General features: G+C 40.3%; 8 protein-coding genes across 9 annotated transcripts in view; 5 read left to right on the top strand and 3 right to left on the bottom strand.

Moving 5' to 3' along the window:
• LOC115819708 (NLR family CARD domain-containing protein 3-like) overlaps positions 1 to 3900 on the top strand; it is a 4781-nt gene extending 881 nt beyond the window's left edge. Inside the window, exons 2-5 of the mRNA XM_030783210.1 lie at positions 714 to 2538; positions 2699 to 2785; positions 3058 to 3225; positions 3588 to 3900. Of these exons, the coding sequence (XP_030639070.1) occupies positions 714 to 2538; positions 2699 to 2785; positions 3058 to 3225; positions 3588 to 3900 (2393 nt within the window). The remainder of the gene's footprint in view (positions 1 to 713; positions 2539 to 2698; positions 2786 to 3057; positions 3226 to 3587) is intronic.
• A 9797-nt stretch (positions 3901 to 13697) lies between these two features.
• LOC115819707 (free fatty acid receptor 2-like) lies at positions 13698 to 14675 on the top strand. The gene has a single exon (XM_030783209.1). It carries the CDS (start codon positions 13698 to 13700, stop codon positions 14673 to 14675), a length of 978 nt encoding a protein of 325 aa, XP_030639069.1.
• An 11101-nt stretch (positions 14676 to 25776) lies between these two features.
• LOC115819706 (free fatty acid receptor 2-like) lies at positions 25777 to 26688 on the top strand. The gene has a single exon (XM_030783207.1). The coding sequence runs from the start codon at positions 25777 to 25779 to the stop codon at positions 26686 to 26688; it is 912 nt and encodes a 303-aa protein (XP_030639067.1).
• A 13613-nt stretch (positions 26689 to 40301) lies between these two features.
• LOC115819705 (free fatty acid receptor 2-like) lies at positions 40302 to 41213 on the top strand. Its single transcript, XM_030783206.1, has one exon. The coding sequence runs from the start codon at positions 40302 to 40304 to the stop codon at positions 41211 to 41213; it is 912 nt and encodes a 303-aa protein (XP_030639066.1).
• A 697-nt stretch (positions 41214 to 41910) lies between these two features.
• Positions 41911 to 42962, bottom strand: lim2.5 (lens intrinsic membrane protein 2.5). Its single transcript, XM_030782713.1, has 4 exons — positions 42788 to 42962; positions 42454 to 42603; positions 42126 to 42260; positions 41911 to 41972 (listed from the first exon to the last, which is right to left on the bottom strand). Exons 1-4 carry the CDS (start codon positions 42960 to 42962, stop codon positions 41911 to 41913), a joined length of 522 nt encoding a protein of 173 aa, XP_030638573.1.
• Positions 42963 to 51646: 8684 nt separating this feature from the next.
• vsig10l (V-set and immunoglobulin domain containing 10 like) lies at positions 51647 to 60101 on the bottom strand. Its single transcript, XM_030783205.1, has 14 exons — positions 60032 to 60101; positions 59148 to 59474; positions 58578 to 58850; positions 57754 to 58017; positions 57387 to 57632; positions 56518 to 56796; positions 55923 to 56015; positions 55267 to 55494; positions 54647 to 54766; positions 54505 to 54545; positions 54301 to 54387; positions 54127 to 54145; positions 53142 to 53280; positions 51647 to 51797 (listed from the first exon to the last, which is right to left on the bottom strand). The coding sequence occupies exons 1-14, from the start codon at positions 60099 to 60101 to the stop codon at positions 51647 to 51649; spliced, it is 2337 nt and encodes a 778-aa protein (XP_030639065.1).
• Positions 60102 to 62208: 2107 nt separating this feature from the next.
• Positions 62209 to 67525, bottom strand: etfb (electron transfer flavoprotein subunit beta). Its single transcript, XM_030781855.1, has 7 exons — positions 67420 to 67525; positions 65465 to 65623; positions 64709 to 64867; positions 64280 to 64342; positions 63502 to 63660; positions 63161 to 63374; positions 62209 to 62904 (listed from the first exon to the last, which is right to left on the bottom strand). The coding sequence occupies exons 1-6, from the start codon at positions 67471 to 67473 to the stop codon at positions 63204 to 63206; spliced, it is 765 nt and encodes a 254-aa protein (XP_030637715.1). The 5' UTR covers positions 67474 to 67525; the 3' UTR covers positions 62209 to 62904; positions 63161 to 63203.
• A 1626-nt stretch (positions 67526 to 69151) lies between these two features.
• usf2l (upstream transcription factor 2, c-fos interacting-like) overlaps positions 69152 to 70894 on the top strand; it is an 8620-nt gene continuing 6877 nt past the window's right edge. For both annotated transcript variants that reach the window (XM_030781853.1, XM_030781854.1), the window contains exons 1-3: positions 69152 to 69500; positions 70608 to 70648; positions 70869 to 70894. The exon at positions 70869 to 70894 is cut by the window's right edge and continues 90 nt beyond it. In XM_030781853.1, coding sequence (XP_030637713.1) covers positions 69463 to 69500; positions 70608 to 70648; positions 70869 to 70894 — 105 coding nt within the window. In that variant the 5' untranslated portion in view covers positions 69152 to 69462. The remainder of the gene's footprint in view (positions 69501 to 70607; positions 70649 to 70868) is intronic.

The raw sequence follows: 70894 nt of genomic DNA, 5'->3' as shown, positions 1-70894 counted from the left end.
AAGTTAGGAATTTGATCTTTTTCTTTGTATTGTGCTTCATTTTCACAGAGAAGAGGAAGACAAAAGAGAAGAGTAGTTTCAAACTGTTTTCAAAATTATCTAAAAACAAATCTAAAGACATAACTGTGAGTCCTCAAAAAGGTGAGGAATTTCGGATAAATGTTCAAATCACGCAGCTACACACAAATTCGTACACCACATATAGAAAGAACCAAAGTCAAATTGAAAGCACCAATTATCTTAAATTCAAAGATCCAGTTATCATGACAACAAAGCAAAGAAAAAATAAATCTGCAAAGAATGAACTATATCTTATAGTTAATGATGATATCACAGGAACCTCTTTCAGTTAGTTTCTTCATTAACCAATTTTTTATTTTTTTTTTTTCATGACTTGGCAGATGAGCAGTCTGAAGTTCGGCAATGTGTGAAATCTGCCAAACTAAGAGGTATGTCTGCAAAATAAACCACCTATAGCTTTTCTGGAAATACATAGTTTAAATTTCCCTTATGAAAACCCAGAGATATGTCTGACATGATGTTTTCTTCACTCCCTTACACTCTTTCCCATCTAGGACTGCACCTTAAAACAATACTATGTTTCTTGCAATGAGCGGTGTGTTTTTTCTCTCTCTTTATTTCTCTCTCTCTCTCTCTCTCTCTCTCTCTCTCTCTCTCTCACACACACTCTCTCCCTCTCTCCTAACATGCAGCTCCACTTGCGGCTCATAAAAACACTGTCCTGAATCAGACTCAACGACTGATGTGCTACTCTGAAGGGGGAGAGAAAGACTTCAATTCAAGCCTTCACATTGAAGTCCGCTATACCGACCTTTTCGTTACCGAGGACAATGACTCAGGCATCGATAGCACTCGACACGAATACTTCACCCTGGCTAGTCGTCGATCGAGGATCTATGCCCATCAGGCCTGCAGACGCATAAGTCCTTGTCAACTATTCTCTCCCCAGGAACCTGCTGGGCGGCCCCCAAAACGTGTGAAAGTGAAGGGCATTGCAGGCATTGGGAAAAGCATTGCCATGCAGAGGCTGATGTATGAGTGGGCATTGGGAAAAGACATGCGAAACTTTGCTTGTGTGTTCGATCTCCGCTTCCGTGAGCTGAATCTGATTGACGCTCCCCTAAGCTTTCAGGATCTTCTCGGATCCAGATTCTTGTACCTGCGAGATGTACTGCCAGACATTTTGAGCTTACCTGATAAAGTGCTCTTTATCCTTGATGGTCTGGATGAGTTCAAATATCTGCTGGATTGGAACAGTAAAGATAAAGAAATGAACCTCGAAACCAAGTTACCTGTCTCAGAGCTGATACTTGCGTTGATCAGAGGAAGCCTTCTTCCTGAGTCCTCTGTCATTCTCACTACCAGACCTTCTACAGATGCACCCAAGGAGTTGTTCCAGCGCTGCTGTGTGGTTCTGGGATTTGAGGAAATGCAGGTAAAACAGTACACGTCAAAATTCTACAAGGATCAGCAAGTGGCAGAAAAAGTATACAACTACATTATTGGGAATGACAACCTTTTCGTCTTGTCTTTCATTCCATTGTACTGTTACATTATCTGCACTGCCATGGCAGAGTTTTTCTCAGAGGGTAAAAAGGAGAAGAACGGTGAAAATTCCCTAGAACTCAACCCCCCAAAAACTGTCAGCGAGGTTTACTACTATTACCTCTTCACGGCAGTCAAACACCACGCGCTCAAAGGCAAAGCTGAAAGGTATACCCGGAGATCAGAGGTTCTTAGACTGGTCAGAGATCAGCTGATCAACCTGGGTAAACTGGCCTATGAAAACCTTCTGAGGAGCAAGATCTTATTTGAGAGAAAGGACCTGGAGAGATTTGGGATCGAACCACAAGAAATCCGTAGCACCTTTCTCAGTCAGATCCTGGTGTCTGTCAAGGAGGAGAAAGTCGAAATGTTTGCATTTTTTCACTTGACTGTTCAGGAGCACCTTGCAGCTCTTTACTGTGTGATCAGCCTTCCAAATCAAGAAGATGTTTTGAGGGCTCTTGATTTTTGGAGCTTTGGGGAGCTTCTTCCTTCAGCTACACATCCTCCACTCATTAGTAACAATGAACATCTTGAGCACATCCAGGTGGAAAACTTGCAGATGTTCACACGCTTTTTCATGGGACTCATACGATCTAAACTAAAAGGAATGCTGGATGGTCTGACTCCAGACACACTTGAAAAACAAGGAGACCTGGACTTCCTGATCCAGCTAGGTCTGTGGTTCCAGCAGCAGTTCAAGGAGAGGGAAATATCCAATCAGACAGCGCTGAACCTACTCCATTGTCTAATGGAGCTGCATATGCAGGAAACCACCAGCAGGGTGGCGCCAGAGATAAAGAAGGTGAATCTTTTTAAAATGAAGCTGAGTGTGGTGGACTGTGCTGCCCTACAGTATGTGCTGCAGTTTTCTTCCAGCAATTTGGAGGAACTTAATCTTGGTTACTCCAATATTGGGAACCGTGGACTACTTAAACTAGGCTCTATTCTGCATCGCTGTGAATCCCTCTAGTAAGTACATGGTTTCTTTTTGGCTTCACTGATCTCTAAGCACATTTTTTTATTACACTTCAGAGCTAAAATTTGCAATGTTGAGTAGAGCAAAAAAGTGATTCAAAATTTTATATTCACAGTACTAAAAGTGTACTCTGTTGCTTTTGGTCTCATAAAGTTTGCGCTACAATTGCTTGGATAAGAGTGCAGCCATACTGGAGTCTGCTGTTTTGAAGTCGAAGGACTGTCAGGTGAAAAAGTTGTTGTAAGTGATTTTCAGACTTCACTCCCAAAATGTTTTAAGCTGAATCTCTCCAAATCTGTTATGATCCAAGTAGTTTTAAAACATTATCAGTTTTGACACCAACAAAATAATTATAAGACGTTAAATGCTAAGTATGAAATGGGCTGTGTTGAATTAGATACTGAAAATGAAGATAACTAAATATTGTTACCCAACTGTGGGTGAGAAGGACGTCATGAGAAGGTTCCCTTTCCATTCGCCTATCCCCTCCGTCCCTGTTTTCTGTGTTGCAGCATGTGCGGCAACAACCTGGGTCCCGAGGGGGTTTTGGCACTGTGGACAGCCCTGGAGCAGAACTCCACTGTGGAAGAACTGTATTTGGATATCACTGGCATCACAGAAAAGGGCACAGAGAACATTGTTAACTGCCTGAGCAAGAACACAACCCTGAAGACTCTCACGTAAGGGAGAGAGAGACAGAGACAAAGAGAGAGGGAGAGAGAGACAGACAGGGAGAGAGAGAGGGGGGGGGATTCAATATTATTGAAAAAACTAAATCAGAGATATCTGAGAAAAAGGAAATAATGGGAAGAATTTGAACCTACACTTTGAAATGAGGTATTTCCCCTCTTTCTATATATTTCAGTGCAGGAAAGATCTTGAGCATCACTGTGCTGCCCTCTACAGTATGCTGATCTTTATTGCGATGATTTGAGAGAATTCCTAACCCACACTAGACTAAGAGTGGCACCACTGAAGTGTAACACGTTGACCCTGTGTCTTTTTTTCAATATTTTCATATGCTTTCATTGTTTGCTTACAGAATCGTAGGGAACGATATAGGAGAGGTCGGAAAGAAGAGACTGAGAGAGCTGGAGAGACACAGGCCTGAACTCAGGATTATTGGAAACTTTGTTGATGACCTGGGGTTACTGAAAGCCTATCTGGGCTGGGTAGACGAGATGAAAGCAGATCAGGAGCAGAGGGACTCAGTGAAGAACGCGGACGCTCTGGTTTCAGTGCTGAAGGGACTCAGGGTGACCGGGACAGAAGTGAAGGCGGAGAACGCAGCTACAGCCAAGGAACTGGAGACCAAAATCCTTGAGCTCCTTAAACTCTTTCCAGACTTGAACTGACATCAGAACCCTTTGTGGAAATGAAGAGGAGATGAAACTAGCTCAGGAAATGAAAAAGTAGTGTTTTATATGGGGATTATGACCATCACAGTTGTGCACTCGTAGAAAATAAATTCATCTAAAAAAAATTAAGCGACAGACCTCAAAAAGTGTTCTTTAAGGGGAGTTTTGCAAACTCCACTCTAACATAATTTTTTTTATGTATCTTTTAATTGTTTATTCTTTTTAGGATGTCTTTAACTCACATTGGCAGTGCTGGTGATGACCAGAATAAACACATAAACTTGTTAGAATAAACTGGTAGAACAAACACATAAACTGATGAGGTGCTGTAAAAGAACTTGTGTTTTCAGATTGAGCTTATAATACATTTCAAATAAGTTTCATGCTTTACAGCAACTACTTTTTTTTTTTGAGATGTGTAGATCCTTAATTTGTTGTGTTAGTTGATGTTCTGGTTTTCAGATGTTCGCTGGCAAGGAGAGTGGAGAGATTCAGCTGTTTATGTGGTGCAATGTGGGTTCAGTTTCCTTGTGTCAATTTAGTTGTGTCAGTCAATTGCATTTTGTCAACCGTATTGGGTTTGAAAACAAAATCACCAGTGGAGAAGAAATAAAATGAGAAAGAATTTTAGAATGTAAAAAAAGAAACAGAATTTCTTTAATTACCAGCTCAGCACTAAATATGTGGTATATGCCCCCCCCCCCACCTCCACCTCCTCTCCAAAAAAACAAACAACCAAAAAAAACCAAAAAAAAAAAAAAAAACAGGGCGTTGTTGTTATTCATCCTCTGGTTCACATACTCAGTGACTCATGGAACTGCATGTGTATTTGCACAGTTTAATTTGCCACTATGCAAATCTGACCATCTGTAGACACAATTACAGAGAGCATTAAATTGCATTTCTGAATATCAAAATGGTATGAGGAAATTGAAGCTTCCAGGTAAAACAAAATATCAAAATCAGGAAGTGGTCATGTGCTTTGCAAAGTTTATTTCTGTTGCGGTGAGGCTGTCTCCCACATGGTTGGAACATCTGAGTTTACTGAAATCCTTTTCTTTCTGCGAGTCAGTTCCTCTTTTGAATGTTTAGCCTTTAGTATTGTGTTTTTTTCATCATTGAGCTGACTATTTATTCCTCAAGTTCAACTACATTAAGTTTTTTTTTTTTCCAAGATTTTCAAAACAGATACTTCACTATCAGCGTGGGTTTCAGTTGTTCCCCAGTGTGTGTGTGTGTGTGTGTGTGTGTGTGTGTGTGTGTGTGTGTGTGTGTGTATGTGTGTATGTGCATGCGCTTGCTCGTGTGCATTCGTGTGTGTGTGTGTGAGTGTGTGTGTGTGAGTGTATGCTTAGGAGAGTTACTTAAATAATTTTTTTATTCTGTGATTTAATTAATTCATCATGGTGTAGCACGTGAAGTAACAATTTTCATAGATTTTAGCCAGAAGCCATGTGTGGGTCTTGAGAGAGCCTGTTTGATTATCCAAATGTACAGAGAATATTCTCACAAAGGCCTTTGTTAAGATCTTTATATAATACCACATTCGCTGTATTTAAAACGCCATTGATGAAAAGGGCGCTTTCATTGTTTTCTGTCCCTATTCGAAGTGTTGCCAGAATGGTTTTGAAAGAAGCTGTGACATCCGTAGAAACAGTTTAGCTTCAGTGCCTCAGTTAACCAACCTGCAGTGACTATTCTCTGCTAAAGTAAGCAGATTAATGATTCATTAATGCTTTATATTACAAATATATCACAAAACATTTTGAATGATCTGATTTTTAATGGATTCTCATGAAGCGTTCCAGTTTATCCTAAGAGGTAGAGTGTTTCAATATAAACATAAGCTCTACTGCTTTTACTAATAATACCAGTCAGTGTGTGATGTCTGTCATCCAAAGTGCATGTCAGGATTATGACCTGTATTTGCCATCGTTTCCTTTTATCTAGTCTTTTTTTATTTATTTATCTTATTGCCTGGTAACTCATTTAATCTCAGAATCACTTTACAGGATGTGGAAAAACATGTAGGCAATTTGCTAAAAGTATAAAAAGGGATTAATTCCATGACATCATAATTTAACGTAATAATTCAGTTAATGGAATTTTATCTTCAGTGAACATAGTGTGCATCACAGCTTCTCAGTATTTGACAAAATATGAATGGTAAAAATGAATATACGTGAAAGATCAGACTTGGTCTTCCCCGGCAGACTCAACCTGTAATACAAAACAAGCGGTGTGAGATGGAGTTCATACTATGAAACTGGATGGGCGACAATAGTTGCTCTCTCTTGTGTAGTATTCTAATATCGAGGAAATGAATATAGGTCATTGCAGAGGGACAAAGTTGTTCATGTAAAGAAATTTTACAGAATGTGCTTTGGAAACTAATGGAGTCAATAAATACATAGACTAAAGGTATTAATGTCCACAAAAGTGGGCATTAATACCTTTCATTTTAAATTGCTCCAGGACAGTTGCGTAATTGTATGTGGGTGCCCTCCACTATTCTATTGAGGGCACATAAAACTGGTTATACAGTGGTATTACAAATTGTCAGAAACTGCCACAGGTTCAAATTCAGTCCCCCAGGGAACCATATTTCAGTTTCCAGGCAACTGAAAACTTCTTCATTCCGTTACCAAAATGTTGACACTTTGATATTTCTAAGGACTTAAACATGAGTACATTCTAAAGGTCAGCTCCTCCCATGTCACCCCTTCCTCTCAGCATGGCTACTCAGGAGTCTCTCTAATGGCTGGCAAGTGAACGTACCAGAGTCGGTTTTGGCTGTGGAGGGCAGCCGTGTATTGTTGCCATGTCAAACAGCTGCTCACGAAAGGGTGGTGTGGTAAAAGTGGGCAAAAGCTTCGTATCCAATAGTCTACGATGGGAGAGACAGTAACAGCGTGACTACACAGTTTAGAGGCCGGACGTCCGTTCTTGGCAACGTGGACCTGGGGAGCTGCACTCTTCAGCTAGACAAAGTGAGCGTGGGCTATCTACCTTTTGCTGACAGCAACCCAAACCCAAGCTCCTACGTGTGGCAGGAAAGGAAATATAGAGAAACACCCCCCCCCCCCCAGCATTTCAGGTTACTCTGGGTTATTTTGGGTTATTTCCAACGTGCATTGCCCAGAATACTACTGGACAGGGATGCTCAGACGTGCTCTTGCTGAATGTCCATTGGGAGCGTCTTTTTTTTTTTTTTTCCCCTCCTCAGTACTCTGTTTCTGTTTAAAATTTGGCATAGATCCATCTTAAATGAATTGTGAATGGTGAACTTTGATGACTGTTAGAAATAGTCAAAAGCTCTCACCATTTTTGCATTCAGTGCTTACAGGACGATGATTTCTGTAGCGTTGTTATGTTAAGGCTGATGATATTTCCATGCTTCTCTTTACCAGTCTCTCCACTCATTCTACCTGACTCAGCCTTGCTCTGAACATGGAAAGAATCTGAGATGTCTGTGTCGTGTACAAGCCAAGCCAAATGCCACGATCCACTGGCAGATCAATGGTAATGATAGTCTTTCAAAGTCCTTCAGTACCAGCATCACACACAGGGACGACACTGTTTCAACAGAACTTATCAGACCCACTGGAACGGAACCTCAGCATGTCCTGTAAGGCGAACGACACTCTCCAAGCTGTCCACCAGTCAACAGAAGGGAGCTTTGTTTGTGCCTTGGCACATACAGAAAATCTACAGATGTCAACGTTTCACGTAGCAAAGAGTCTGTGAAAAATGTATCTGTAGTTTAAGCTTCTTTTACATTTTATGAACAAAGAAATCATTCAGCTTTAGACTATGTATTAAAGAGCAAAAAAGAGATATAGATTCAAAATTCAAGATTCAAGAGTTTTATTGTCATGTGCACAACAGGCAGTTGCACTGTACAATGAAATTCTTACTTTGCTCATCCTCCGTTACCAGACGAGTGTGAATAGACAATGTATAAATAAGTAGAAAAAAAATCTTATATGGAGACGATATAAATAGCAAAAAGACCTTTAGAAAAACAAGAGAAGTGAGGTAGATGAATGTGCAATGTCGCAGTACATGCGCAGTATGTGCAAGGGGGCAAAGAGCAGCAGTCATAAAGTGCATTGTGCAATATTACATGAATACAATATATTGTATATTGTGACGTTATATTGTCAGTGCTCACTTTCTTGTATTGAGTGGAAAAACATATTATATTATTACAGAGTGCAAAACTTATTATATTATTTTATTTACATTTTCAGACTGGAAAAGCCCAGTAAATACAAACAAACAGACACATGCATAATTCTATAAACTAGCCTTATGCTGCCATTGCACTAGTTTGAGACTTACTGTACAGTATCATTCCTCTATAGTCATGCCAGAGAGTAGAGAATGTGATTCACTCACATTATGTGCTATCTCATATCATGGGTGTGTTCTGTTTCTTTGATTCATTTTTTTGTGTACTTAATGTGTTCATTTTTTCCCCCCTTTTTGGTTCACACAGAGTGAACACTTTGAGGCTACAGATCTCTGTGAAAACTGCATCTAAGTAATGACTTATCTTATTATTTTTATTATCATTTTTTTTAAAACTTGTCAGCTCTTCTCCTCAATAGACTGATATATATACACACACACACACACACACACACACACACACACACACATATATTTTTATATATATATATATATATATATATATATATATATATATATATATATATATATATATATATATATATATATATATATATATATATATTTTATTATTATTGTGGTTGTGAGTTTGAACTTCTGCATAGAACCTGCCGAGATATGTGGCCATGCTGAGAATTCTGAGGCAGACCCTGCATTTAACTCTGCACTGAAAAATACAGTGTAATATACTTTGTACAGTGTGTGCATAATCATACGTTTAAATCTCTTTTTGTATCCACTGAACAACTGATAAAGCATGCCTGAGGCGCGTCTACGAACTGTTTCCAACTACCAGACGTGGAGGAGCAAGTCTGTGGTCTGTCCATCGCTACAAAGAGATATACAAATTCAGCAGTTTCCACAGAGAACAACTCAATGTTTTTGGTACGTCTTCTGCTCCTGCATTATTTGCAGATTCAAACAAAAAAAAAGTGTGTGTTTTTGATAATGAAGCGGCACTGATATATCTAATAGAAATGCTTTCGCTGGTCTGTCTGTACTGGTGTGAGATCTAAATGATTACGGAAATGACAAAAATGAAACACACACATACACACGCACACACACACACACAGGCACACATGCACACACACACACACACACACACACACACACACGCAACACACAGCTATGACGCCTAAACAGTTCATCAAAAGTTTATCGCCAAGAGCTTATGTCACAAAGCTGATAAATTTGCTGGAATTTCCTGCTTTATCTGTGACAAATCTTCACATGTATGCATGTAGTGCAAAAAAAAAAAAACTTTATAGTGGTCCAGTTACATCTGTTCAGCTGTCCTACTTTGATTGGTTGCAATTCTTTTTAGAGAGCAAATTGAAATTTATGTTTTCAAGTTTGTTTTCATGTTATTGTCTCTGTATTTCAAATTTGAACGACAGCCGGAACTTACCATTAAAGACATTATAATTTTGTAATGATCTCACATCCGTATGCTGTGGGCCACAGACAAACCTGTGCTGCTAAATGGAGAGACAGTCTCTGTCAGTATCTGGGGTGGGAAAATTCTGTCACTCATTTTAAATGAAATTTTGCAGTTTTCTGGAAATGTTTTTTGATGGTCGATTGACGTGAAGGAGATATCTCTGAGACAGTGGGTGTTTTCTAAATATGGAAAGAGTGTGATAGCTTATAACTGGTGGGAAGCAGATATAGATTTTTCGATTTGTCCTATCCTTAAAGCGGTGTTGACTACAGCTCATTACTGAATTCTTCTCCCTCTTCTTCTTCTTCTTCTTCTTCTTCTATTGTGGTATTGTGTCTGCTTAAATGTTACTTCGACAAGTATTGAGATGTAATGAGTGTTATCTCAAACCCTGCAGAGAAATAAATAAATAAATAAATTGTAGTGTCACCAAGTGTCACCATTCAGCACTTTCACACTTTTCATCGTTACCACTCAGAGGCAAATCCTTGATATAGTGTGAACAGATGAACATACACAGCATGATGGGGGTGGTCTTGCTTTCTCTTATTTTAAGATTACTTTGGTAAATGAATCAGGTAAAAGGGTAAAGACTCTGATGTGACATATATCTACGAAAACGGCTGAGAGCCTCCTGCCTCTGGGCTGTAACTGTTACATTTTTTTTTCTTTTCCTTATCAGCTCCAGAGGTAGGTCACGTTTTGTAAGAGAAGCTAGAAGCAAGTGCAAGGCAGTTGTCATTTTATTTTTCATTAAACCTAACAACAAGACTTCAAAGACCTTACAAATAGCACGTTCAGGAATTCAGACAGGCAGGAAAAACCAACGTGATGTAGGGTAAGCGCCAAACAATTCCAGACAAAGAAAGAAGGCAAAAGAAGGAGTATTTATACATGACTAAACAAGGCAGAACTAACTGAAAACAGGTGGGATCAATGTGTCTTGATGCATGCTCAGTAATCCAAGTAACGGAATCCCAGAAAATCGAATCAGTTCATCTTGACACAAAATTTTCGTGGGAAAAATGTTTCATCACTCATCCGCGTGACTTTGTGATGAAATCAAATCTCAGGACATGTTACATTTCACTGACCATATTAACTCTGTGGACAAACACATCAAGTTCACCAGGGATGACATGAAAAATGACAGGCTAGCTTTTTTAGACTGTGAAATAGTTATTGGTGATGGGGGACATTTGACAGTTGACGCATACCGCAAACCAACACGCACTGATCAATATTTAAGCTTTGACTCTCATCATCCACTGGAGCACAACCTAGGAGTCATCAGGACGCTGCACCACCAAGCCAACAGTGTCCCCAAGGACACAGGGGCCAGGTAAGCGGAGAAATGCCACATCAAACAGGCCCTGGGTAAATGTGTTTATCCTAACTGGGCAGTCATCAAAGCCGCAAAGACGCCCAAAGAGTGCTCCTGCCGATCGAAGAGAGGAGAAGGACAACTGCTGTCTAAGCGTTAACTGGCGGTGATTCCGTATATTTTCCAAACACCGTGTCTCGGTTGCTTTCAAACCTCAAAATACGCTGCGCCTGGAAATGGGTCCACCCCAAGGATTGGGTCCCCCAGCACAAACAGAGTAACACGGTGTACGTGGTTAAGGGCCGGGAGAATTGCTGTGAATTGTACGTTGGGGAAACCAAACAACCGCTGACGAAGCGAGTGGCACAACACAGAAGGGCTACCTCGTCAGGCCAGGACTCTGCGGTCTACACCCACCTACAGGCCGGTGTTCACGCTTTCAAAGGCAAGGATATGCACATCCTTGATAGGGAGGAACAGCGGTTTGAATGGGGAGTGAAAGAGACCATTTATGTGAAGAGGGAGCGACCATCTGTGAACCAAGGAGGGGGACTAAGAGCACAGCTTTCGCCATCTTACAATCCTGTGATTGCAGCGACTCTCCAGTCCTCTGTGAATGGCGCATGTGGCCATTGTCATTAATCGCCAGAACAATTTGCATGTGAAAGCTATCGCCAGTCTCACTGTTATGCAATGGTGCTGGTTTCGATCGTTATGCAACTGTACTGTTTATAGGGTTGGGGATACCTGCAGTCAGCTGAGACTGATGAAGTCACTTGAATGAGTGACGAAACGTTTCTCCCACTAAAACTTTGTGTCCAGATGAACTGATTCCACTCTCTGGGAGGTGGGATCAGTGACTGAATTAATGAGGCTGAACCAGGAAACAAGGAAGTGACAGACAACTTAATCAAACTGACAGGGGCGAAATGAGAGGAACAGGTAAACAAGAGGAACTGGGCGTTACAGTACCCCCTGACACGTGGCTCCTGTCGCAGAGGGTACCAGTTCGGGGAAACAGGGGAACCAGGAGGACAAGGAGACTCAGGAAGGACATCAACAGACACTGGGGGTGGACCAGGAGACTCAGGGACGACACCGACAGACAGCAGCGGTGGAGTGAGACACAGGGAAGAACCTCCGAGGCAACTGGAGCGGGAACAGAAGCCGAGGGCAGAGCCTCCGAGGCATCTGGAGCTGGAGCTGAAGGAGGGACCTACGAGGCGACAGGAGCCGGTGCTGAGGGAGGGGCCTCCGAGGCGACTGGAGCGGGAACTGGAGCTGAGGGATATTAGTATTGATAATAAAGTAAAATAAAATGGAATCGTAAAAATAAATTGTCCCTTGCATGTACTCATTTAGCCAAAGTTCTTATTTACAGTAATTTATCAGTGTTCTGTATTTCTGTGGTCAAACACCTCTGAAGAAAGTTTGCAAACGATGCTAGTTAAGCTTATACTTAGACCAAACAGCGGTCCACTTACGGAATTGTTTCTCTCATTCATTGCGCTACTCCTCCATAGCAATTGCCCTCCATTAATGAGGGTGGTGAAGTTACTGCGAACTGAGCAGCAAAAGCATTTAATACAATGGTGATAAGTAAAGGTTATAAATTGTGTGTGAAGCGAAAAAAAAAATCTGGGTTTTTTTTTTTCTTTTCTTTTTTTGCAGACAAATGCCTTTTCCCCCCTATGAATATAAAGTTGAACAAAAATTTATGAAATCAAAATGGATTAAATAGAATTAATTATAATTTAATACATTTTCATGGCTTCAGTTGAGTTGTTTTTAAAACTTCTTTCTTTCTTTCATTCATTCTTTCTTCATTATTTCTTTGTTTATTTACTAATATTATTTCCAAATTTTATATAAAACTCTAAGTTAATCTAAGTCTTTATGAGAAGCAGCACACTATAGAACAACGCTCTAAAAGGGTTCAAAAAGTATTCATTATTATAAAGGTGAGCTTTTACCTCAAGTGTACCTATGCAAAAACATATCCAACAGGTGCCTGAGATGTATCAGTGTATCAGTGTATCAGCTCACAGGAGTTTTATGACCTCTGTTTATTAACTTTAATTACAGAGAGAGACAGAATTATCAGCTTGGGAGGGAACAACCAGGAACAACTGGGATGGTTTCAATGACGTAAAACAGAGCAGCGAAGAAAACAGTTTCCCTGTATTACTTATCTTCCAAGATTTTTCTGTTTTTGCTTTTGTCCACAAAGCGGCAACAGGAACCAAAAGCTGCTGCGAAGAAAAGGACCGGGAAATCTAATTTCATCCTTTGACAAAGTGAGTAGAATTTTAGTTGTCATTTGCTTTCAGTGCACCATACACATATGCATTTACTATCATTCGCATCAAAAACAGTTAGATTGTGACAATGGTATTTTTCACATTGTTGAGATAGTAAGTAATCTCTCTACTAAGTAACACCAGAAATACATGAGTTTGCAAAGATGTATTAGAAAAGAAGCATCATTTTTTTGCCATCTCGTCTCACTCACACATCGGCATCTTATCAATACATGTGTGTCTACACAAGGCACAATGGCACAAATGTTTGTGGTTTAAACATATGTCAGTATAAAGTAAAGCATCACAAGCAAACACTGTATTCTAGCAACAACGTTATGTTTCCATCAACTCTCTTGTTTTCAGATGTAATAGCAAGTTCGTTGAGAATAGTATATTCCGTTTTATAGAAATACAATAGCTCAAGTCATTCTGTCACCTGCTGGGCAACTTGCTAATGGATGTGTTGAGATAATATTGTGATCGTGATGTTTTTTATTGCTCATACTCTCGTGGTGCTTTCAACAGAACTATGGCGACCTACCACGTGATTCTCTCTGTTTACGTACTAACCTTCCTAATTGGCATGCCTGCAAATCTTCTGGCTTTCTACGCCTTTGTCAGGAAAGTGCTCGACAAACCGACACCAACCGACGTCCTGCTGCTGAACCTTACCGTCTCTGATCTACTCTTCCTCTTCTTCCTGCCTCTAAAGATGTATGAGGCATCTAATAACATGGAATGGAATCTCCCCAGATTCCTCTGTTCCATCACTACTTTTGTGTTCTTCTCTACCATTTACACCAGCTCCCTCCTACTAATGGCCGTTAGCGTGGACCGTTACCTCTGTGTGGCGCACCCTCTCCAGTACAAAGTCCGTCGCAAGCCCCTACATGGTGTGATTGGCTGCGTGATCATCTGGGTCACCAGCACCCTCCACCTCTGCTTTATATACATAGTAGAGCAGCCAGAGAAAACATCCAGTGCCCCTCTGTCTTCGGAGGTCAAGCACTGTTATGACAACTTCACCCAAGAACAGCTAAATGTGGTACTCCCAATGCGCTTGGAGCTCTGCATAGTTCTGTACTTTATCCCACTAGTCGTCTGCACTTTCTGCTACTTCAGGTTCATTTTTATACTAAATAGAGCGTCTAGCCTCCACCCTGGAAAGAAGAAGAGAGCTGTAGGCATGGCAGTTGGAACGCTTCTGGTCTTTGTGGTCTGCTTCATGCCATACAACATCACTCATGTGCAAGGCTTCATAACGTGGAACAATGTGCCATGGCGCTCTGAGGCCCTGCTTCTTACAACAATCAACACCATTCTCGATCCAGTCACCTTCTACTTTTCATCCACTGCCTTCCAGAGCAACTTAAAGAACCTCCTCTCTTTCAAGTCAAAGAGTGGCTCCACTGGCAACCTCATGAACCCTAACCAAATCAACAGAGATATAGAGGGCCAAGCCAACCATCCAGCTGTAACGATAAGCAGCGATATCACTCCACTGTGACAACAGTGTACGACTCAGTGTTTTCAGTGAACCTTTTTTGTTTCTGCATTGTTTGTTACTGGAGCTGTTATCCCTATTGTGAATACTTTTATCACTTCTTCTGTGAGTAATAGGGGGAGATTAATAGATATTAATCATCAGTCATTCGTACTACTGCACCTTGCGATTGTTTTGGATGCCAGAGACATTGTCAGGGCTATGATGGACACTGGAACCGTGAAAGGAAACCACAACTGTGACAGGCAAATGCCCTACTAATAAATATGTCTCACAAAGCTGATTAACAACCTTGATATCTTTCTCCTATTAGTTATATGACATTCAATGTAAATAAAGCTGCATAACACTCCAGCCATCACATTCTAATTGATGTTAGCTTAGTGAAAGTGTAGTGTTGGCCGGAGAGACTCTATTGTTTCGGGTTTTGAGGAGGCATCAGAAAGCACCTTTAAAGTTGTTCGATTTTACGCTGCAATTTGCAATCAGGAAAGCCAAGTCAAACTACGCCGGAACACTGGAACAACAGATTTCATCAAATGACACAAGAACTACCCGGAAAAAACTAAAGGAGCTGACCAATACCAAAACAAAGTCCCTCCCCAAAGTCCCTCCACCACACAGTACAACATCTAGAATCACCCAGCACCTGCATCCGCATCCTATCCATCGACTTCAGCTCGGCCTTTAATATAATAAACCCGGTCAATCTGTACAATAAACTGCTGGACATGAACACTGACCCCTGCACATGTTACTGAATATGGAGCGTCCTGTGGAGAGGGTTAAGATGAATAGCCTTTTATCCTCAGCACAGACTGTGAGGATACACAGACTGAATACCTCTGTCTAACCCCTGACGGAGGTACCTGCATTTAAATCTCCTGAACCCACCTTGTAAATATTGTCCATGAATTTTTGTCTTGTGGTATCTGTAAATTCTCCTGTGTCAATCTGTAAATATTGCTTGTGAATACTGTCGGTGAATTTTGTGTTGTAGCAACTGTGAATATTGTCTACTGTGCTAGTCATTGCTTCTAATGTCTAATGTGAGGCTGTATGTCCATTGTGATGTGATATGTGCCTATGTTTAATGTTACGAACACTGTTGGATTGAGCTACCTATCATGCCGTACCGAAAGCAAATTCCACCGACCTCAGTCGTGCAGTCATTAAAAGTGATTCTGATTCTGATCAGATGTCTGTAGTATGGAGCTTGTATTCAAAACTTATGGCTCGGCATGATTAGCCTGTGGCCTAAGGGATAGAGAAGCGGGCTTGTGATTGAAAGGTCGCCAGTCAGATTCCCAGGACCGCCAGGAGAACATCCACAGCTGAGGTGCCCTCAAGCAAGGCGTTTAACCCCCAACTGCCCCCTGGTGTGCTGCTCCTGTGGTGTGTATGGATGGGTTAAATGCAGAGGTCAAGTTCACTGCTCACAGTGTGTGTGTGTGTGTGTGTGTATGTGTGTGTGTGTGTGTGTGTGTGTGTGCGATCATGGAAATCTAATCTTAATGTGTTTCATATTGATATGATGGCATATTTATTGGCATTTGGAAAATTGTTTTGATTGTACATGTAACCTAAAGTAGCTTGGTGTTGAAATGTGAAGAGTAGAGCAAGGACCTTTGGCATTGCCATGAGCGTAATTTCGTTATTGTAGATAGTTTCAGAGAATTGTCAGTATGTTATGAATTTATTTCATGTCTTAATTGCCTTGTAATTTGGTAGTGTTCTAAAATGAAGTTTTCAGACATTTATAGCTGCATCTTTTACTGCCTTCCTATTTATTCTTATCTGTCTGGATAATTTCAATACCAGCCATACATGCTAACAGCGGCACCTGCTGGGTAATCATTAAAGTTACTGAGCTAGGGCACTGTGCAATATTATATTCAGCATCCAGTTAATCAGGAACAGTCAGACAGGCACATTACCAAAGTGAAATTAGGTAAAGCCACACAGTTATAGCATGAGATCAAGTCACCATTTGCCTCCAGAAAAGGCTGAATTCTTAAGGGCATGAAGAATTCAGTTGACAGAACAATTTAAAGAGAGCAACTCAGCATGGACAGAATTGAGGCAGGGTCATATCTCGAAACAAAGGTCTTCAACAGCAAATTTTGAAAGTGCATTGCTACCACACTACATTGTGATTCTCTGTGGGAGCACACTTTCACGGCAGAGGATGTATTCTGCTAATGTTCTTGAAAACTGGCCCCTAACAACTAGCCAAGAGAAAAATGTGCAAAAGTTCTCACCCTGCTCTGGTGCTTTTTTAAGCAAGTTGATCTTTTACAGTGGTATTAACATGTTCAGCTGCTGAGTCGTTCTACAATTTGGGGTACATTTCACAGCAACAAAAAAGTACAAAAACAATTATCTTTCTTAATAGAACAGTCAGTGGTTCAAGTTAGGATATTCCTGCAGTGTAACATATCTGCTAGTTGCAAACCTTAAACATTAACATTTTTTTTTTAAGAGAAAGGATGTTTATTACTACTATTTAGTATTACTATTATATATTATTTATTACTACTATTGTTTATTTATTACTATTTGAGACAACTGGATTTTTTAAAAATGTGTTGATGAGGGAGAAAGGGAATGTGTGCGGTAAGGGAAATTTGAAGTCTTCTGTATGGAGAGTTGCTAAGTCTGCAAACTTCAGATGTGATGAATCATTTCTTCTTTATTTCACGTGTACGGGAGAAGCACACTTCAGAGCTGAAGCGCAGTTCTCTCTGAGGTTAAAAAATGCAAAGCTTTTTATATGTTAAGGCAGGCATCTAAGGACATGTGTGGGGGCCCCAAGATGACCTTTCAGAGAGCACAGGATAATTAATGTTTGCTCCCCAAGTTGTACAGACACCCACTTCACCACTCCCTGAGTGGTAAAGATTAAACACTTTTACTAACGCCTTGTCTTCTACATGATACATGCTCTCTGCTCTGACACACAGACACATTCTTGTAGAATACAGTAATTGCTCTAATATACAGATACATTCTTACAGCATATAGTAATTAAGCGAGCACAGATCCCTATCATATTACTGACGATTGTCACAAGGCACTTTTACCTTCTAAGAGTTGCAGCTATAAAGCAAAGCGATATTTTTCCCACAGTGCCCATATGAATATTGTGTTTTGTGACATATATAGATTGATAATGACAATGATGTGATAATGATGACTGATGACATAGACTACTGGGTAACTAAGTTGACAGATAACATAGTTGACAATTTCCCTATTTTGACCCATAATTTAAATGGTAGGCCTTGCCTGGCTGTCTACATGTTATTTTCTTGAACAGGTTGCCGTCAAATTTGAACATATAATGCAATTAAAATCATTAAGAAATTGTAACCCATAACAATGTACATAGAATAGTTGATGGTCAGTTAATATACTCATTGACAATGTGATATTATAGATAAGATACTGAAAAAAATGAGAGGAAATTCACCACAGTGTGTTCAACATGTCCGCCACAGAGGAAAATAACATCATATGATGCTGGTCACGTGGCATTGGGGCAAACCATTTTTGAATTGCTGGGGGGAGTTCTGTTAGTAACATAATACTTAATATTATGTTACTAACATACTTAATATATTTAAAAAATTAAATTACTTAAATGAGAAAATCAACTGAAAAAATATTATTTTTCTTTAGTATTAAGACTTTTGAAATAAATAAAAAATAGTTGTTGTTGGCTTTAATGGTTTTTATTCATTATTCTGAAACCAAGACACCCTCAACAGACATAGCAAAAACTGTCAATTTAGGAACATCATGACAAACTTCTAGTTAAATAAAGCATAGGATGCACATACTGTTTGTGTGATGTCATATCATGCTTTTCATTACGTAAAATATGATATTTTCAAAGAAAATAGTTAGAAAAAATATAATTATTATCAATGGAGATGGACTGTACCCCAAATTATAGAATGACTCTGCTCAATTATTGGATGGCATGGAAATATTCTTAATATCTAAATAAGACCAAGAACTCTTGATTAAGTTGGACTCAAATCATCAAATCATTCTGTTACCCTTTGCTGGTGAATGCACTGATTCCGCAGAGCTCATAAATTCACTTGATTATTAAAACGACTCAAGAGCCACCTATTGAATAAACTAAAGATGGATCACTGCACCCTCATCTAACAAACCTGTAATTTGACACACGACACATGAGTAAAGAAGCTTTGTTTAAGGATGTGGGCGTACAAATTGAAAGAAGCTTAAAGCTAATAAACCACAGTTTGTCACAAGTAGTTAATCATCTATTAGGCTACCCTCAATGCTTGCCTCTGTTTGATGTTTCTCCTTGTCATCAGCCAGGGCATTAGCATAAAGCAGTCCTGAGTAGTATTGAACGGTCATCTATATTTTTTTCCGTGGCCTATAGAGGTCATGCATGCCTTGGTGGCGTAAAGAACTATTAAAGCACAGTCTAAAGGCATAGAACGGTCACTAGAGTCGAGAAGACCTTACCTCACACAATGAATTTTGTGAAGTAACGAAATGCCGGTAACACAAATGTCAAAATTGCCAGGTTCTTGAAGAGGAAGCATCCTTAAATAACATTTGACAACAGCAATACTCTCTGCTAGCTAACCAGTTAGACTCAGCCTTATCTATCATCTGATCAGTGTGTGAACATGACTGGCAAAAAGAAGGAGAAAATCTATGTAATCTCCACACTTCTCCATCAATGCTTCTTGGACTGTACCGACACCTTCATACTACTGGAAGAATGGTGTTTGAAACTTAGCACTGACATTAATTACACTGCTATATTAATGCCTCAGTTGTTTTGTATATGTCCAATGGGCTTTGATTTTGCTTGGTGTCCCTTAGTTTGTGTTTGACTTTCTGATACATCTTCTGAGAACTTTACTAATTTATGAAGGGCAGGAGAGGAAACAAAGAAGAAAGGAAAGAGCAAAGGGCACTGGAGGCAGACATTAGTATAGCATTGGTAGACAGACATTGGCAGGCAGACACTCGTAGGCAGACAATGACATAACCAAAGTCCTTGCTGATAAGGTCAGTGCCATGCAAAGAAGAGGGACTATAATGTTTACACGTTCACACTTGCAAAATAGTTTCAATGCTAAGTCAGCGGTGAAGGCTCAATGCTGCCATATCTTTTACCTGCCTCTTTCAGTAAATCGTGGTTTACTTATTCATAGACAAGCCCTTTCTCACATATATAAGGTTATGCTAAGGTCAGGACAATAGTATGAGACCATAACATATCTCAGCTAATGTTCTTCGTCTTTATTACACAATGTAGTTACACCAGTACGTAAAGACAGGGCCCACTAGCGTTGCCGCTAAGAGCATGTCAGAATATCCAAGACAAACGTAATGAACACATTTTCAGAATGAAATGGTGACACTAAATCAAAGATTGAATCTTTGTTCAGTCTTTGTAATGTCTGGTGAAACACCTTTTGACTCAAAGCAAAGGAGCCAGGGGACAAACAGAAGGCAGGTGTACGTTTCAAGTGTTGTGCTCATGAAATGTTTCAACATATTTTAAAACCCAGCCATTCTCTTTTCCTTTGCTGTGTCCCTTGACTCTGCCAATAGTTCCTCTATATTTACAGACACAGCCTGCCTGCCAACACACACACACACACACACACACCATAAATGGGTGTGTCCTTTCCTTACCTGTCTCCTACATGTGTATTTGGTTATGGTGTTGCTGTGCAACTGAAGGAACTGAGGGGTTCCTCTGCAGCTGAATGCAATGGCTGTTTTTCCCAGGGTTATATCATCTCTCCTGTCCTCTATGATTGGTATCGCTTCACATTGATTTTTCAGATACTTTATGTCGAAAGGTACACTACAGCTTTTGATTATACGGCTATAGACCCGCTTTGTTGACCTGGTGGAGATATCGTTGTTGTGTTGATCATTGTTCAAAACATCTCAACTATTAGCACTACTTCTTCTCTCACACCTTTGTAGCCTCAGCCCACTAGCAGTGTTTCAATCTGTACCTTTCTGTCGCTAACTCTTTTACTTCCTTCAACTTTCCTTTAACTTGTGTTTGGTCTAATACTGAAATGAGCACTCATGCCACAGACAGCTCCTTAATGGCTACATGCTTAGGTTGTATTCTGCCTTCCTTGGAGGTCACCAGATAAACGTGTCCAACAAATACATTTGGATAAAAGCCAGCTATATAAATAAATGTAGTGCAATGTTCACTACCGCACTCACAAGTGTAATGCATTTGCAGTCCTTAGGTTTGTTTCTTTCATAACAGCTCATGTGAGCTTTGGGTTGGCACCATGAGCCCTGCTAACATCATGGGTTTTATATTCAATTATTTGTTGCAGTTCACATGATTTTGTTGACTATGTAATAGCTAATTTCATAGTTAATAGCTAATTTCATCTGGTGCATTTTTCTTGTTAACTATTTGTAAGTCACTTTGGTTTAAAAGTGTCTGCTAAATTCCAAACTGTAAATTGTAACTACTCAGTTACTGAAATTATTCGGCTAGGACCATTTGAGTATCTCTGTCCACTGTGTGCTTCACCTTTTAGTTCCCTCAAGTGTCCAGATGCTGAACTGTTACAAAGTATGTATCCACTTCCATGCAGTGTTGTTTTGACATGGGCTACTGCCTTTGTGTGTTCCATGGTTGGCATCCTGGGTGTTTGTTCAGTTTGACGGAATAGCTGCAAATGGCTCCAATCATTACGGGGATGACTTGGGCCTTCACAACGCAGATATTTGTGATGATTACATTGCCAATCATCATTGCTCTTCTGGTTTCCTTGTCGATCACCGTGATGTCTGTACGTCTTGTGTGAATCTTCCTGTCAGTTCTGATTCTCATGTCCCATGAGATCCCTACCTCGTCATTCTCCGTAAAAGGATCAGGCTTATGCAGCCATGGCTTGCACCCACGGATGCTCCTGTGTTGCAACGTTGTTGTGCCTGCGACTGGCATCCAGTCAGAAAGTAGGCGACTGTCTCATCTTGTTCCCAGTCTGCATTTTGGAACACTGGTGACTTTCAGTATTCTTGCTTTATGGTACTTCATGTTCAATGAAAAAATCTTGTGCCATAGTGATGAGCTAATGTTGATGCCTTAAGATCAGTTCCTCTCATCCATATGTAGGCCTTTTTCATTGTTTTTTTTTTTTGTGCCTTGGCCTAGTGACAGAACTGTCTGTACAGGGTCTTGTTTCTCCAAGTCCTGGTCGTATCTATCATTTGATCTTTCCTCCAAGTCTTGGCTCCTTTGTCTGGTTTCTTGTACAGTCTTCCTAGACGGATTGTCTGGACGATTGTGTCCCAGTCTTGCTTGGGGGTCCATATGTACTCAGCGAGATTGAACTTCTCTACTCTGATGGATGTTCTGGTGATTCGGAGGCCTCCTCCTCCTGGTTTCGGGTCATGTAGAGGCTGTGGATGTCTGACTTGGGATGGATGGTTCTGTACCTGGTCCTCAGCTCCCTTGTCAGCTTGGTCCAGTAAACACACCTCTTCCATGGCCGATGGAGTGATTCCTCCAGTGTACCTTATTACTAAGAGGGTGTGGCTGATAATTACTTGGATTTGGAGGCATCCATTGGCTGCTGTATTTGCTTCAGTCTATGTTTGCAGGCACTTGTGGCTGCCTTTTTGATGTCATCTGACAAGGTCTCCTGGTGTTTCAGTATTCTGAGATACTTGTAGCCATTCTTGTTATCTGCATCCTTGTGTACTCTCCTTCCAGTTTCATACCCTCAGTACTTTTAATCTTGCCACGCTTGTTGATGATTTTCGCACATTGATCTAGCCTGAACTTCATCATGATGTCCTCTGAGAAAGTCTTCACTGCCTGATGATGATGATGACGATGATGGTGATTATTGTTGTTGTGTTATTGTTGCTGTCGTTGTTGTGGTGGTGGTCTTTATAAACTCATGAACTCACATTACCTTTAAAATACTTCCAAGTCGTAATTTCCATTATAGACAGAGGGAATTATTAACCTGGGGAAGGAACTACTGAATGTCTTTGAAAGACGTGACATAGAGCAACTGAACAAGTGGATTCCTTGCTCCCTATCTGAAACCTTCCATCCCCCTCCCCACAAACAAAATGGTTGATGAAAGGAACAACCACCACTAAAAAAAGAAAAAAAGGAAAAAGTAATGCTCTTTCATGCTATGACAGAATGAGTAAGCTTTTGGTCATTACCTGAACCAGTGATATTAAACAGTTTGCTAACCACTTTGCTATGATATAGGCAAGCTAAAATAACATAATGATGATAATGAGATATTGTTTAAAACCGCTGAGGTAGCAATTTTCCACCGAGATCATTTTAACAACACAGTCAATGAACATCAGAATCAAAATTGACTTTATTGTCAAGTGTGTGTTCACCAGATATTTGTTGTGGTGTTTAAAATGGAGGCCAGGGTGTGAGGTAACATAGCACAACACATGGCCTAAGGATTACAGAAGCGGGCTTGTGACTGATAGGTCACCAGTTTGATCCCCTGGACCGGTGGAGTAAATGAACAGCACCGCCCCCCTCCTTGACACTCACGTATGGCGGCGCGCCCCTGAGTACAGCAGCTACTGTGGGTCCATGGTCCAAGATGGCGGCGCGTGTGAATTGCAGCAGCCTCTTAACCATGATTGTGAAGACACGCAATTTCATCTCATTGTGTACTGTGTAAATGGCTGGGATGACAATAAAGGAATTTCATTGCGTTTCATTTTCACAGCACAGTACTTACTAATAGTGAGATACAACGGATAAGACACAGCGGAAAACACAATATAGCAGACACGTGACGCAACCGACTTGACAAATAACAGAAGATAACGTGCTGTAGATAACACACTATAGCTGAAACACTTATTGCTGAAACTGCTTACATTTTTTGCTCTCTAACCATAGCGACACACTGCCTTATCAAAACATCTTTTTTTATCACAAGATAAGATCATGCCTCATTTCCCTTTGATTGTGGTTTAAACTGTATCATAGCAAAACTGTAGCACTGACTTTAACCTGACAGTTCATTTTATCTTAGATCTATTGACAAATTTATGGAATCTGAAAAAAGAGAGGAAGAGGAGGTTCTCTTTGTGCTTCCCTTCAAGCTCTTGCACATCACTTGCCTTCAGGGCTTTTTAATGAAGGATGCTTCCATGCTGATACTCCTCCTGTCTGTCTTCTTTCTGGCCATGCTCTTAGATCGACTGATGCTATCCTGCAACTGACCTCAGCTTCACTGCAGGACAGATGAAACAGTGAAAGCTCTGGCTATATCATTGACCCTTACATAACTAGCAGATGAGGAACAGCACCCAGCTGGCTATCACTATAAACTATGACATAACTGTGCAGTCTACAGTAGCAACCTATGTTTGTGCTTTATGTTTCTGTTTCTACATTGCAGAAAGCATGAAAGTATGAACACTACGGAGACTCAAACTGGTGCCTGACATATCTGTCTTATGCAACTGCTTTTATCACACAAGACTCAGATGAAATAGTACATATTTGTAATTAGTTCATTTGGATTAGTGTATCAAATCATTTTAGAAGGTAAAGGTCACTATTGGGACCTTGAATGCAAAGGAGATATGACAGGAAACCATTATCAAGATAGTAAAGTTTTCTGTCAGCTCAATTTTACCCAAAAAACTGACAACAAAAACTAGCATTTAGCTGATATCTCTGCTCAATCTTTGATATATCTTGTGCACTTCTTGCATAGTACAGTTAAAGACTATATTGGTTTTTAATTGGTGTCAGCCCACATGATAGTGAGACATTTCCTTGGAAAAAGCCTCCACATGTCAGGTTTCTTGTTGACTCAGAATGCACCCTTAACCTCATTATATTTTAAGCTGTGGTCTTTGAGTATGTAGACAAGCCTACTGTAGCCTCCACTCCCTCAGCTCTGAACACACCGACAGAGCTGCTTTTGTATTGACAAACCAGTTGTGGTTTCGCCTTTTTTGGTAAGAGGATATTCTGTGGTTCATTTAAAATTCACTCATTTATTTATTATCTACATTTTTGACATTTTGGAATAGCACCTGCTGTTTTGGTAAGTAAAATCTTTTCAACTTCGATAGTGAATGGTTTTTTGTACAGCTGAAAGAGGAAGAGGGGTATAGCTGACATTTGGGAGAAACAGAAGGGTAGCTTTAACAGTTCACAGTTGCGTTCTGCATTTCTAAGCTTAAATTTTATAAATTTGTTTGTTCATATATGTCTTTGGTACACCTTTTACAGTGTAGACAATTCATACCTTATAGATATGTAAACCATCTCAGTATAAAGCCCTATTTAATAAGTTCATCCTTATCAAGTTATTTGCCTCTGTGCCAAATATAGAATTTGCAATTGAAATTACAAACAGCTTTGCATTTTAGTTAATATTAAGATGTGGTGTGCTATTCTCAACACACAGTAAAGCTGAACTGTTGCTCCAGCCATCATACAGACTTATTCTCAGTCTGGGATAGTTACATTTGATAAGGTAATAAATCATTTTCAGATACCCAAATAAATTAAACAAGTGACCGATATCTACTGTAAGTCACAGCTGATTGAGATATTTACTTACAATTTGGATAGCTTTGAAAGCCTGCATTTGAAAATTTCTTGTCAGCAAGCGACAGCCAGGTGTAATTTCATGATTCTCTTTATAGCTGTAACACCATTAATTAAAGAGAGTTTGATCCACTTTTTTTGGCTTGTTTAAATGCTTGTAAATTATTTTTAATGTCGTATTCAGTCTGTAAGACATTAAAGTAATGTCTTACTTAACCTTACTAATGTCTGAAGTAATGTCAGTTTTTGGGTTCATTCCAAACATCAGTTTTTGGGTTCATTCTACCTTTCCTAGAATAGTCTAATGAGTTTGTTTTTTCAGTGTGTGTTTGTGTGTGCGTATATACATATATATATATATATATATATATATGAATTATTTGTTTGTTTTGACTGTGTTACAACCCTATATGAGGATGATGTAGCACTTGATGTATTTTTTATTCATTTTCATTAGTTGTCTCTTTCTCTTTAGTCAGCAGTCACTGAATTATGGCAAGCATCAACAACTGGGTGCTTCTTTCCGCCTACGTCTTATCGTTCATAATTGGTGTGCCGGCCAATATCTTGGCTTTCTACGCCTTTGTGATGAAAGTTCGCCAAAAACCAACACCCACCGATATCCTGCTGCTGAATCTCACCAGTTCTGATCTTCTCTTCCTCTGTTTCTTGCCTCTGAAGATGTATGAGGCAGCTTCCAACATGGAGTGGCATCTCCCTAAAATAATGTGCTCCATTACCTCCTTTATTTTCTTCACCACGATTTACACCAGCGCCCTTTTGCTAATGGCCGTCAGCGTGGACCGTTACGTAGCAGTGGCCTACCCTGTTCTTTATAGACAGCTGTATAAGCCCATATATGCTATAGCTGTGAGTGCCTTTGCCTGGTTTTTCAGTGCGGCCCATTGCACCATTGTGTTTTTTGTTGTTCACCTGCCACTTCCTAACAACACCGTCCGCTCCACAGCCTGCTATGAGCAGTTCACCGAAGAGCAAAAGAAGATTGTGTTGCCAGTGCGGCTGGAGTTTTTCATTGTGCTTTGTTTGGTTCCACTTCTGATCTCTGTCCTCTGCTACCTGAGGTGCATTTGGCTCCTGTACACCCAGCCTCGTATAAGCAAGGAGAAAAAGAGGAGAGCGATTGGGATGGCGATGGGAACTTTATTTGTATTTGTGGTCTGTTTTCTGCCCTACAGTTCATCTCATGTGGTAGGGTATAGTTCCAATAAGAGCCCTGAGTGGAGGTATTACACCCTGTTGTTGAGCACCTTCAACACATGCTTGGACCCCATCATCTTCTACTTCTCCTCCTCAGTTTACCGCAACACCTCTGCGCTCCACATGCCTTGCCTGAGACAGAGAAACTGCAGTAGGGATGAGGTCGTGGATGGTTCCAGTGACTAACTGAGAACACACCAGTGTTCTTTGCTTTGGGGTTTTTTTTTCTGACTTCTGGTGTCAGTGTGGACAATATGCAGACTATATACATTTGTTGCAGAGCCTATATGTGTACGAATGTCATATTAATATCCAGTTAATTTGCTTGGTCAAGACATATTGCTTAAATGACAAAACTGGGAATATCCTATATGTCACATTCAGAAATATCAATTACTATCATCTCATATATCATGATATGCCTGATTTTGAACATCTTTCATCATGTCATATATCATACAAAAAAGTCAGAGTATTTGAAAGCATTTATTAAACACAATAAATTGATCAGACGATTTATTGAAATGTCCTCCTCATACAAATACGACTTTATACTCCACCCTCCATCTTTTTTTAATCTGATGGGGGTTTTTTTTATTGTGTACATGGCAAAAATTTGGGCATAAACTGGTTTTCAATTCAGTAGCGTCAGTGCTGTACCTGAAAAGAGATTCACAGGGATGCATTTGGGTGAATGAAGGGAAAACTGCTGAGGCCAGCTGAAGCATGCTTTATTGATCATTTTCTTATACTCCTATTTCTCTTTTCTAAGCGATGGGTCAGTGGCATTACTGGTCAAAGCCCTTATTTTTCTGGCTTACGGACGCAGAAACACTTTTGTTTTCTGTCTCTCGGAGTTTTCTGTCCTCTCCCTTTTAGCGCGGGCCAGCCACTCTCCTGCACTCATGCATCCTATAGGCACTAGAGGTGTGCATCTCTCCCATATAAGACGATCCGATACATATCTAGATACATCAGCTGCCATATGATTCAGGGACGATACATTTTAACACAGAACGATTCGGTGCAATTTGATTCCATTCAGTGTGATGCGATGTGATATGATGCAATCTGATTCAGTTCTTTGTTTTTGTTTAATGTAGACATTCATTTTCCAATATAAATTAAAATAGGCCAATTCTATAAAAGTGGTATTGCTTACCTTCAAATTATCGTAAGTATCAAAGAATTCTGAGATTTCGAGAATAAGATTGTAATATTACGAGAATACGAGAAGTTGTAATTTTGCAAGAAAAAAGTCATGATAAAGTGGTGGTCATGTGCCAAAAGCAGTGTTGTAGTCAAGACTACCTAAACCAAGACCAAGTCAAGACCAATACCAGAGAGTATTGAGAGCGAGACAAGACCAAGACTTGGGGGGTTTGAGACCAAGGCAGGACAAGACCAGTACCAGACCAGTGTGAGTCCCACACTGCATGACACACTTGATAAAGTGTGGAACATGCAAACCACAAGCCCCTATCAAAAATTGATCTGCAAGAGCCACATTGCCGTTTCTGTGCAAGATGTTTTCTCACATCATATATTGTCTGATTTCACAAATTTCTGTCATCTTTCACAACTGAATTTATGTGTTTATCATTGCTAGAGTGTTATTGACATATAAGATGAAATGAAATGTCTGCATCCTTTGGTTGGTCATTAGGACTAGGCCTGACCTTTGAGATTGACCCCCCAAAACATTTTTTTCTCAAGTTATGTGTTTTCACAAATTTCTGAGAAGTTTCAAAACTGTATTCCTGTGTTTATATCATCAGTTCCAGGGTGTTGTTGATATTTAAGATGAAATGATATGTCTACATCGGTTAGTCACTAGGACCAGGCCTGACCTTTGAAGCTCACAGAGACTCATTTTAGATATATATTCCAATTTCACTTTTTTTGAGAAATTTCACAATCATACTTTTTTGGTCATTTCATCGATACTAGTAAGTTATTGAAATCTAAGTTGAAATAAAATGTCTAGATGCCTGGTTGGTCACTAGAACTAGCTCGAATCTTTGAACAGAAAGGTCCCAAAATGTGTTTTCAAAAGATATTGTTATTATTCAGAGGAACAATCATGAGTAACCCTTTACTACTGTTTAAAGTGAAACTGAATATAAAATATAAATATTCAAAATGTGTTGATCGTGCCTGGCATTATACTTCACCAATATTCTACTTGCAACACAAATTACCCTTCAGTATGCATGAACTGTCGACGGACTTTTATTTTGAAATGTCATCTCCGTGCTAGACGAACAGTGGAATAAACAGTAGGATGCAACAACGTGCCTTTAATAATTATTCATTTACATTTAATGTCATGTTCGAAAAACTATTAATAATTGCACAACTGAATACAAGGCAGGATAACATAATATGTATGCAATTTATATAACTTTTAATGAGATAGAGATCTAGCTATGCGGGGAATGTCGGGCGAGTGTCTTATAGGCGGAGTTTGAGATTTGCGCTGGGAGGGGGGCAAATATTTTTAACCGTCGTCAGTGACGTCACAATGTGCCATATCACATGATCAAAGATGAATTCATCACAAAATCACACATAATAGAATTCAGATTTATTTCTTACAATCATTTTATTTTATTGCATTACTTGCGTGTGCATTTCTCCCTTAAGATGTATCTGGGTACATGGGCTACGATACGATTCAGGGATGATGCATTTTAATATGGAAGGATTCGGTGCGTTTCGACGCGATGCAATATGGGGTCTTAGCATTTGTTTAATGTACGCTTTCATTTTCCATTATACATTTAAAAAGCCAATTCTAGTGGCATTGCCTACCTTCAAATAGACATATCTCATAAAAGACCAGGGAATTTCATAAAAGACCAGTAGTTTTGTTATTTGATGGCACGGGAAAAGTAAAAGACAAATGTATCATTTCATAATCACATGTCATTGTGTTTATTACTTTTCCAATAGAAGCACAGTTGGACAAAAAAGACTTACTGTATGAACAAACATTTTGACATTATTAACTGAAGTCGGTCTCACATAGGCTTCACCAAGCTACCTCGGTTATCACAGCATTCGTGGTCTTGACCTGTCTTGAAATAAAATCCTGAGTCCTCTATGTATTAGACCAAGACAAGACGACTAAAATGCGGTCGATTCCGAGACAAGACCGAGACCTTCAAAAAGTGGTCTTGAGACCGGTACTACAACACTGGCCAAAATATTAAGTATTTCATTATTTGTGAAACCTATACTTAAGTATAACTTTGCAAGACGCTCCACCTTCCTCATTTTAACATAGTCGCTAGGCTACTCTTCAGATATTTCCCTCTAAAATAAAACATAGCCTAAAATTACAACTTTATTCTCGTAATATTATGACTTTTTGTCTCGTAAAACTATGACTTTATTCTCGTAATATTGTGCCTTTTTCTTGTAAAATTGCGGCCTTATTCTCGTAATATTACGTCATAATTACATGTCACTGTGTTTAACAGACACACAGACAAAAAAGACTTACTGTATGAACAAACATTTTGGCATCACCACTGTACTTAAACACTGTACTTAATCACTGTTCTACAGACAATGGCCAGACTTTTGTCCAATTTTCCCTCCTTTTTTATAAAATCCAAATGTCTTCCAAACTTCAGGTTTCAGATTTGATGGTGCACTGTAACCCTTGTCGGCGCTGACGGACATGTCGTTCTTGGTTTCACCACAATGCTAACGTTACTCGTAAAAGGTCAACGCAAGACGCTGTGCGGATTTATTAGCGAATGAGAGGCGGTCATTATTATTTTAAAAGTAAACATGACTTGTAACATGACTTGTAACATTAGATCAGTGAATCTTCCGCAGCAGCTTAGTTTATACTTAAGTAGAATTAGCAGCAAATCTTCAGTCAGCCGATTCGTAACTTCAGAATCGGGCCACCGACCGGTTCATGGTACATTTAGATCAATCCAGGGGTCCGATTCGTATCAGTGGATGATTACATCCCTGATAGGCATACATGTAAAATATACTTACGAAACACAGAAATTACAGTTAACATTTCCACAGCTAAAAGTTGACACAAATATGTTGTGGTGGCAGGCCACGCCGATAATAAATAAGAGGTTGTCTTGTAATCCAGTTCCCATTGACATCCTTTCTCTGTTAACATACCAGCAAAAAATGTCATGAGTAGGGCAACCCAGCCAAGTATGTAAGACCAGGAGAAGCGCCAATCACCAAAACGCTTCCCAAGAAAATTCACTGTCACCCCAGTATAGATAGCCATTGCCAGCAGAACAAAGAGAGCTGTTGTAACAAAGCAGAGAACAAGTACTGAATAGCTTCATAGATCAAATAGGGAAGATGTGATAACTGTGTGTGTTGCTGTTTTTCATGAACTTCCTGCTGTTCTGGATGTTTCATGGATTTTGTATGTTCCAAATACAAAATATAGGGAGCATATAGACTGTCTAAGGTGCTTGATGACTGACTGTACATTGAAGTCTTGACGTGTCACAGGGTTACTCACTTGAAACGAAAAATATGATCCCTGCAGCAAAGGAGCGGTTGAATCTCTCAAATGCAGAAAAGTGAGCAAAAGAGAGAATTCTGGCAATGATTCCAGCAAAACATGACATAGCCAACAGGATCATAAAGGCTCGCGTGGCATTCCAGTAAGCTGTGATTAAATAGAGAGAAGAGAGAGTGGGAGAGAAGAGGGAGAGAGAGACAAAATTTATTGAATTTGCTTCCCTTATACTTTCACCCTCTAAAAGGTGAGTTTAACACTACCATTAGAAACAAATGCATCTTTTTCACGATGTCTTACCAGATGCTTAAAAAAGCAACCGGCGACACACACAACAAACATAACTGGGACCATCTTTAACTCTATCCAAGAACTCTGCAATAACTGACTCAAACTGATCTCGTTTCTTTTGTACAGCACTTCACCTTACTGGCCTCTCTCACTGCATACCTATGCTGTGCATTGTCCTGATATTTCAGCTGACTGGCCTCTCTCACTGCATATTTATGCGGTACATTGTCCCAATATTCCATCCTATTGGCCTCTTTCAGGTAATCTTTGTATCCTTCTTAGGTGCAATAAGGATACAAACCAGCATTTCTAACTTTGTCTATATTTTTCATTCATATGGTATCTCTTCAAATTAGATTCTTTAATCTTCTTTTTGCATACTGCATTCTAAAACACGCATTTTCATATGCAAACAACACCTTTTCTTATTAGCTTCTCTTTAAAATAGAAAAATACTCTTTAAAATAGATGTTTCCCTGCCTTTCCTGATTACTACTTGATACAACCTGTGCATCCAGCTCCGTATCACAGCTTGCAAACCAATGTTTAGTTCCCCTTTCCCTTGTTTGCATAAAGTTCTTCTCTATTATTCTCTATTTGACTGTTGTGGCCTGTAAAGCCCTTTGAGTCTGTAAACAGGCTCTAAATAAACTTGAAACTTGAAACTTATTAACCCCTGAGATTCTCACCAACCAATACTCTGCATTTCAGGGTGCTTCACACAAACCACAACATCATAATGGTTTCCATTGCAGTGACGCAAATAAAGCGCAGTTTCAGTAAAATGAAAACTCCTGAAGCCTGACTGAAATGTTTCACAGACTGTTTGAGCACATATGGGCTATAAGCTGAACAGCTGCAATTTTTTCAAGTATTTTTGAAAGAAACAGGGGATTAGAAATCAGCCTATAATTATTTAAGGTTTCAGGGTTAACATTCATTTTTTTAAGTAAATGCCCTGATCAAAGCTGTTTTAAAAACGGAGGGTAAAATGCCAGATTTAAGTGACATATTTAGAAGGTTAAGCATTAATGGGCCAAGGACTGAGAAAAGCTCTATGTAAAGATTAGCAAGTAGGGGGTCAAGTAGGCAAGACTCTGGTTTAGCAGAGTGCACCAGTTTGGACAGCGTGTCTAGAGAGATATGGTTAAATTGAATTAAAGGGTGCATATCCTGATTAATCTCAGGCACAGTGACGAAGAGGGTGCAGGCAGGCTGATTTGACAGACTAATTTCTGAAATTCATTTGAATATCACCACGAATTAAGTCATCATTTGCAGTAAAACAGCTGCACTGAGGGGAGTGATTCTGGGTAAGTTTAGACACTGTATCGAAAAAGGAATTTGGGGTTATATTTGTTAAGATTAATGATTTTCAAGTAATAAGTGGATCTGAGTGTGGAGAGGGCACTTTTATAATCTATCAGGCTTTCCTGCCAGACAAGGCGGAGGACCTCTAGTTTAGTGGCCCTGTGTGACTAGTCGCTCTGACAAAACAATTCCCATCTCAAACCATGCTGGTTGTTTGACACAGAGGATCTAGTGATGCAACATTATTGAGCAATTCTTCTTTACCGCGTTAAAACTCTTTGTTCAACTTTTTACACAGATGCACAGCAACAGCTTTGGATGTAGGATTAAAACTCATCGCAGTGGCAGACAACTCTTTGACAAACACCACTTCAGAATCCTTCAGCATTATCAGAATAGCTAATATTTACATCTGTCCCAACACACAAACCACTGTCAAGCATTGGTAATTTCTCCAAACCTTTACTGTCCGCAAAACCTAAACTACATTGCTGTTGTGATTCAACTCTCAATATTCCCAAAGTATTGACACACTCTTGTGCAACATCCGTTGTCAATAAATCTACTACACATACCCTGCATAGCTCATAGCATTTGTCCTTATTGCTTAATAATGCAGCAAGACACTGGATGTGTAAACATCTGTCAGACATCTGAAATGCAGAATAATGCTTACACCATCACCATCAGCCACACCTGCAGAATTGTGTGCATGTGATTCAACAAAGGCATATTGGCCTTTTTGCCTAATTATTGGACAAATGCTGCCACACAATTTCGGAAAACACCAATCGTATATTTGGAATATCAGTTGGAAACCATCACATAAATGTCTGTGTCTGTCCCAATAGCCTGGATGTACTCTCCATCAACAACATCACCATCTCCTCAAACAAAATCTCTTCCATACTCAAATAAAAATCGATGTTCACGGGCCACAATTTCTGCTGGCAGGTCTTTTACACATAACCATTTATGTGCACTCTTATCACTGACGCAACCTCTCTCTCTTAACTCTGAATACAGTTCATCACCCAACACAGCAACTTCGTTAAGCTGTTCTGTATTCCAAGAAAAAACACTGTCCAGATTATGTACTGCCATAGCTGCAAGGCTAACTGCAAAAAACTGTTTTCTGCCATGTTCCAAACGACTGTCACCTCGATGGAATGTCCCACGTACACAACCAACATGATATGCACTTGTGACAGTAGATCTCCTACTGGCCATACTAATATGACCATCATCAACGCTGTCAGCGTTTGTTCCAAAAAGCAGTTGAGTGCATCTTTTGTTGCCATAACAACAGCTACTGCAACATTTTTGTGGTGAGAGGGAGACAACTGGATCTCGCTCTGGCTTTTGAAACTGAAAAGGAGGAGGTTGTCACTTTTCCCCGATGTTTGTGGGTGCATGACATTGTATGGTGGAGATAGCAGTATGGTGCTTAGTACAGCTCTGTCAATGTGCAGTTCACTGCATACTTCAGACTGAGCAAGAGTCGGTTTGAAGACCTGTTCCAAAATATTGGACCCACAATCACAAGAATGCAGAGCGCATTTAGGAAGACCATCAGCCTGGACGAACGACTTTGCGTCTGTTTAAGGTCAGTTGTCTGACTTTTCTAACCCCTCCTGATACGGATAGGTAACATTAACGTAGGGTCGAGCTAGCTAGCATAATTAACATAAGAAAACGTAACGTTACCGAACATCATTTAAAATGCATGCCTGCCTCGGTTTCAATAAATTGTCTTTTTCTTTCAAGGTACTTGGCAGCAGATGACTCCTTTCGTTCTGTCGTCTCCAGCCTCAGGGTTGGTGCCAGCACTGTGGCTGGAATTGTCAGACAGGTCTGTGAAACAATCTGGGACTGTCTCCTTCATGAGTGCATTCCTGTGCCTGATACAGCAGAGTGGAGGAAGATTGCATCAGAGTTCCAGCGTCTTTGGGCTTTCCCTAACTGTCTTGGAGCAATGGATGAGAAGCATGTTATCATCGAGACCCCTCCATCCGGCGGGTCCTTGTATTATAACTATAAGGGGACATTGTCCATGGTCCTCCTTGCCATTGTAGATGCAAGGTACCGCTTCAGGGTAGTTGATATCGGTGCCTATGGAAGAAACAGTGATGGGGGAGCATTGGCTGCCTCAGCCTTCAGATCTTCCCTGTGCCAGAATACCCTGATGCTTCCCGACGACTCCCCCCTCCCTGGAGCGGAGCATTTAGGAGCCATGCCCTGTGTTTTCCTCGCAGATGAGGCATTTCCACTACGCCGCAACATCCTCCACCCCTACCCTGGCCACAACACTAGAGAGAGTAATGTTTTTTAACTTCCGACTCTCACGTGCCTGGAGGATGGTAGAGTGTGCCTTTGGTATACTGGCAGCACGGTGGAGGGTTTACGGCCGGGTGCTGGGCGTGTCTCCAGAGTTGGCTGAGAGGATCGTCAAAGCCAGCTGGAGCATCTTGTGAAGATACGCTTTAGTATAGGTTTCACAAATAGCAGTACTTTGTAATCTATCTATCTATCTATCTATCTATCTATCTATCTATCTATCTATCTATCTATCTATCTATCTATCTATCTATCTAATTGTATTATATTGGATGTGCTTTTTAACTTTGTATGTTAATGCCTCAGTTTGGATTGATGAACTTATTAGTGGCAGTGATCACAGTGTGGGACCTGAAAACACCTGCTAAGTACTTGACCTTGTTCAAAGTGGTTGGAACAATTAATTAACATTTGCATATCTGTGTCCTGAAAGGTGTGAGATGATGCTGTGAATGTGCATCTACATAATCTTCTTAATGTGAGTGTTGTGAACTCAAATGGAATACAGATCTAAATGTAAATACTACATGTGTCTTATAAATATTGTTGAAGGTACGGACATATATCTTTGAACTTGAACTTGAACTTGAACTTGAAAAAGCCCCAACAAAACACTTTATTTGATATTTATCCACGCATGGGATCCAAACAAACAAATCAACAGAAATTCCATAAGAAATTCCTGAAATACTGAAACAGATGCTCTTTCCCTTGCCTGTTCAAAGGCAAACAATCTGCACTGTACAAGTCAGAGCAAACGTGTCCTCCAACAACATATGCTCTCCTCAAGGCACAGGGAAATTCCGCTTCAAGTCATATAGTTTGCTCTCCATTTACGCCTATGTGTGTCCAAAGGAAATGTTACGGTTAAAAAAAAACAAAACCCACCTTCTCGTGGTACTACTCTTGGCAGATTGCTTGGTTCACGTAAAAATTACTCTGTTGATAAGCCCGAATGCTTTTAGCTGTTGCCATGACCATGTAGCCTAATCCACAGCACTTATGGATCTAAAGCATATCTCAGTATAAATGAACACAATATGTAAAGATGTCTAATTACCATCATTTACCTAAACGCCAACTCATGAACCTTATATTCTCAAAATATTTGAACATTGAGCATTATGACATACCAAAACTGTGTTCTAGTTATATCACTGCCCTCCATACACAAAACCTGATACTTCCAATGTTGAAACACTCATGACCTTTACCACACACACCTATAGTAAATGCAAATTATGAAAATGATGTATCATACGCGGGGCGGCACGGTGGCGCAGTGGGTAGTGCTGTTGCCTCACAGCAAGAAGGTTTCGGGTTCGGTTCCCAGCCGGGTGGCCAGGGTCCTTTCTGTGTGGAGTTTGCATGTTCTCCCCGTGTCTGCGTGGGTTTCCTCCAGGAGCTCCGGTTTCCTCCCACAGTCCAAAGGCAGGTTAGGTGACTTGGAGACACTAAATTGCCCTTAGGTGTGAGTGTGTTTGTCTGTGTGTCTGCCCTGTGATGGCCTGGCAACCTGTCCAGGGTGTTTCCCTGCCTTTCGCCCTATGTGCACTGGGATAGGCTCCAGCACCCTCCGCGACCCTAATCAGGATAAGCGGTTTAGATAATGAGTGAGTGAGTGTATCATATGCAACCCACCATCATACATGCATCTTAAAACATTTATCATATCTATACAATTTCACCTGCTTGATGTAAGCACAATCCAGAATCTAAACTTTTGGATGTGCACTGATGTAATTAATTTTGGATTAACTTTTGGATGTGCACTGATGTAATTAATTTGTCTGCTGCAGCACACAAGACAGGTGTGGGAGTTATGCTTCTGCATCAGATGATGAAATTCAACCTTCACAAGATAATTTGCGCATTCAGCATAATACTATCTGCATGTGAAAAGTGTGTCTATGTTACAGCGCCTCCATCTGGAAACAAGAACATAGTGCTTCCAATGTCTGAAAACCTATGAAATCAGATGTGAGTGCATTGTTGGATGACGATGAGTCACAGGTTGTGAATCGCTGGAGGTGCAAGGGCCCGCCGTCACCGCTAGCAACTATATTTATATTTTAAGCTGTAGTCTTCGAGTGTGTAGAAAAGCCCAGCCTCCACTTCCTCAGCTCTGAACACACTGATACAGCTGCCTTTGTGTTGACAAACTAATTTGGTTTCTGTCACTTTTTTGGTGAAAGGATATTCTGTGGTTCATTTCACTCATTTATTCATTTTCCATTGTGATTTTGGCATAGCACCTGTTATTTTGATAAGTGAAATCTTTTCACCTTTGATAATGATTGTTTACTTATAGCTGACATTTGGGTGAAACAAATTGTTAACATGTTTATTACATGTTTTTGTTGCACCTTTTATAGTGTACTTTGTCCAGCTGCAGGGCAGCCTGTCAGATGTGGTGATGGGCAACACCAGTGCACACCAAGGAACCATACTTTCAGTTTCTTTTCACTATCTACACCTCTGACTTCAGCTTCAACTCTGGAAAGTGCCATCTCCAGAAGTTCTCAGTTGATTCCACCATCGTGGGCTGCATCAGGGAGGACGAAGAGGAGGAGCACAGAGAGGTGGTAGAGAGCTTCACCAGATGGTGCGGGGAGAACCACCTAAAGCTCAACATCAGCAAGACCAAGGAGCTGGTGGTGGACTTCTGATGGAGAAGGAAGCCCCCCCCCCATCACCATCCAGGGGGAGAAAATAGATGGTGGGAGTGCACATGGACTGGACGGACAACGCCGAGGCTCTCTATAGGAAAGGACAGAGCAGACTGTTCTTTCTTAGGAGGCTCAGGTCCTTCAATGTCTGCAGCAGACTACTGCCAATGTTCTACCAGTCTGTGGTTGCCACCACACTATTCTTTGCTGTGGTGTCCTGGGGAGGCAGCATCAAGGCTGGGGAGACCAACAGACTTAACACGCTGGTGAGGAAGGCCAGCTCTGTTTTTGGTCAAAAACTGGACAGTCTGGAGGCAGTGGTGGAGAGGAGGATGTCAGGACGCAGGCAGGCACTCAGATACAGATCTAGACAGGTCTCTGAGCAAAAGGTGATTTATTGTCAAACAGTCCAAAAACAGGAGACAAAATTCAAAATCCCAACACAGGCCGAGCTCGTAACCAAGACAGCAATCAGTGGCAGGCAAACAATCCAGACAGCAGGCAGAGACCAGATCCGGGGACAGGCAAAAATCAAAACACAGGTGAAGGCAGAGAATCCAAAATCCGTGAGGCAAATAACAAGGTCAAAAGTATCAGATGAGGGAAAAAAAAATAAAAAATACAAAACTTACAGCAAAGACAGCAAGTACGAAACACAGAACACGGTGAGACGAACTGACAAACTATGGTGAAAAACTGGCGGATTTAAATCGGCAAAGAGCAATGAGGGAACAAGGAACAGGTGTGTGTGATAACAGGTGAGGGGCAGAGCCAAGGGGGGTATTTCAGAAAGCGGGTTTAGTGAAAACTCAGAGTTAGTTAACTCAGAGAACGTAGTAAATCTCCTAATAGAAGAGCCCTGTGGCTTTGTTTTGCTAGGAGAATGAAGCCAAAGGACTCTTCTATTAGGAGGTTTACTACTTATTCTAAGTTAACTAACTCTGAGTTTTCACTAAACCCGCTTTCTGAAATACCCCCCCAGAGCACATGACAAAACGTAAACAAACAGCACATGGCAAAGAAAACAAAACAAACCCACATGTGTCAAACGCTGACCAACAGGGGGAGACAAAAACACAAAGTTCATGCGGGAGTACTGACAGAGGATGAGGGATAAAATTGGGACCATCCCGGAAAATTCCTCCCATCTCCTCTATGATGAGCTGTGGCAGATGGGGAGCACCCTCAGCCACAGGCTCATCTCCCCCAAGCGCAAGACGGAGCGATTCCAGTGCTCCTTTGCGCCCACAGCCATCAGGCTGTACAACAGCGTCGGAGACCCCTAGCCAATGCCCTTTTCCCTTAGTCCCCCCGCCCCCCGCCTTCCTTCCGTGCTGGACTCACCTACACTTACTCTTATACCTCACCTGGTATACACCTTACAACTTCATTTATATACCTTTATATCTTGGACACTTAACATTGAACACTTGAACACTTAATACCGAACCTGTTTGGTCCGAACCTTGTGGCTGCTCTTATCATACATTTTTGCACGACATGTACATTTGGGACACTGTAAATACCCAAACCTGTTCTGCTCATCTGTTTATTGCTATCATAGCTTTTTGCACTTTATGCACTACATGTACAGTTGTTCGCTGTTTTGTTGTTCTTTTTATTGCTCACTACTATATTACACACTAAAGTGCATTATATTTATTGCACTATTGCACTGATTGTAAGTCGCTTTGGTAAAAAGCGTCTGCCAAATAACTAAATTGTAAATTGTAAATTGTATTGCACTGTTTTTTTATCTGTACTTCTCCGCCTGCCCTTCCTTTTCTCCTGCTGCTGTGAACACCCAAATTTCCCCATCTGGGCATTAATAAAGTCTTATTTTATCTCATCTTGTCTAGACAGTTCATACTTTACAGACATCTAGACCTTCTCAGGGCAAAGCTCTACTTATTAAGTCGGTCAAGTTTTGTGCCTCTGCGCAATTGAAATTGCAAACAGCTTTGCATTTTATGTAGTATTAAGAAGCTATGTGCTGTTCTCAGCACATAATAAAGCTGGACCGTTGCTCCAGTCACAATTTAGACTTAAACTTGGTCTGGGATAGTTACATCTGACAAGGTAATACATCATTTTCAACTTTCCTGATAAATTTAATGAGTGTTCGATATCTACTGTAAGGAGCAGTTGACTGAGATATTTACTTACAATTTGGATTGCTTTGAAAGCCTACATTTGAAAATTGCTTGTAGGTAAGCAACAGCCAGGTGTAATTTCATGATTCTCTTTATAGCTGTAATACCAATAATTAAAGTGAGTTTGATCCACTTGTTTTTTAATGCTTTTGAATTATTTTTAATGCTGTATTCAGTCTGTAAGACAGTAAAGTAATGTCTGACTAACTTTAACTAATGTCTGAAGTAGTGTCTTACATCAGTTTTTGCATTCATTCTATCTTTTCTAAAATAGTCAAATGAGTTTGTTTTGCATACATATATATATATATATATATATATATATATATATATATATACACACACATATATTTATGTTTGTCTGTGTGTCTGTGTGTGTTTGTGTGTGTGTATATATATATCTGAATTATTTGTTTGTTTTGACTGTGCTAAAACCCTGTATGAGGATGATGTAGCACTTGATGTATTTTTTATTCATTTTCATTAGTTGTCTCTTTCTCTTTAGTCAGCAGTCACTGAATAATGGCAAGCATCAACAACTGGGTGCTTCTTTCCGCCTACGTCTTATCGTTCATAATTGGTGTGCCGGCCAATATCTTGGCTTTCTACGCCTTTGTGATGAAAGTTCGCCAAAAACCAACACCCACCGATATCCTGCTGCTGAATCTCACCAGTTCTGATCTTCTCTTCCTCTGTTTCTTGCCTCTGAAGATGTATGAGGCAGCTTCCAACATGGAGTGGCATCTCCCTAAAATAATGTGCTCCATTACCTCCTTTATTTTCTTCACCACGATTTACACCAGCGCCCTTTTGCTAATGGCTGTCAGCGTGGACCGTTACGTAGCAGTGGCCTACCCTGTTCTTTATAGACAGCTGTATAAGCCCATATATGCTATAGCTGTGAGTGCCTTTGCCTGGTTTTTCAGAGCGGCCCATTGCACCATTGTGTTTTTTGTTGTTCACATGCCACTTCCTAACAACACCGTCCGCTCCACAGTCTGCTATGAGCGGTTCACCGAAGAGCAAAAGAAGATTGTGTTGCCAGTGCGGCTGGAGTTTTTCATTGTGCTTTGTTTGGTTCCACTTCTGATCTCTGTCCTCTGCTACCTGAGGTGCATTTGGCTCCTGTACACCCAGCTTCGTATAAGCAAGGAGAAAAAGAGGAGAGCAATTGGGATGGCGATGGGAACTTTATTTGTATTTGTGGTCTGTTTTCTGCCCTACAGTTCATCTCATGTGGTAGGGTATAGTTCCAATAAGAGCCCTGAGTGGAGGTATTACACCCTGTTGTTGAGCACCTTCAACACATGCTTGGACCCCATCATCTTCTACTTCTCCTCCTCAGTTTACCGCAACACCTCTGCGCTCCACATGCCTTGCCTGAGACAGAGAAACTGCAATAGGGATGAGGTCGTGGATGGTTCCAGTGACTAACTGAGAACACACCAGTGTTCTTTGCTTTGGGTTTTTTTTTTCTGACTTCTGGTGTCAGTGTGGACAATATGCAGACTACATTTGTTGCAAAGCCTATATGTGTATGAATGTCATATTAATATCCAGTTAATTTGCTTGGTCAATGCATATTGCTTAAATGACAAAACTGGGAATATCCTATGTGTCACATTCAGAAATATCAATTGCTATCATCCCATATATCATGATATGCCTGATTTTGAATATCTTACATCATGTCATATATCATATATCATACAAAAAAGTCTGAGTCTGAGTATTTGTGATGAAAGCATTCATTAAACACAATAAATTAATCAGACGATTTATTGAAATGTCCTCCTAGTACAAATACAACTTCATACTCCACTCTCCACCTGTTTTTTTAATCTGACGGGTTTTTTTTTTATTGTGTACATGGCAAAAATAAACCGGTTTTCAATTCAGTAGCGTCAGTGCTGTACCTGAAAAGAGATTCACAGGAATGCATTTGGGTGAATGAAGGGAAAACTGCTGAGGCCAGCTGAAGCATGCTTTATTGATCATTTTCTTATACTCCTATTTCTCTTTTCTAAGCGATGGGTCAGTGGCATTACTGGTCAAAGCCCTTATTTTTCTGGCTTACGGACGCAGAAACACTTTTGTTTTTTGTCTCTCGGAGTTTTCTGTCCTCTCCCTTTTAGCGCGGGCCAGCCACTCTCCTGCACTCATGCATCCTATAGGCACACATGTAAAATATACCTGCGAAACACAGAAATTACAGTTAACATTTCCACAGCTAAAAGTTGACACAAACATGTTGTGGTGGCAGGCTTTTAAAACTCTACGCCGATAATAAATAAGAGGTTGTCTTGTGATCCAGTTCCCATTGACATCCTTTCTCTGTTAACATACCTGCAAAAAATGTCATGAGTAGGGCAACCCAGCCAAGTATGTAAGACCAGGAGAAGCGCCAATCACCAAAACGCTTCCCAAGAAAATTCACTGTCACCCCAGTATAGATAGCCATTGCCAGCAGAACAAAGAGAGCTGTTGTAACAAAGCAGAGAACAAGTACTGAATAGCTTCGTAGATTAAATAGAGAAGATGTGTGTGTTGCTGTTCTGGATGTTTCATGGATTTTGTATGTTCCAAATGCAAAATATAGAGAGCATCTAGACTGTCTAAGGTGCTTGATGACTGACTGTACACTGAAGTCTTGACGTGTCACAGGGTTACTCACTTGAAATGAAAAACATGATCCCTGCAGCGAAGGAGCGGTTGAATCTCTCAAATGCAGAAAAGTGAGCAAAAGAGAGAATTCCGGCAATGATTCCAGCAAAACATGACATAGCCGACAGGATCATAAAGGCTCGTGTGGCATTCCAGTAAGCTGTGATTAAATAGAGAGAAGAGAGAGTGGGAGAGAGGAGGGAGGAGAGAAACAGACAAAATTTGTTGAATTGGCTTCTCTTCCTCATGCTTTCACCCTCTAAAAAGTGAGTTTAACACTACCACTAGAAACAAATGCCCACAGAAATGCTTCCCAGCTGTAGCAGTGGAGGCCGCGAACTCACCGATGCTGTCCGTCTGCATGTAGCACTTCCCAGACATGCAATACCGCCACAGGCCCTGGTGGGCAAAACTGCCAGACAGGCGGTACTGCATCCAGTAGTCTGTGGCCGTGGAGACCACAAGCAGGATGTTCCCCACTATAGCACAGAAGAGGCCCCCTCCCATAAAGCTGTACATCCTGAGTGCCGCTGTGATGGCGAGTGAGCCCTACACACTTCAGACACAGTCAAGTCAGTCTGTTAACATGCATATATCTGTGGCATGAAGGTCTTTAATGGAATTTTTCCTTTTCTTTTCCTTTTTGCTTTCTTTCTTTCTTTCTTTCTTTCTTTCTTTGTCTGTCGCAGAGGAGGATAGATTCAGTTTTCAAAAACTGTTATTTGAACCTATTGTCAGTTCTATTATTCTCATCTTATTACCCATGTGACATAATTATATATATATATATACACACACATACACACACACACACATATGTATACACACATCCACACACACACACACACATATATATATGTATGTGTGTGTGTGTGTGTGGATGTGTGTGTGTGTGTGTGTGTGTGTGTGCATGTATGTGTGTATATGTGTCATGCATGCAGTTTTTTGATTACTTGAAAGCACTTGAACCTACAGAACTGATAACTAAAAAGCATTTGGGGAGAACACGAGTCCATTATTCATGCATTTCTCTGGTACAGGCTATTAAGGCTGTGTCTGTTATACATACAGTATAAAATTACATAAAACTACATAAGTGTCCTCCCAAAAAGAAAACATTCGGTCTATATGCCCTTTACTTTAACTTTACTGTCATTGTACCCACTAATCTTAGGATTGAGTCATGGTATGAGCAGTCAGAGTGAAACAATCCAGTGAGGTCATATTGAGCACACACAGTCAAATTACAGAAAAAAAAAATTAACAGCACAAACATTGCAGTTGGCTCATCAACAAGTTTATCCTCTGTTTTAATCAATCCCCTAACCCATGATGTTATCAGCAGAGTAAACACATGCAATACGATGGTATACAGTGTTACGGTTCAGTATTGTTTAGTATCATTTTAGTATAGTATCATTTAGTATCATTTGTCTAAATATGGATCTCAGCTTATACATCATTACTGCAAAATATCCCTTAATATAGCATTGTAATGTTATATAGTACTCTTTTACTATAACAATATAACAGTACTGTGTAATAGTAAAATAACTGAGACACACTAAGTAAGCAATGGAAACAGCAGGACTCTCTGTTCAATGTTGTTGTCATTTAAAGTAGCATGAAAGCAGAGTTTAAATCTGTATAAAAGTGTAGTATCAAAAAGTAGTGTCATGTAGTATCAGCAGTGACATAGTACACACTTATCTTTGGTTGGAAATCATAGATGTAGTGTTTTATCTGCTGCCCGCTTCTCATGTGGTTCTCACCAAAAGTACCGCAGAAAGCTAATATCTTTCAAAGGGAAAATTAAAGGCCAATTGGTTGAAAGGTGGGTACACCATCTACTGTTGTGAATGCGTAACAGAATCTTTAATATTTTGAAGATGTTCACAAAGACAACCATAAGACTCTTTAATGTTCCGATTATCTGAACTTCAACCGAATTCGCTCCCCTTGGAAAAATGCAAAATTATTCTACATATTTTCACCTGTTAAAGTTGTTCTGCTCATTTGGCATGCTGCTAACTGGTTACCAGTTGCCCCTGTTTCGCAGTAACTGCTGAACATCACAAGGTTGAAACCATTTGAAAACGGAAGCCTATCACAGACTGTGGCTCTGAACTCTGAATTTCCAATATATCGCTCTAAATTCTTGGATTATTTGGTCATTTGTCACGTGTGCTGCTGCGGTTAGGCAATCAGGCTAAGTTCTTACCTGAGTTCTTCAGGACAGATAAACCCTCCTTAGTATGAACCTTTCCGTAGGGGAAAGAGAGAAGAGGAGACAGAGGAGAGAGTGCAAGCTCGCAGTGAGCGTAACGTCAAAGAGGACCCCCTAGGCCGAATTCCAAAAAGTTATCCCCTCGCCTTTTCTGTCGATGGTGGCAAAATCCTTTAAAACAATTGGCAGAGAACAAATGCACTTGAGCTTGCCGGTCCAATGGGCACGTGACTCTTTTACAGTGGCTCCGTGGTCAGTGTTTGGATGAGGGAGGGGTTGGGTCAGGGGGTGGGGGGAAGGGTGACTGGTGGATGCCGGTGGTGGTGCTGGGGGTTGGGGGCAAGGCAAACGGACTATTGGGCCCTTTTCTCTGTGTGTGTGTGTGTGTGTGTGTGTGTGTCTGTGTGTATGTGTGTTGTTGTGTTGGGTGTTCTGGAATCGTGGATATGCAGAGGCTTGCAGTACTGCGGCGGTCAATGCAACATGCTGAAGTTTACAGTTTCTTTCAGCAATTACCACTCATACTGCTTGCACCCAGAACACAGGACACACACACACACACACACACGCACACACAAACTCACAGCAGAGGCATGACTGTTCGTCTCTTTCTCTGACATGCACACACACACAAACACACAGACACACACACACTTCATACCTCACACACATTATAGATCCATAGACAAATGAAAACTTCAAAAGAGGAAAACACAGAGGCAAACAGATATTTAACATATTGTTTTAACAGTTGTTATTTCATTGTCTGGATATTCTTCAAATATTACTCATATATATGGCAAAAATATTACTGTAAATATTTCGGAGATGCCCTGCAGTTATTGTAAATGACCACTGCTGTGTTTGAAAACATCAGGAATCAGTGGAATAAATTAAACGACTCTCAATAAAAAAGAACTGTTCATTCATTTCTTCATGTAGTCTGTTAGGCAACTGCTTCCACAGCAATAGTCACCATTACAAACAGTGAGTCATTTCAAATGAAATGACATTTCACATCAGGTTTGTGGTTTATGAAGGTAAGCGACTGTCATATGTGACATTTTATTCCATGAGCTAGTCTAATCATTTGAAAGAGGATGTGACGGATTACTGAAACTGATTACAATGCAATGACCGCTGTATACCATGGCCCACAAAATGTGTGTGGCTGTCTGGGGGCGAGGGGGGGGTGCACTGAAACCATCCACTGGTCATGATACATGTGATGTCTGGGTTTCAGTGTATTTTAAGTCAGAGCACTGCATGGGTGTATTTTTATGGAATTTTCTTGCTGCTAAATAGCAGAACATTCGAGTCAGTACTTCATATACCTATGGGTTTATTTGTTCAAGAACATTGTGGAAATCAGTCAAAAGAAAAACTGATTCAAAAACGTCATATTCACCTTTTGATGGTTTTCCAGTACAACATTGCAGCAACAGAGAGTGGGAAAATGACAGCTTTTGTCATAACCCGGCTAACCATTGAGGACTGATGTTTACATGTGACCATTGACAAGACTGGGTTTCCATCCAACTGTGTAACTCTGTTACAAAGACAACCATGGTAAATACTAGGTGCGGCAAACATGAGGAGACAGTTTAAGTCAGTTAGTCTAATTAGTCTGGCCCTAGTAATAGCACTGACAGTAAAATGATTGTAATCGAGCTTCATGGCGTTGATTTATAATCAAGCAGCACTGCCTTATATTCAATTCTGTGGCTAACAGGAGGCCAGTGTAGTGACTTAAGAATCGGGGTGATGTGGTCTGACCTTTTGGTCCCTGTAAGAACTCTAGCAGCTGCATTTTGAATAAGCTGAAGCTTTTGATGGTCTTTTTGGGGAGCCCTGTCAAAAGACCATTGCCATAGTCAACCTGCTAGAAATAAAAGCTTTTATGTGGCTATTTAGACTTTAAGATCAGAGTGAACTATAACGCCAATGGGTCTAATTTAATATTTGGGAAGTTTAGTTTAGCTGAATTGTTAAAACTGTAATTGTACAGATGAATACATATCTGTTTTGGTTGGTTATTACATAATGCACCTTATTATTACATTTTCATCATAAAAGAAGTGCAACTCCCGCATGTTTGTAATAACCACCACAATATGTAATAATTTATTACAAAATGCGAGGAAATTTATAACATACTGCGTTCAAGCTGTTTATTACAAAATGCAGTAGATTATTACAAAATACACGTTATTACATAATGAACTGAAAATCGATGACATTTTTACGAATTAGATAATGCAGTGTTATCACATGATGTGTTCTTACTGTCACAGCCTGCACCTCACTTTGGACTTTTAGTTTGAAATGTCGTGTGCTCCTGTACCGTGTGTGTTTCCACCCCTCACCTGATCCTGTCTGTTGCATTTATTAACCTCGTTCTCCCCTCGTTAATTTGTACCAATCATGTTTGCCCTGTTTAGTTCTCCTTTTGTATTTAAGCCCTTGTGTTTGACCTGTCCTTTGTCTATTGTTGTTTGTGTTTGTATGCACACTGTTAGGCTGCACCTTTTTGTTATTGGCCTCTGGTCCTGTTTGCACCTGTTTATTTATCTTCACTTTGTAAGTAAAGTCCTCCTTTTTGTCACCACCATCTTTGTGTCTTGCGCTTGGGTCCTGCACCACTCCAGCCATGACACTTACAGTGATGCTTGATGTTGAGTTTACAGTGGTTTGTGCAATGCGATTATGAGCCAGATAGCGTGTAATGCTGGATTTAATCTTGCGTCCTAAAGACAGCTACACCACGTACATCCTGTAAAGAGGAGGTTCACTGTTTATATAACAGCTCACTCTTCTGTGTTTGTGCCCTTTGCAACGTTTATCTCTGTATGACTAAACCATAAATACAGTCTTCTGATTGATGCTCTGACGTTTTTTCAGTAAAATAATGTTTTTGTTGTTTACTTTTTGGATTCTAAGAGATATATCAGCAAGCTATTTTTGCGCTGGTGGACAAAACAGAAATCTTAAAGACCCCTAGTAAAATACAACATTTCATTCTGCTTAATCTAAGAGTGAATGAAATAACCATCTGATTACACACAACACGGAAGACTGTTCAGTGGTTAGAAATAGGTCTTTTTTTAAGCCCTTTGACATAAAAATAAATAAATAAATGAGGTAAGCGTTAGTTCATTTGAATTCCAACCATAATCCAGGTGACTGTTGCTAATGGATTTGAGTCCACAGCACACTCACAATGGATCACTCCATCTCTCACAGAACAGGACGACTATGGGAGAATGACCAGAGCGCCTAAGGAGAGGAGTAACAGCGTAATTTTAAAAAGAGAAAGACAAAAAAAAAAAATATGACATTGATTCTATGTAAGTAATGTATCAGCTGCCACCCCACCATCATCACCTGATCACATGACCTGCACAGACTTTTACTGGATGTTCAATTGTCATCATCCCAAGCTCTACAATATTGGGGATGGAATTGCCACATCCATTTGAATAAATTACACAGTTTGGGGCCAAATGAGATTTTTAATTTTTTTTTAAAGCAATAATTTGGCCGGCTGGAGAAAGGGGCTATCTAAAATGTTCAATCAACCAACACAACAGGGCTCAAAAGGAGCACTGCACGGAAACAAATTAAATGTAGAATTTTTTTGCAACACTTGTCACAGGAAGTCACAGATATATAATGAAAAGACCTACAGTATCAAGATTTAGTCAAAAACTACCACAGAACAATTCACACATGTTCACATTGCCCATTGGTCTTAAACAGGAAAACTGAATTGAACATATTATCTAGTGTTGAACTTCCTGCTTGATAACTGATTATATAACAGTCGCCTTTGATCATTAAGTACGTGTCATGGGATAACTGTGAAACAGGTCATTTATGAAAGCTATTTAGGTCTTTTGATGTCAGAGGGATGAATTATGTGTCCTACAGAAAAACATGAAAACTCATACGGAAAAGGTTGACACAAATCCGCTCTTAACACACAAATCCACAGTGTACCTGCCCTCCACAGAAAGAGGGGTGCTTTCTGAACTGCTCTGGCCCAATTCATTTTGAGCAACGCAGCGATACGTCGCTGTCTCTCTGCTCACGGCAGAAATTTGGAGGATCTGCGACTCCTGGACGAGGTTGACCTCTTGATCCCCCTGTATTTGAGACCACCTGTAGGACAGCATGGGGGGGGGGGGGGCGGGGGCAGGCCCTGGGGGTGACAATACAGCAGTACTGACTGTCCCTCCAGTACACGTGCGGGCTGCTGGGCTATGGACACATTCAATGGTGGGCCTGGAATGCGGAGAGAGAAACGTGGCAAAAAGCTGACAATTGCACATAGACAAACATACATGCATGTCTGCATATCTGTCTATCTATCTATCTATCTATCTATCTATCTATCTATCTATCTATCTATCTATCAGCGCTTAATTTGTAAATCAGGGGGTCTGGGGAACACACAGAGGGTGCTGTTCCGGTGAGCCAGGGGAGATATAAAAAAAAAAAAAAAAAGTCACGTGACGTGCACAAAACTCCTTGCGCTTCAGGCGTCACTGCGACCTGAGTGATTGACCTCTCTATCTTTCTATCTCTCTCTCTTTCTCTCAGATAGGCAAATAAGCGATTTAAAAGTAACCTCAATGGGAAATAAAGGAATGACAGAATAGATAAGTAAAGGATGATGTATAGTGCGCCGGTCATATGGAAGGGGTAATGTATAGTTCGCCGGTCACTATCGAAAAATAAATCCAGACAGGACGAACAGGATCCCGACGCGCAGAGGGTTTTTGTTTCGTCCTGAAGCGATTTAGGCTACCCGCAGACTCGTCAACTTTTTGTTGCAGATTAATAGGTTGAGGATTCTGTTTATTGATATTTAACGTTTCCATTAATGGTGCAGTTTGAGAGAATCAATGGCACATCTCGGGGAAGTTTAAGTTGAAGTCCCAATTCATTTCTTGTGTCTGCACATTGTCAAAAACAAATTACCATGAATTTCCGTTATGATTAGTGAACGGACTACTTGTGAGATATGAAAAATGTGAATTAGAAGTACAAAACCCGGTCATTCATTTTTCTCAGTGGTTATTAATTTTTTTCAGCTATCATTATCAAGAAATATCGGACCTTTGAACGTTGGGATGGCCCATTCAATCCAATGATACTTTCTGCAGTATTCCGAGAAACCGTATAATAAGCATGGGGGTCCTGCATCATCCTGTCGGGATTTATTTCGCTACAATGACCGGCTCGCTGTACATTATCCCTTACTTATTACACGGCTACTTACTAAAGAAATCAATAGTTTGACACAAAATATTGAAATAAAAATAATTTTATTGATTTAAAAATTGTTTTATTGCTTCCGCTAAAAAAATAGTTCCATAGCATTAATATTAATACATAGGTAGGTAGGTGTAGGTATGTGTAAGATTTTTACTGATCTCAGTTGAATGCTGGCCTTGGATGTGGTTTATCATGTGTGCAGTTACAAAGCTGGCCTACATCTGAGAAGTACATCATTAGCACCTTTGACAAGGGGAGTATGTTCATCCTTGCCATAGATATTCTTGGGCACAACAGGCTGCTGCTGTCTAAGGTCCATGGCCCACTCAGACTGTGGTTCTGTACTACACAATGCTGAGTAAAACCATATGGAAGTTGATTTCCAAAACTGATTTGCAAGCTGATAGACTGTTTACTGGCACTATAACCAACATATTTTATTGATTTAAAAATTATTTTATTGCTTCTGCTAAAAAAAATAGTTCCATAGCAACAGTCTGTTATATATAGCAGTGGTCTGCTATACAGAAATAACAGACCGTAGAATGACATTACTGACCAATCAGAATCAAGTACTCAACAAAGCTGTGTGATAAAAAACTGTTGGTTACAGTGCCTGTAAACAGCCTATCAGTTTGCAAATCAGTTTTGGAAATGAATTTCCATTTGGTTTTACTCAGCATAGCGTTCGTCACAAATGAAGCCATCTATCTATCTATAGATACCTGCACCTACCCTATAGATAGATAGATAGCTAGATAGACAGACAGACAGACAGACAGATAGATAGATAGATAGATAGATAGATAGATAGATAGATAGATAGATATTCTTGGGCACAACAGGCTTCTGCTGTCTGAGGTCCATGGCCCACTCAGACTGTGGTTCTGTACCACACAATGCTGAGTAAAACCAAATGGAAGTTGGTTTCCAAAACTGATTTGCAAGACTGTTTACTGGCACTGTAACCAACATATTATGTTTTTTATTATACGGTTCCTCAGAATGCTGCAGAAGGTTCCCGAATGGGCCATCCCAACACTCGGACGTCCGATATTTCTTGATAATGACCGCTGAAAAAATGAATGAACGCTGACGTTGACAACGACTTTCGTGCTTCTGATTCACATCCTTTGTCTTCCGCTGCGCGTCGGGTTCCCGTTCGTCCTGTCAGGATTTATTTGTCGATAATGACTGGCGGACTATACATTATGCTTTACATAAATATAAGTGCATCACTATATCTTTCAGAGAACTCACACAAAGCTTGGTGTCACATCTGATCTGCATTACTATTTGCCTTGATTTCCCTCAGCCCCCAGACGACTCTACTTCAATGCAGCAAATCAGCAGTACTGTTTGCTAAATATACAGCATGTGTTCAACCACTATGAGTGGAAGGTAGAAAATGCCATCTGAAATCTGAAAATGAATTATGAAGAATTCCCGTGTTGCCAGAGATGGTTAATATATTGCAGTTTATTAGGGTTATTATGATAAAAGAGTATGTGTCTTTGTCTTGTTTCCCAGCATCCCAATTATATCTCTCCCAGTGGCCTCCCACACTTACACTCTGCCGTCGCGGCGAAAGGAGAGGGGGAATTTGTGGCTCCCCGCTGTGTTTATGGCTCTGCAGCGAAAGCTGTTTTCATCACGGTGCCGCAGCACTGTGTGCAAGATGTTGTCCCTGAGTGTGCTATAGTAAAGTGACAGAGCCAGCTCTGAAGTACCGCTGGAACATGTTGGCAGGAGGGTTGGCATCACTATGGCAGGATAATGTCATCAAGTTGCCCACGTGTGTCACCCTCCGATCCCCAGAGATGTTCACAGAGATGTTCTTGGGGCATCTGAGAGAGACATGGCAAGTGATAAGAAAATGAACACCTTTGTTCTCACTGATGTGAAATAGAATCTTTGATCACCAAAGCCATACAAAATGGTCACAACACTTGTAGCAAACAGCTCCCCCTACAGTTCTGAAATGTTACTGAAGCCATTTGGAAATTGAGTTAGTACTAGGGAAGTAATGGTTTCTGTTTATTTTTTACTTTTTTTGGGGGGGCGGGGTAACTCACAGCTCACATTAAGCACCAGGTGTCCAGTGATGGTCTGGCCCTCCGCATAAACTGCTGTGCACATCACGGTCCTCCCATGATACGTTGCATGAGCCGGAAATGGGAAACAGTCGCTTGAAGTCGCCGCCGTCCACTACCATGGTCAGTGTGATTGCTTTGAAGAATGCCACTCAAGTCCCGTCAGAGAACTCACACAAAGCTTGGTGTCACATCTGATCTGAGGGAGGGAGGCTTGAGAGGGACGGTAGGTGTGAATAACAGAGCAGGAGACCTGAAAAGTTTCTCTTTCCTTTAGCCCTCTATTCACAGACAACTCTGGTCCTGGGCAGCAGCTGAGAACATAGAGTGAGAGAAACCATGCAACCATGAATATTATTGCAATTATATAAACCACAGAGGAATGTCGGACATTTATACTCCTGAAGGGCCACAGTGTATGTAGGCTTTTGCTTAAATCCCACACAAACACTGCTAATTCAGATAATAAGGGCCCTTATTCAGGTGTGTTGGATTACTGTTGGAGCCATCCAAAAAAAAAAGAGGTTATTGGTCTGTGAATCGAACCCATCCTCTCTCCTTTAAGGTAATTAATATCTATGCTCATCTCAGCTGAACTCTACAACTGACCACATGAGGGCAGTATAATCAAACACATTTCACTCCAACTCAACACAAATAACATAGAATGAATTAATCAAACACTTGATTTCTAGAGGATATAATGACAAATCATCCCTATGGGTAGAATAAAACATCCTATCACCAGCTATTTAACTTTAGAAAAACACTGTAATCCTGGCCTCACAAAAGTAAAAAAAAAAAAAAAATGCTGGTTATGGCTGTCTTTATTTGTAATCATGTATAATTTTCAATCTTATGTTTGAAAACCTCAAATAATCTCACACGCAGTTCAAAAACTGTTGTAGATCACTATTATCACTTGTACCTGCAACATTTCATGTAACAGTCATGTCATAAAACCTCTGTTTGACTATGCTTGGGTCAATCTAAACATAAAGCATTTCTCCATTATTTTCTGAAAGAATATCGCTGAGTCTTAGACTGCATTTTCCTGCGGTCAGCTCTGTTCTACCACAGAAAGCGTCTATGACTCACTCTTTGTTTCTGCTGAACGCCACCAGGTATCCACGGGAGACAAACTTGTACCAGGTTACGTCATGAGGATGATGGGATGCTGGGTGTTTGGGGGAGCAGGGGATGACCACACGTGAGCCTCCGACCCTGCCGAACTGAGCTGGGGTCGTCACAGCCCATTTCTCAGCGGCCACAAACACGCGGCAAATCACGAAACACACACACAGACACACACAGACACACACACACACAAAACATGATCAAAAAGAAGTCTCAGAGTTCACAGGATTGCCAAGAACACATACTGCTATTTTGGATTTTCTCCAGAAAAAAAAAGGGGGTCTGAAAGTAACTGTGCAAGGCCTGGATTAGAATAGAGCAATTAGCACCCTTCACTGCTATGTGGCATTTAAAGTGAACTGAAAGCAGAAGTTAGATTCATAGGAGTGTAGAATTCCAGAAGGGATGGCCAAAAATAACCCCCAAGGCTATATGTGTCACACCTTAAGAAAAATACAGAACCGGGAAGACCTCAGTTCCCACTGAAATATTAAGTATAACTATGACGTCATACAGAGAACTGTATTCTTCACACAGGGTTTATTAAAATTCTTGCTGTTTTATTTGAATACATTTTAAAAATTCAATAATTTAGAACAAATGATTACAACAAAGAGCAGACACAATAAACTTTATCGTATGGAAGACGGGCCATGAACAACAGAACTGACAAAACAAAACACAATGATCAGACAGATAGTATTAAGATCTTCTTTTAAAAGTTCAAAATTTACATTCAAATTAAGAATCTCCAGTTGTTCTCTTTAAGATCTGTTTTGCTATAAGAGACTTCACATGAAATAAGGTTTTAAAAACTGACATAAATACATAAATTAAAATCATCAGATGAAACGAGGGTGTTGTTGACAGAGACAGAGGTATTGACACAATCTCTTTTAAACTGTGGTGGCCATTCGCACAGGACCACCCCCAAAGGGCAACGTACTTGGTCTCTCAGGTAGAGCCTAGAAACACAAAAGCAAAAGAAGGATTCTCTCAATATCTTAATTTGGTGTTATTGCTTACTGATGAGGATTTCTAGTCAAAACATAAACAACTGTGTGAAATCAGCATCAGTGTGAAATAAACTGAACCAGATGTAAACTCTAGGGTCAAATACCTTCTTTGGGCTGTATTCAGGGGGTGGTTTCAGTCCCCCAGTCAGTAATTTATGAGGATTAGTCAGGTTAGGCTGAGATGCCACGACCTGAACGAGAGGGAAAGAACAGACACAGTGAGAATAGGCAACACATTAAATGAATGACACTTTAAAAAGTTCATCTGGGGGGAAAAAAAAAAAAAAAAAAAGTTTGTGCATAGCTACCTTCTCTACTGCCCTGGATACCGGATATTTTGGAGGTCGACCTTTAATACGCAGAACAAATCATTTTTAACTCAGTGAAAAAAGACAAGGGACTAATGCATCTGTGGATGGATGGATGGATGGATGGATGGATGGTACATACTTCTTTTCCTATACCAGATGACAGACAGGACAATAAGGCCAATGAGGATGAGCAGCACGAGAATACTGCAGGGGATTCCAGCAGCGATTCCCGCGATGGCTGGACCACTCAGACCCTCCCCTGTCCATCACACAGACAAAAAGACATGGACACCATTAGAGATCAGTGCCAATGGACTCTTATTAAAGTGATATTTTACTTTAAATGCTGTTTTACTCCACTCTCTCTACTGGTCTCATTCACCAAAACTTTGCCAAACTGCACTTTAAAGACTACGGGATGAAATGTGAAGAGATAAAAGCAAAAGCAAGGTACGGGGATAGTTTGCCCTGCCCAGGATACCTTCTACATGATATGTTAATGCAATATTTAAAAAGAGATGATTGCTCTTGAACATCATTTGTGAAGGTGCGTTAATATAAAATTAATACCCCAGTTAGCCATAAACTGGAGTTTTATACTGGATCGACTTTTAGCTGCTGTGAACGTGAACATTATCAAACAGTCTGCACAGTCAGACTGTAAATTATGTATAATATTTTTTTTTTTTTGCTTCAATCATTTAAAATTACAACACAATTTCTCAGGTGTTACATCCAAATTTGTAATTCATCTATAACCTGGTCCAACCATCTGCTGGACTGAAGGCGCTCCACTCATTCTGCCCGCCAAGGGAACGACCTGGAAGTAGTAGGTTGATTTGGGGTCGAGTCCCGAGATGTTAATGGTTCTAGCCGAGGCTGGTTCTGTCAGGATGGTGCTGAAGTCGTGAGCTGCTTTCCCGCTGAGGTTGTGTTTGCCGTTAGTGTTACTTGAGAGATCCGGGCCTTTCATCTGAATGTCAAAGTCTTCAGAACAAAAGGGAAAAATAAAATGCTGGCAGTGAGGTGACAGAGGAGGATAAAAGACTTTCAGCAAGTGGACTGGCCATTTTTTTTCAAGTAAAACAGGTTATAAAGTATCCTTTAGCTAATGGTTATTTATGAGTATAAATCCTTACCATTATGTTCAAAATATCACTCCTATTATATACTAAAAGTGCCACCATTACTGACTGACATTTACATCCTTGTCTTGCGTGTTTATAATTTTAGCTCCCACATTGTCATCTTTCTCTATTTTTAAACTGTCTGCACATGCCGGATGACTTCATCTCTTGTTTATCAAAAACTTGTTATGTGAAAACACTCAGGTAATGGAGGGACTGAACACGGAAATTTTAGCATTGCTATCTGAGGGCAGGTTCTGTGCTATGTGAGTATCTGGATCACTCTACCTGTCACAATAGAGGTTGGAGGCACTTCCCATGTCAGCGTCACCAGTGTGCCTGCCTCATTTGGAGAAACATGCAAGTTTGACACCACAGGACCTGGTATGTACACATGAGTGTGTTCATGCGGGTGCGTGGGCGTTTTTAATAGAGACAGCACATGGTTGAGAGAGAGAGAGAAAGCAATTATATTTGCAGAATTCCAATTACCTGTATTGCTGCTGTGGAGATAAAGCATTCGGTTACACTGAGAACTATTCTTGTTTCTTTTGTAATACTGAATGAAAGGACTGCATTTGTATGATTGTAATGCCAACATAATATTGTGTTGGTTCAATCTCTGTTGACCAATGAAAGTTAAGTATTAGTCATCCCCAAGATCCTCTGGATGCAAGCATGGTTTACCATAAAAATAACAAGAAGAAAATAAGCAAGTTGGTTATGTGCTAGAAAGACAATTCAACATGACAATTACGGAAATATGAATATGGCCAATATATTCTTCTGAGTAAAAAAAAAATGACAGCAATAGTTTCAGTGCATGTCAAATATTATCACTACTACAATGTGTAAAGCATCTCTAAGGTTGAAAAGTCCTTACGAAGGAGCTGGATGTCTCTGCTCCTGTTGCCCAGGGGGTTGGAGGCCATGCAGGTGTAGGTGCTGAGATAAGTGGTGCTGAGCTCCAAGTCAAGAATATGGAGATCTGTCGTACTGTTGCTGATCTGGTATCCCATCCCATTGCTCAGAACCTGGCCGGCTTTGAACCAAACGACGGTGGCCTCTGGCATGGCCACAGAGTAACAGTGAATTGTGACCATCACTTTGCTGTCTTGCCCCACTGTGGTGGAGACCACTGGGAGGAATTCTGTTGGACCGTCTGCATGAGGATGAAAATAGGAACATGCTGTATGACACCATCCTCCGGCCACTACTGTACACCAAGAGATGGTAGTGATTTTGATATATGTATATTAAAAAAACACGCATGCACACACACAAATATATATATACACACACACACACATATATGGAAATGGAAAACTCTGTGATTGCACACACTGTGAACAGTGAGCAGTGAATTTGTCCTCTGCATTTAATCCATCCAACATACCAGTAGTGAACACACACACCGGACGCAGGAGCAGCGGGCAGCATTCCTTGCGCCCAGGGGGCACTGGGGTTAAGTGCCTTGCCCAAGGGAATCGAACCGGTAACCCTTCGGTCACAAGCCTGATTCTCTAACCCGTAGACCACGGCTGTCCATATGTATATCTGTGTGTGTGTGTGTGTGTGTGTGTGTGTGTGTGCCTGTGTTTTAATACATATCAGTTACATATTATCTATTTTGCATACACATATATCAGTTCATATATCTTTTGTATATATATGTATATATATGACTTCATAATGAGAGGACACCCAGGAGAACTGGGAAGTGGTATATTAATAAGACTGAAGAGAACTTACGGACAGCGATCCCACACTGCTCTTGATGAAGCGGATGTTCGGCCGTGCAGATGACCTCCATTCCATTTAAGTTCTGACTGACCGCTGTAGTGATGTTAAAGTCTCCTAGCCCACCGCTGGTGCTATTCAAGGTTGGGAAAGACAGCAGAGCTTCGGGAATGCCGCCTGGCCACAGGCAGCGGAACTGCAGCTCCGTATTTCCATTAACCGCAATAACTGAGCACACAGGGCTGCCAATGGGACTCTCTAATATAAGAGAAAGAAGAGAAAGAAGGAATGAATGAGATGATACTCTTCAGTGAAGCAAGTACAAAAATGTACTGAAATAAACTGAGGCCATGCCATTCAATCACTCTATTTATTGTACCATAGATATTTATGGTGATGCTCCTTCTGAGTTTCACTCCAGTCTTCTCATTAAGCAGTTCACAAATGTAGGCACCACTCTGGTCTGTCTGGACGTTGCTGAGGTTTAGCATTCCTGCAGTGGAGTTCAGAGGTTGACCTTCATAAAACCAACCAGCAGAGGGCGCTGGCTCGCCTTTACCCCGACAGGAGAGTGAGAGAGACTCTCCCACGACAAAGGAAGCTTTTGTGGGACTGACCTCCAGAACAGGCTGATCTGGCCCATCTAAGGGCAACCAGAGAAGGACAAAATTACACACAGGACATAAAACAAGTCATTGTTTAAAAAAAAAAAAAAGGGGGGTTTCTGATAACATGCCAACTCAACTGCATTTCAGGTCAGGTGATGGTTAAAAAAAAATTAACGCAAAGAGGATGACCGCGCAAATATTTTTGTTTCATCACCAGTGAACAAAACATGTTCAGAGACAGTGAAATAATCAAACTGATTACATTCACAAAATAATTATTCAACGCTGAAAGTGACCATGTCAGTGAAAAAAACAATCCATTTGGACGGATACTAGTGGTGAGAACATATCAGTGAAAACTAATCATTAAGATTAAGACAGCTACAAATATTGATGAGATGGAGAAAACAGTAATGCTATCCAATCCAAGTTATTTTTGAAAACACTCCTTATAAAGCGACAGACTGAAAACCGTGACTAATAAGCAGTGACACAACGGTGGAAATGGAGACAGCATTCCAACAGCACAAAAATGATCAATCAATAGATTCAATATTGTAAAAGACAACAAAACCATTAAGAGCTCTGGTCTTACACAGCACAATGATGTTCCTGTGTTGGGAACCGTTGCTGAATGGATTTGTCAGGACCACAGTGTATTGGCCCGTGTCGTTTCTGTTGGGCTGCTTGATTGTGAGGTTCTTCCCACTGATTAAGTAATGGGAGCTGTTCTGTACCATTAATCCATTAAAATACCATTTTGATTCCTGGGCTTCTCCTTGCATCGTGCTGTAGTACAGCGTAAAGGTAGCATCACCCTCGATGGCATCACTTGGGTGTACATTCACAGAAATGTTCCTAATTAGATCTGTTAAGACACAAGGTAAGAGAAAGGAAAACAGTCCCGGTCAAAATAAATAAATAAATAAAAATAATGCGAGACACAAAACTCTACCTTTTGTGAACCTATTATGATTTATGATTTATCAGAGTCTAACTTCAGATTAAACAAGCACTGTAACAGTGTTTAAAACTGTGTTTAAAAGACTAATGTAGAGGTCAAACCATCAAAAGGGTATTATAAGTGTTCGTCACAGTTATTCATAAAAAGTTGCTAAAAACCAACTCAACGGACAAATCTTTGATTCTAAGAGGCCTTACTCACCATACACCTTAAGAGTGAACGTGACAGTAGCCTCTTGTAGCCCAGCCTTGGTGAACCGTACTGTGTATATGTCGCTGTAGTGGAGTGATACATTCGTGAAGATGAGAGACCCATTTCCATCTAGCGCCAGCACACTTGCAAAAGCGGCGTCAATTTCAGGTGGATCTTGCCCAATGATCCAGGTCACCACAGGTGTGCTCCCCTTCAACCAGGACACCATGGGCTGAGTTGCACCACTGTAGGACACCCCCAATGTTACATCGCTAAATACTCTCGCTGAAACCACTGTTGGTCCAGTGGGAGAAACGGTAAGATTACAGTGGCTACCTGTGGTTGAAAACAGTGATGACATAACATGGAACTCAACGTGAAAACCTAAACATTCCAAAACAGTGTTGCAGGGCGTATGAAGTAGATGTGCCACTTCAATGCACACAAAACAGGCTTAATTACAGTGGAACCAAAAATATAAAAGTTTTACTCCCAGGTTCAAGACTTCTACAGAAAGAAGGCTTCGTGAGTTTTTATCCTGATACTGAGGTTTAATCAGCTAGTTCACCTTGAGCTGCTTCAAATGTCTCGCGCTGTTCACAGTCGCTTTTATAAATGAATTTCACGAAACTTGATGTAGGCTATACTACCTCAACATTCAGTAACATTTAAATTAATTAACATATCGAAAATGACGAACGGCGTAAAATGGATTTTTAACACAAAATGGGCCCATTTCCAAACAAACGATTCATGGAACGAAAAGGGCACTTTGTACAGCAACGAAGTTACTGGAATAAAAGAACCTCTGAGACCCACTCAGGACCCGAGATAACAAATTATGGATGGTTATTAAAAACAATACCATTTAGCGCACTTAATGAGATACTTACCTGTTAAAATACATATTAGCACAATTGTAACAGAAGTGATCTGTAGAGCGCTCTGTTCACTTCGACGCATGATAGTACCCTAAATGAGACCAGATTTAAGCACTGTAACTCAAATGTGTGTCTATGGTTTCCAAGTAAATCCCATCGTTTCTTTCTGTGCTAAAAAAGCAGCGACCAACAGGAGAGAAACCGAATTATTTTCACTCCGTCCTCCTTGCTTGAGCCTCCACCCTCCCTCATACAGGTTTGTCTATATGTCAGCAATCTTGCGGGCTGTCTCACCTGATCCTAACGAACAGACAAAACCTTACGTCTAAACCTGTTTTAAGGAAGGAATAAAACAAAATTTTTTCCTGCTGTTGTTGTTCTTGTACGTCTGTGATCTGGCTACATCACAGTCTGCAGGACAAAAAAAAATAAGATTAAATATCATCATTTGTGGCACGATTTTTGTGTCATCTTCTGGGCGTAGTTTTTAAGTTTGTTGTACAAGCGGTTCTGTACTTGCTGTGTAATTTCAATTCAAAAATTGTTTTACCAGCGCGTGGATGTCTGATATAATGGAGTTTAGAATTATATATCCTTTTGGACCCTACATTTCCCGGTACTCGAACTTCGAAGGTAAAGATGAGGACACCCGGGGCTCTCCGTAAGAGATTGTCCGAAGATCTCATCTGTTTTGAGTAAAAAAGTAATCTGTCACTGAACACCGTATCCTTCTGTATGCAGGGCCTATTGCTTTCTCAAAGTTGAAATCTGCGAAACTGGACAATATTGTTGGCTATACTGTCCTATGTTTTTTTTTTCAGTCGAAAGTGAGACTAACAAGGGATTCTAATGCGGAGAAAGTAATTTGAGAGCTAAATTGAACTGAGATAAGGATCCTTGAGAAGTAGCCTCTGTAATACAAACTGACTTCGTCAAAACAAGCCTGGGAGACTCTGTTCTCTGTGTTTTCCACTGAACTAGAGAGATGACACTCGAGTGCGGTGTGAAGTTCTCCGGGCATGTTTTCATATCATGGTCTCACTTAACAGGTTGAACACGTTTTTTGTCTTAATGATGGTCAGATGTCGTCGGAGAAATTTAAAAGGAAGGAATGAATCGAGAAACGACTCCTCGAATCGAGTCCTCCTTCTTAGAACTCTTCATTTAGTCAACGTGACATAGCTATTACAACGGTTTGATTCCACTGCACAAGAACAAAATTTCCCCACATTATATTTGGACTTCCATAAAGCTTTACTCTCTAAGAAGTCCTTGCCTTTTCATTATGATTTGTGAACACTGAATGAGAATGAAATGTACCGGCAAATAGAACAGCAGTCAACCAATATAACGGTACTGAGGAAGGCGGAAAGTCAGCCGGTCTTGCTGCATTCCATCCTCAGTTTCAGGTAATTACGGCCACAACTTTCATATCCCTTGGCAATGTTGCTCAAAGTAAATATCTTACAAATTAATACAAATTATGGGATGTCTAATCTCCAGATTTTATATTTGTCCAATCAAATGCAGAAAATTGCATTTAAACCCAATATCACACGCTCGGCAAACATATCATGAAGTGTTTGCGCTAGTAATTAATTTGTGAATCAAATGAAGAACCTCATATCTGTAGTAATTAATCTAAGTTTTATGGCCTTCAGAGAGAGAGGGATGTAGAATTGAAGCAGAAAATTATTAACTAAATGAGCCTAAAAGAGATAGATGCTTCTCAGAGCCCAGAGCCTTCTGTTAATCTGACAAACGGCTCAAGGTTTAGAAAAGTGCAAAATGAAAAATGATGACTTCAGGTTAAAGTGGGAGAGAATCTCTCTGTATCATCCTGAGAGCTTGATTTCCAATAGATATTTTTTTTTCTACTGAATGTCACCCTCTAGAGATTTCATTTGCTTTCATTACAATGCTTTATTGCCATCCATCTTTTCTTCTTTGGCAAATCTCCAAATCTCTACTTTACTGGAGACTCTCCTAACTAATTCCGACGGAATTCCATCCAGGCTAACATGAAATGAACACGGACTGTGATGCATGTTTAAAGAGCTCCGTGATGACCATTTGCATGAAAACAGACAAAATTTGTCAAGTGTATAATGTATCAATCAATCTCTGAATTTATGTACAATAAAGTCCAGACAATTCTTCTAGAACACAGACAAAAAACAAGTAGAGGGTATGGGGATTTACATATGAAAAAGAGATCATCTTTATTATTATGGTTATTGATACTGTACAATCAAAAACTCAGTACAGGCGCTTACGGTAAAAAGTATTTGATCGATTTCCCTTCTCCCCATCTCATGCTAAGAGACACTGTCCAGTTAGAACTGCTCTAAGATACATTTTTTTTATTAAATGAATAATGAACAATGAAAATGAATTTGTACAACTGTAAAGAGTGAGACCATTTATTCTACAGACCAGGAAATCCGCGTACCCCTAGACAAAGGACATTACAATGGCATAGACCGCTGCGTGGTATAGGTGCTCAAATATGTCAGGTAAATGCCAAGATATCAATGCTTAATTACAAATATGGTTTAATGTAGAAGTGCATCACTGGCTTCTTTGTAGTGTAATCAGAAGTACATTATCATCGGATGCAGCTTCTAATCAAATCTAATCAAATGACACACATAGAGGAATATGATCTAAAGTGGATTCCAGAGCAAGGCCACCTCTGCCTGGACAGGAGACACTCCCTTTAGGGACAGCATCTCTCAGCATTTCTCAGATTTACAGAAAGATTGGGAGGCAAACAAGCATAGGCGCAGGTTTTGCTACATCAGGTCCGGTTCAGGTGCGTTATGGTGAAACTACTGACTGTTCACAGGGTTTCACCCACATTGTCTTTCATCTTGGAAACTGTCCTGGAAAAGAGATGAAATGAAAGCATTTTTCACTAAAACATGCTAATGTAACAGACCACTCCTCAGTCCTTACTGGGGTGATTATTTTCAGTATTAAGTATTTGTTCTGTACCTTCCCCACACTTGTTACATGTAGATCCGTACAGATTCAAACATTAATACTCATGAAACCGTTGGTTAGTCATAGGGCAATGCAGAGAAACATTGCATACAATTCATCACGCGCACGGTTTTTGAACTGATGTCCATGTCTTACCCCATGGTTCATGTCCGTCCTGTTCTTCCTACAGCACCCGTCTCTATATCCTCCCAGCCTCTTTGAGTTTGCCGACCAGGTCATCCACCGTCTCCACCTTCATTCCTGCCTGTCTCTGAGGAGGCTCATCCACCCGCACCACCTCCACCCGTGACGTCAAGTCCACCCCCAGGTCCTGAGGCTTCACATTGGCAATCTTCTTCTTCTTGGCTTTCTGAAGAGAGAAGATGGGCAGCGGACGGATTTAGGTTTTGGAATCACTTGGAGGAGGGTGGGGGGGTGACGTATTCAACAGAAACATTAACATTATCTGGGGGGGGGGGGCAAAGCCGTTACCGTACCATAATGTTGGGCAGGGTAGCGTATCTGGGAGTGTTGAGCCGCAGATCTGCAGTCACCACTGCTGGCATATTGACCTTAATGGTTTCCAGTCCACCATCAATTTCTCTCACAATCTTCACCTTGTCTCCTTCCACTGCCACCTCTGAAGCGAAGGTTCCCTGTAGAATGTAACAATCATGTTCAGATATGCAAATGTCACCATTAACTATTTCATGCCATTACTCCAATAAGTCTGATCTGTACAGTGTAAAGACAATACATAATGTCTTATGAAAAAACTGTGTATTCGGTACAGACTCCTGCTCTGCACCCTAGTGGTTCCTAAACATAACTACATCGAAACGTAAACACTGAAGTTTGCCTTTGGACTCTTTTTTTTTTTTTTTTTTTTTTTTGAGTTTTGGAATGTAGGACTCAGATGTGACTGACTCAAACTAGACCAGTCTAACTCTGATAACACAAAATGTAACAGCTGACACAACATTGGGGAGTGTAAGCTTAACTGTGTGTTTATTGGATGCTCCACAAAAAACCCAGAAATACTCCAAAACATAGGCTGGATATTATATTACAATTCTGAAATGTTTTCTGTCAAATACTGTAAAACCTGTTATAATCAAGTGCAAGACTGGCAAAAAAAAATTCGATTAGATTATGCCTTTAACGACATTAAATGATTCGAGAAGCAAGATTATAAACCGTACGTTGTTCCATTGTGTGTGTGTGTGTGAGGGCAAAGAAACCAAATGAAGATGATAAAAAAAGATGACCACTGACCTGTGGCCAGTCCAGTAAAGCTGCCGTCATCTGACCAGTCTGGTTACAGTCATCATCAATGGCCTGTCAAAGTGTAAACATTGCTCAGAGACCAAACAGACACCATGACAAATGCCTTACATCATTTGTACACAACTTGCATCACTTTCAGGATCTCTTTCAGGCTGCATGGCCCCTCAGACACTGGCTTAAGAGGCTATGCACATCTGTGAGACACTAAAAAGCAAGATGATGTAATCTTTCTGACTACAGTAGAATCTTTCTTTAACAGCTTTTTTTTTTTTAACAACTGAAGTTATCCACAGACACCATAAATGAAACATGGTTTAATGTTATTCAGTGGAATGACAGCTGAGGAAGGAAAAGGGGAAATGAAATATGCATAAATATCAGGAGTCAGGAATACAGGACTGTGTGATGGTGAGTTACCTGTTTTCCCAGGATTACCAGCGAAGCCTCCTCTTTCTTAGCTAGGGCAGCAAGAATCTTTGAGACCTGAAGTGGGCCAAGATTTTCATAGTCCTTTCCAGAAACCTCCACATGGATTCCGCGGTCAGCACCCATAGCCAAGGCAGTACGAATGGTCTCCTAAACATGACAGACATGACTATCTTAATCTCCATCAAGTAACTGGACTCAAAGCCCTTCTGTTCACTAACGGCTAAACAAAGTGACACTGAGAATAAGTGGCAATGAAATGATGGTGGACAGGGTTGTGTAATGCTTAAAACCCCATTAAAACTCTCTCCACACCATCAAAACCAGACTAAAGACTTTTCAAAAGATCTATTTTCTCTAACTTATGGGTAACATCATTTTGATTTGACTCTGTTATAGACATGTAAAGCCCTTCGAGATTAGAAATAGTGATATCGGGCTCTAAATAAACTTGTACTACTATCATTATTATTATTATTACCATGAGAGAAAGTAGCTAACTCATTATACACATCCATACAGACGTATTTATTCATTTCACTGATGCTCTTATCAAAGACAGCTTTTCAAGCTCAGAGGTGGCACACCTCCACGCCGATATCTTGGTCAAAGATACGCTGACAAAGGGCTGCGATCAGGATACAATGACCAACCTTTTTCAGGTATGCCTATAAAGTCACGACCTGAGAGCATGACCCTCTGTGAAGAACGCTGAGCAGATGCAGAAGCACTGGCTGAGGTTCGTACCTGCACTTGTTGAGGACCGCAGCTGATCGCAACCACCTCCTTAATGAGCTTCTTCTCCTTCAGCTTCACAGCCTCCTCCACAGCAATCTCACAGAAGGGGTTCATGGAGTGTTTAACGCCATCTGTGACCACGCCTGAGTGATCAGGTTTAACTCTGATCTGGATTGGGGAAAGGGAGAGTAACACAGACACAGAGATAAAATATAATAGGTATGGAGCTGACTAGCCATCTGTAGACAAGTGTGAGGAAACTTTTTTTTTTTTGTCGTTCTCAAAAGGAATTCTCTCTTTAAAAAAAAAAAACCTTGGGAAAATGTGAATGACATATAAAACAAAATTAAGACAAAGCATTTTATTCACAATCATGTTTTTGTGAAAAAGCTTAAATGCAGCTGTGGCCATAACTTATCTTCTGGCGAAAGAAAGGCTTACACTTAAGCTCAAAATATATCACTGCTACTATTGCATAATCTTAAAGGCTTAATAAACATCCAAAGCTAAGCTTGATCATTTTGTCAAACAAAATACCCTGTCAGTCACGTTGCACAAATATGTCTTGATAATCCTATAAGAAACTACTTATCAGAAAGATCTCCATTGCATTGATTAATTCAGTGGTTTTTAACAACAACAACAACAAAAAAAGGCTGAAAGTAGTTGAAATGCGGTGTCTTTCATCCATCTCTACCATTACAATTTCATTTTGTACCTTTTCCATAAAAAATGCAAGATTGTACTTTATTTCCCATTTTTAGGTGAAAAATGGACTTTGAATCTTAACAATTTCTGTACAGTGGATCCCAAGGAATGAAACTGAAAAATACTGAAATAAATCAAGAAACTAAATACAAGTCAAGAATGGAGTGTCCCTATTCTTGTCTCCTAATCCAAAAAATCCTGAATCTTGATAGGCAGTAAAAAAAAAAAAAAAAAAGATTTTTGACAAATTAAGAAACTTTGCCTTGTGCTCTACTACCTAGGCCTGATCAATTGTTTATTAAAGCATTTGGCAAAAATCCATAATTCCTTATTCTGCAAATAGATGGCTTAAAGGCACATCTGTAACAGTCAATAGCAATATTTTTACCCTCACCCTCACCCCACATTGGTTGGATACAACATACCTCCTGCTCAGAGACTGCCAAGACTAGGTTGCTCCAAATAGATCTAGACAAGGGCTAAATTGCCGCATAGTCCAGTTGACAGTGGATCTGGCAGGAGTAATCTGGCTCAACCCCCTAAAAGTCGGTCCTCTATCGTCGATTGCCATGAACACAGTTCGAGAACAGGCGACTGAACTTGTCATGGCAACCACTGACCATTCTATTTAACTTTGTTTTATGCTGTCTGACAAGAAGCACTGTGAGAAGTAGCACGACGTCTGTACACAACACAAGGTATTATAAAGGTAATGAAACTAAAAGAGCTTTAAATTATAAATGCTCGAAGGCTTTTTAGCAAATATGAGGCACGACTGCTAAAAACAGAAACAGTTAAAATTGAAGCTGGTTATCTAAGAGCGTACACTCAATATTGTGATTGATAAACACAGCAAACGCATTTTTAATCGGCAAATTTACAAATCAATATCAGAAATACCGGGGAAAAATGATCAGAGGCGTTTAGTGGACTTTTCGTAACTCTCCTGCCGAAAACTTACCAAAGGTGTGAAAGTCAGGTCACAAGGAGTCTAGTCAGAACTGCCTCTAAACTATTTACGTAAATTATCTAAAAGTAATGCGTGCGTTACTGCATTAGAATTTTATTGACGTTGTCTACGTTTTAATGTTAAGACTACTGTCAAAGCTGACCTTGATACAAAGCCACAGTGAACTCAGCTAACCTGACTCTCATTAGCTAGCAGGATACGACTACTGATTGTTTCAAAGACTGTTTAAAAAAAACTATTGCTGGAGACTTTTACAGTGCGGTGATTGCTAAGAACCAAAATATACCTTGACTGCATAGTCAATGACACGTTTAACTCCAACAAGGACCCGGCCAGTCATTGTAGCAGCTCTTCTGTCCGGCAGCGTAGATAGTCAGGCTCAGACGGATCGAGTTCGCATGGGAGAGCAAACACGGAAGGATATCGGTGTGAAACAAGTAAGGCGGGGCATAATTGACCCGCCCATTATTGAAACCAATGAAATTCTGCAAAACTAGTTGCCTGTCAATCAAACTTATCTACAGCCAATCTCTTGCCTCGTGTGTTCACACAATTGCAGTCCTACAGATGCCATAAAAAATTCAGTTCCGTTCAAATAACTAGGTTAAAGGTCATCCTTTAATAACAACGGAAGACGAAAAGGATAGTATTGTGGATAATTGACAAAATGATACAGTGCCATGTTTCAAGTTAACTGTTTGAGATTTTTATGAACAAGTTTTATTTACTTTTCTTTTCAGGGAAAAAATGACAAACGTCTGTTTAAGATTATTAAAATAAAATAAGAACAGGGAGACATATACTCATTTTTTAACCTTTAATGGAATATCGACAGTCTTTACCCGTAGATCAAAAGTATTCCCTCGCGCTCATAATCAATAATTCTATATTAAGATGTAAGTAAAGAGGGGTAGCACTAATTAAAAGCGATTTGTATTTGTTGACATCCCTGGATAGTGCCAAAGAGGACATGTTTCAAACAGAATAATCATATTAAAAACTATATATCCTCAAACCATCACGCTGATATTCGCTGCTTTAATCACTTCAGTGGTTTCAACAAAAAGAAAATGCCGAAAGCTGTTGACATTAAATTGTGACAGCCAAATACACATCAAATCACATCAGTATCAACTGTACAGCAAATATAGATGAACTGGCTATAGCGTTTATATAAGTGGCATTGTGTTTATTTTAAGGATAGCAGCACACTTTTCTCACAAATCTAGGTATTTGAAGGGTTTGGTATACATTACTGAGACGCAAAATTCAGGTCAACAAATTAATAAAAAGGCAGGAGAAACGATGTTAAGAGCAAAGTTAAGTTTATGAAGTTCAGTTAACTTCAGTTATGATCTGGGCAAGCATCTACTGAACCTGATGAAGCACATGTTTAATGTACTTTGATGGTAAACTTCAAGCTCGCGTGTTTGGAGAGCATGTAGAACGCAGGTTGCTTTGAGAATCAAACATACCATTGTAGAAATATGAAGAAGGACGCCCCCCCTCCCCCCAGAATATGATTAACTCTTCTATTTCAACGAATTGTGAGTTCACTGTGTCAAACACTCGTCTTTTATGAAAAACTATGAAATCAAATCTAGTTTATAGATACATAATCTTGTAACTGATCTCCTGTTTACGCGGGGTATCGCAGTGGGTCAGCCGTTTCGTTTCCAGGAATATTATTTCACTGTACATAATCACCGAGAGGAATGGCACAGAACCTCAATGCACACACCGACTATTCTTAAACATGAACGTTTAAGATTCGCGTAAAACTAATTTGACATGATGCAGACCCCCCTCCCCCTTCCTTTTCTTTTAATGTAGGTGTAGTCTGAAAGTCCACTTCACTGTCCCTGACACTATTGTGAGATATCAAGTGGAGAGAGAGTAGCTGCTTGGATCTGTACTTTCAGCGAGCGGCCACAGCGGAGAGCAAATGAATGCAATTCCGAGCAAAGCCGAGTTAGCAATATTACCATAATCATTGCTAACTTTAGCTTTCTACCGTGACAGCTTCTAGATCTCTTGTCACGAAACAATTCAAGTAAAATTCTTCATTTAATGTCGATCTCGACGAAAGGTCAGTCCGTCTACTATTAAGCGGGAGCAAATTAGTTAAGCCTGTGAAAAACGAAATCTAGGTATAAGCAAATTCCACTGTCGTTGTCTTCGTCGGCCTCCTTAACGTCGTCCTTCTCGTGCCGGGTTTGAAAAGAACCTCACGTGTTCTGGACTCGTCTAGCTCACATGACCCGAGTGTTTGTTCCCGTGATCAACATTTCCATCTCTCAGTGTCACTGAATATCACTTTTAAACCCTGATGGATATGCTCGAACAAGGTCTGGAAACCACTGCCAGGTAGGAAAATGTCGGTAGTATCTCCCCTTAGCTCTTTCGCTAATGAATTTGACATCAAGGCCCCACCAGTACTTAAGTAAAGATGCACACATTAATTTATTAATGTCAGTGTTCTGCAAAGATTAACTGTTAGTTAGCAATTCATTTAAACGTTGTATCATTTTTCAGGTCTGCAGCCAAGTTAGCTTGAGTCGATACCTGTTAGAGGTCTATTTGAAGTCGGAGTTAAGATGCTTTGCTTATATGCTAACTTACAATATACTTTTAAATGTCAAAGACATACAATAACATCCTAAACAATTTGTATTTGGTCTCTAGTTTGTGGGCCGATTTAAGATATTATTAGCCGTCAGGATAAGTCAGCTGTTAACACGTCAAATGAATATATCTCCAATTAAGCAACTATCTTACTTTAGCTAAAGTGTTCTACAATAGTGTTGGGGTTGTCAGTAGCGTAGCTTGCATCTTCGTACAAGGTACAGATAGGTACAACAGGTCACAAGCTTGTTAACCTAGTTTTTAAAGAGGATGGTGAGCCTGGATAGTCTTAGTTCCTGCTCTTTGGACGAACTTTCTAGATTATGCTGATTTAGCCGGCTGTGATTAGTTAGATTAACGTTAGCATGGCGCTGGACATTATCCTAGCTTGCTTACTTACATGGCGGGTAACTGTGCCTACAGGTTTTCTTACAAATGAACTTCATTACTTAGAAAATGAAATATTTAAAATGTTTTGGTGCTTAACTTCTCGGACGTTACTTATATTGTCAACAGTCAACTGCGTGTCCGTCAACATAGAGTAACACACCGAATTAGCATTCGGTGGAGCTAATTAAATTAACACATTACAAAGTTGTAGTGGCATAGGTAGTCCGTGAATGCAGCACGAGCGCAGCAAGTTTTTATTTTACCGAGGGTGTTCATACTTTGTTGCTTTTGCTGAAAGTTTAGCACCCCGGATTATTTAATAATTACCGTGACCGTTAGTTGCAGCCAAATCTGACGTAAACGTTTTTTTTTACTGCATATCCGAATAGTAGGCTAACGTTGGGAAATGATACGTTTTGTTACTTTAGAAACAAAATTTGGTTTTGCTCTATGTTTCAGTCACGAAAAACAAGAGGAAGAGGTTGTCCAAATAACTGAAGGTATGAATTTTGTTCAAAGTGGGTCTCTGTTTGGACGAATTTTAAGTCATTGTTCATAACAGTACTGCAAGACAGAATATCAGTAACACATGATGGGTATTCAAATGCCTCACAGAACAGACATTAAGTGTAACCTATCGACCAGTTCACCATCATTCACCTCAGAGCTGAATCTGTCTGATCCACTTTAGGCTCATAAGTCTTTTGTTTGACTTAACAGAGAGCGCTGGAGGAGGGGAGCAAGCA

This window comes from Chanos chanos, chromosome 8 (genome assembly GCF_902362185.1).
Source record: "Chanos chanos chromosome 8, fChaCha1.1, whole genome shotgun sequence".
Lineage (NCBI taxonomy): Eukaryota > Metazoa > Chordata > Actinopteri > Gonorynchiformes > Chanidae > Chanos > Chanos chanos.
This window is presented reverse-complemented; position numbering and strand designations above follow the sequence as displayed.

Excerpts from the sequence above, each read along its gene's own strand:
- LOC115819705 (XM_030783206.1), top strand. The coding sequence starts at position 40,302 with ATGGCAAGCATCAACAACTGGGTGCTTCTTTCCGCCTACGTCTTATCG.
- LOC115819707 (XM_030783209.1), top strand. The coding sequence starts at position 13,698 with ATGGCGACCTACCACGTGATTCTCTCTGTTTACGTACTAACCTTCCTA.
- etfb (XM_030781855.1), bottom strand. The coding sequence starts at position 67,473 with ATGACTGGCCGGGTCCTTGTTGGAGTTAAACGTGTCATTGACTATGCA. Across the intron at positions 64,868-65,464 it reads GCGGTCCTCAACAAGTGCAG|GAGACCATTCGTACTGCCTT; the intron begins GTACGAACCTCA and ends TGTCATGTTTAG. Across the intron at positions 63,661-64,279 it reads CTTTACTGGACTGGCCACAG|GGAACCTTCGCTTCAGAGGT; the intron begins GTCAGTGGTCAT and ends TACATTCTACAG.
- LOC115819706 (XM_030783207.1), top strand. The coding sequence starts at position 25,777 with ATGGCAAGCATCAACAACTGGGTGCTTCTTTCCGCCTACGTCTTATCG.
- vsig10l (XM_030783205.1), bottom strand. The coding sequence starts at position 60,101 with ATGCGTCGAAGTGAACAGAGCGCTCTACAGATCACTTCTGTTACAATT. Across the intron at positions 59,475-60,031 it reads GCTAATATGTATTTTAACAG|GTAGCCACTGTAATCTTACC; the intron begins GTAAGTATCTCA and ends TTTCAACCACAG. Across the intron at positions 54,546-54,646 it reads CATCTGGTATAGGAAAAGAA|GTCGACCTCCAAAATATCCG; the intron begins GTATGTACCATC and ends TGCGTATTAAAG.
- lim2.5 (XM_030782713.1), bottom strand. The coding sequence starts at position 42,962 with ATGTACAGCTTTATGGGAGGGGGCCTCTTCTGTGCTATAGTGGGGAAC. Across the intron at positions 42,604-42,787 it reads CATGCAGACGGACAGCATCG|CTTACTGGAATGCCACACGA; the intron begins GTGAGTTCGCGG and ends ATTTAATCACAG. Across the intron at positions 41,973-42,125 it reads ACTCATGACATTTTTTGCAG|GTATATTTTACATGTGTGCC; the intron begins GTATGTTAACAG and ends TGTGTTTCGCAG.